General features: G+C 42.9%; 4 protein-coding genes across 5 annotated transcripts; 3 read left to right on the top strand and 1 right to left on the bottom strand.

Annotated features, from left to right (window-relative positions):
* The first annotated feature begins 7080 nt into the window (after nucleotides 1–7080).
* Nucleotides 7081–7752, top strand: LOC131288156 (ras-related protein Rab-23). The gene has a single exon (XM_058317269.1). It carries the CDS (start codon nucleotides 7081–7083, stop codon nucleotides 7750–7752), a length of 672 nt encoding a protein of 223 aa, XP_058173252.1.
* An 11212-nt stretch (nucleotides 7753–18964) lies between these two features.
* Nucleotides 18965–20673, bottom strand: LOC131285288 (UDP-glycosyltransferase UGT5-like). Its single transcript, XM_058314143.1, has 3 exons — nucleotides 20415–20673; nucleotides 19920–20337; nucleotides 18965–19847 (listed from the first exon to the last, which is right to left on the bottom strand). Exons 1-3 carry the CDS (start codon nucleotides 20671–20673, stop codon nucleotides 18965–18967), a joined length of 1560 nt encoding a protein of 519 aa, XP_058170126.1.
* A 20567-nt stretch (nucleotides 20674–41240) lies between these two features.
* LOC131287833 (protein yippee-like) lies at nucleotides 41241–43880 on the top strand. 2 transcript variants are annotated; one of them, XM_058316918.1, is made up of 4 exons: nucleotides 41241–41664; nucleotides 42382–42602; nucleotides 42686–42794; nucleotides 43536–43880. In XM_058316918.1, the coding sequence occupies exons 1-4, from the start codon at nucleotides 41629–41631 to the stop codon at nucleotides 43623–43625; spliced, it is 456 nt and encodes a 151-aa protein (XP_058172901.1). In that variant the 5' UTR covers nucleotides 41241–41628; the 3' UTR covers nucleotides 43626–43880. The 2 variants fall into 2 exon arrangements, with proteins under 2 accessions (XP_058172901.1, XP_058172902.1); XM_058316919.1 differs by lacking the exon at nucleotides 41241–41664 and adding an exon at nucleotides 41988–42120.
* A 7851-nt stretch (nucleotides 43881–51731) lies between these two features.
* Nucleotides 51732–56429, top strand: LOC131287227 (WD repeat-containing protein 35). The gene is made up of 6 exons (XM_058316259.1): nucleotides 51732–51894; nucleotides 52001–52291; nucleotides 52356–52925; nucleotides 53574–53976; nucleotides 54056–54159; nucleotides 54231–56429. Exons 1-6 carry the CDS (start codon nucleotides 51871–51873, stop codon nucleotides 56427–56429), a joined length of 3591 nt encoding a protein of 1196 aa, XP_058172242.1. The 5' UTR covers nucleotides 51732–51870.
* The last annotated feature ends 15257 nt before the right edge of the window (nucleotides 56430–71686 follow it).

Here is a 71686-nt window from a genome sequence, read left to right as displayed (position 1 = left end):
ACAATCCCTTCGCGCCTCACCACCCAAATGTTGCGGATCTACCGACGAATCTGCTTTCGATGGACCTGCCAATCTCCATCATTCAGCATTGCCTCACTCCAACGGCGCCGGGTGGAGCCTTTTCCTTTCTCTCCAACCCAGCCGCCGCCCAGGGGTTGGATTGAATTTCACAATCGAATTACTTGACAAGCGCCGACGGTTTCTCTCCCATCTCCACCAGGGCTTTCTTTGTACCAATAACACCTCGCCGCCAGAACGAACCGAGACCTTTCTGTATTCTTTCTTACAAAAAAAAAGTTTCGCTTCGGGTTTAACTGACTCTGCAGAGTAGAGCCGGTTTCATGCAGACAACAGCCAACACCCAACCATCTGGAGGTACAGAAGAGAATAGGGTGTATCTTACGAGTGCGCGTAAAATAATCGACCGCATGAAGAATAGTCGCCCTGGCGTGGTCTCCATTGCACTCGATGAAGACGGTAGAGTCGTTCCGCTTGTAAAGAACGCAACATCACTTGCCGAAACGGCGTGGATGTAAGCGTAGGGTCGCGACAGTGGAAAACCTATCCTTTCCTTCCAAGCACGTCTGATAAATCGAGTTCTACCGTGCTTTACAACACTAGGTTAATATTGTGAATGGCTGATAATTAGCATCGTTGCTTTTCGGTTTAACTTCCCTCGTGGAGTGGTATTCATCTCGTCGGAAAAAAGAAGCGAACGATGCATTTGTGCTTCAATCCCCTCATTTTTGCTAACGTTCTTTGTTAGAAATGCTTCAATGGTATGCCTCCGTGAAATTCATTATGACGCACTTCAGCCGAAAGGTCTCATACTATGAAATAGTATACCAAAACCTGTTTAATGTTATTATTTTCTAATTTGTCCAAGTATTTTTCTTAAACAAATCAAGCCACCTAGAAATAGTCTTATTTTTCTGATGATATATTTTTACGCAAGTTTTTTCTGAACTTCTTATTCAAAGTTCTAGTATTTCTTTCATTCAATGAAGTTTTAGATAAAAGCATCCCATTTTTGTTTAAAGTGAACAATTTTAGTTTACTTTAATTGTAAAATGTGTTTTGCAATTTTGTCCGGACATATCCAGGATTCATGTTCAATTGTAAGTAATTCTCTGTTGCTTCACTTTTCAAACTTGCTTATAAGATTATCCTTTGCTGAATAAAGTAGTCCATTAAAATTGAAGAATGTAAATTTATCTCAATCATGATTGCAGCTCAGCTTTTCTTGCTCATGATATTTCTGCGACGGTCGCTTCGTTAAACGTTTTCTATCTTCATCATCTATGCCGATCGGAATGCTTTTTCAACTGTGTCCTTCATTTTATCTTTATTTTAAGTTTATACTTAAAAGGGTTCGTTTATTCTGTTCGCTATGTTGTTTGCGTTATGGCTACCCCTTAGGGGAAACTTCTATACACATAGTGGAGAACAATCTTTGATCAGACTTCGAGACTTTGCGAAGGCACTCACAGATGTAAAGTCAGGTCGTCTGGTTTTTTCTTCGAAACTTTGCTTGGCTGCTTGGACTTTTCAACAACTTAGAGCGGCGCCATCGGGGCCAATTTTCAACCATTCTTCATGTCATCGGATTGGGGTTGGTCCAGTTTTACTTTACTCCTTTTTTTCTACTTATGCTGCTCTCGCGCTCACCCTGCGGTGGGATTCACCCGGGTTGGGCCCTTAACTCTTTCTAATGTCGTCTTGGAATTACGGAGCTGTCGTTGCTTCGTGTCGTTCATCATTGCATGGCGGGAAAGGGGGTACTACAGGGTGTAAAGTCAGGAAAACGGTCCAACATCCAACATCCAGCATCCATAATGCAGGCACGGTCGCCCCATCTGGAGGTAACGATCGTCATTATCATCATCATCAACTCGCCGAACACAACGGCGAATCCGCCGGGGGCCGTGCGATTTAAAGAAATTTGTAACCATAGGACAGTCAGAAAAATACGGAACTGAACGAGTTAGGCTGTAGGCGAAAAAAAAGAAGCACTAGCAAGAGAAGAAGATGTGGCCCATCATGAACAGTAGAATAGCAAAGGGACTAATAAATGTGGTTCTTTCGGTCCAAAAACACACTCACATATTTTTCGTACATTATTCCATGCACGCTTGTTTCTCACGCCAAAGAGAAGGGGATAGGTTGAAAACACATCTTTTGGGATGAGACATTCGTGATTTGTCTGTCTGTCTTGTCACTTTATCTGCGACAACACGCGGGTTGCGCGAACACGCGGTTTCCTTGAAACGTGCCATTGAACTTGAGACATCACCCCGTTCTACACCAAGAGCGACGCACGCTGCACACCGATGAAAGTAGTACCTGCTCCGGGCTGTGTCACCTATTGCGGTTGGTGGGGAAAGAACGATGACGAAGAAGTACACTCCGCGGCACGATGACACATTCTTCACGGAAAACGATGCTGGGAGGAACCGGAGAATTTAGGAAACAAACAAAACAGAAGAAAAAGAATACATCTAAATCTCAAAGACACACGGGACAAGTACGGGAAGGTAGGCACACTTTTTGCGGCCCTTTAAAATGCCGGCTTGTTTGATGAACAAACAGCGCGAAGTGATCTTTGGAGATGATCGTATAAAGTACTATTTTACATGCCTCTGCTGTGAAGCAATATGTTTTTTGTTGGAAATAAGTTTCGTTCAGTTTTCAAAAATGAAAATAGAGTGTAAAAGAAACAATATTTACATCAAAAACTAATTCTTTGGGAAACTTAGCATGGTCTTCGAAAACCGTCAAATTAAATCAAAAACAATTGGTAAAGTGTTTTAGTAAAATCGTTTTTGATCAAATTTGTTTATGAAACAAGTGCTTAGACTTGCATTTAAACCAATAACAAATAGACTAAGCTTCTCTGAAGACATTTGTTTTACAACTACTAAATCATACTACTGCATACTGGAGCAATAATGAAATTTCGCTTTTACCCATAATGAAGAGATACTGGTATTGAACAAACTCGTCTTATTATTAAAACACACAATTATAAGCATCCCCCGGGCGTTGTTTGAAGATAGTTTAATTAAGATGCTACCTACAAGCCCTGATACACCGAATGTGTGTTGATGGCGTGAATGAAATACATACTCTCGTTGTTCGCTTTCTTTTCTATCATATTTATTTTATGTTGTTACCAAGGGTTTGCGCTTTTTGTGGCAGTTTTTCCAACGACAACGACATAACTTCCAGCGAAACTCAACGGATGGGAGTATGAGTCTGCACACTCGTATTTTGGTGCAGTCTAGTTTTCCTTCCCACCTCTCTAACCCCCCCTTGCTTATTCTCCATCTATCGTCCGATGGGAAGCGGTCGTGTGATGCTAAACAATGTTGAAAACAAAATCACCCAACTTGAAGCGTCACCTACTCACGATTTTTTTGTGTCTTTCGCGTCGTCGTCACTGTTGTCGGCTTGGAGCGCAGCGTCCACCCGAATGCATCGGATGGAGGTACATTTTCTCGTTTTAATTTTCCTCTTCCGTCACTTGAAACGAACCCGCAAAATGAACGACAGCCGACGAAAAGTGAAACATTTCTCCACGACACGCGCAAAGCGACTGCTCGCGGGATGATGGATCCACGGTTGGGGATGTTGATGAGATGCTGCCAAGCCCTACCGTAGATGCTTTAGATTGCTTCACATGCATCTTGCTGGTGAGAACTTCAAACTGCCTAACGTCTCATGGATATTGGGGACGTTGGCAAAATGTCGGTGCACTCTTGGGTTCGCCGCGTGTTTCTGCCTTGGGGACTTTCTTTCTCACTCCTGTCTGCCCTAGAGTTTTGTAAAAGTTGATCCTCAACGAAACTGGTTGACAGTGTGTCATTGTACAGTTCAGTGTTTTTGGAAATGTAACCGTGACAAGGGAAAAAGTATGTGCCGCATACACAAAAAGACGCCCAAAAACTACTGAGTCTGGGACATAAAGTGCGCAAACCAATGGTTCTTGGGTTTCTTTAGTTTAGGAAATTCTAATTTCATTTGCAAAAAATAATTAAAACAATAAATTGATAATCATTTACAACCATAAGAAGACTAAGGTGTATGTCTCTATGGTGTGATGAGACTTTGGGTTTCGTAAAAATTTACCATAAGCTTTTTTTTTTGTAAAATATCTCATGAAAGGTATTACATAGAAATTACAAAAAGTGACAGCAATTTCATAAAAAAATTTCATTATTGCTTACGGTTAATGTTTGTTTAGACAGATGAGAACTAGTGTGTAGATATATAAAACCTATTTTTGCAATCAATAAAAAAGTTGGCAGTTTAAATCTAAACTAAACAATTCTAATAACAATCCAGCTACTTCTGAAACTAGTTTTACGTACAAACAGTTCTGTTGGTACATGTTTGGTAATTAGATTTAAATTTCTTTTTACTTTAAACAATTTAAAGGCCACTTCAAATTTTCTTATCACCAGACAACCTTCCTTGGGTTGTTTATACCACTTTGGGAAATACTATTCTTATGCAAACTAACTGGGAAAGAACTAAAATATTTGCTTAAATATTTATGTATTTTGCTAACGTGGTTAAGCTGCATTTAATTATATTGTAAAAAAAATAAGTGTTTTGCGTATCACAATCAAGATCTCGCATGCTCCTATGTGGTTGAAGCTCTAAGAAGTTTATATTTATTCAAAGAACTTCTCCCTTAGCGCCGCAAACAAATGCACAAGAATGCAAACGGCTGTAGTCGAGTTGCAATTTTTAGACCGCTTCTATGCAAAACTGGACGAATAATTAATTGTCCAATTTGCCATTCCACCATCGGGCGACCACCTCAGCGGGCTCTAGGATTAGCAAATCAAATTAGTACGCGCAAAATAGAAAAGCTCTCTCACCCATGCCCAGCTTCGACCCCCTTGTTGCCTATTTCGAATTATTCAAAAGTCGACCCACGACGTGTTCGTTACTGTTAGCGGTCACAAACACATTATAATGGCCCCCTTTTTTCACCCTTTGACGACCCGGGCCCGAAGGAATGGGTGAGATCGGGTGAGTCGATAGTGAATGTCCTGGCGGAAGGTGGTTGGCGCCCCTGTTGCTTCTGCTGTCGTCGTCCGTTATGGGCTTATGATTTATGTATTCCGCCAAATCGATTCTTTCAATCAATTTTCCTGTCTACTGAATTAACAAATGCGCTCGCAGCGACGGTTGGGTGGTACGGGGGCCCGAGACATCGTGGTGTTGGGTTGTTGGTGATGTGCTAGTTGAGCTACGGAAGAGACCGCGCGTCCTGTTCCGGTGCTTGCTTCTTCATTATAATTCCTGTCAAACGGTTACTTATCGTTCCGGCCGTCGAAAACAAACCACAAAATACGGCACGTCGAAACTTTTCCAGCAAAACAACCTTCCCCAGCGTTTTCCGTTGAAGGGAAGCTTTCTGGTCTTCTAATCCTTAGTAGTGTACCAAAAAAAACCGGAGCGAGCATAGCACAAGATTTCGATACAGCTGTAACAACCGGTTACTGTGGTGGGCAAAAAGACGGCAAGATCACGTCGTTACTGGATTACTCTGTTTGTATTTATTTATGTTAATCCTATTTCTCGTTTACCTCCTTGGTTGTTTTTTGTTTGCAAGCAAACCCTTTTTTGTTTGGCGTCCGTTTGGTCGAACCGTGTGTACATACGCTCCTTGCCTTAACGATGGCTACCTCGTTGTGGATGTTTTTGCCCATTTGGTTAATGTGTAAAGATTTTCTGTGATTTTGGTATCAACAGTCATGGCAATAGCGTTCCCCTGTTGGGATTAGCTTGTTTATTTTATTTTCCCCTGTACATTGTTACGTGCATCATATCTTTTTGAATTGGATTTGCTTCACTTTTTCAGTTTAACTTTAATCGGATAAGTTTGCTGTAGGTTTTCGGAGTGAGTCACAAAGGGCTTGTACAAGTTTGTTTTTAATGTTTTTTTCTGAATTTATTCGTCAATTCAATTCATAAACCATTTAACCATTTACAGCCTTAGTCGTAACAGATATTTAAGGATTGGATTAGACATTAAACCTCGCCAATCAGCTTCGAATTCATATGGCAACTATAATATCTTAGGTACTTTTAGAACCGATAAAGACCATTGCAACCCCATTGTTTCAGACCGACAGATAACGTCTGAGATTGGGCAACTTTTGAAACTATGTGTGAGAAATCAGTTTTTTTATGTATTATATTTCTTGTTATTATTCTACTGTTTGGTTTGGACTGGACTGCTCTGACTTAAATTGACTAACTATTTCTTTCTTCTTATTGAACCGTCTGATGCTGACATTTTCCACTGGTTGTAGTGTATTTTGCTTACTTTAAACGTAGAAAGTTTGTTACAACGGGACTTCTGTATAAGTGGAATTAAAATGGTTTGGCGTTTCTTGTTTTCTCACCTCCTATCAATTTTGTACGCCTCGTTTCCCGACCTGCTGATAAAGTAATACGTTTTGTGTTTGATGAAATTCCAGGTTGCCGCCCCTCATTAGATCCCGCCCATGACTTTGTAATTTCTTGTCGTGGGTCCACCGACGAACTCACGAATCGACTGTGCAACGACGACTAAGGACTGCCTTGCTGACCTGACGCACAACTACTTTCCCGCTCAAGATCCCCGAACTTATAAGCCTAGCACTTGACAGTTGTAGGAAAGGGGTGGTCTGACCAAGTTCTGCAGGGAAAGTTTTGAGTATCTTGAAGCGGAGTTTATTTATGTTGGACTATGTGTGTTGTTAGTAAATTTGTTGTATGATGGGGATAACGCTGTGCTGCAGATGTATTGAGGCACTTTTAGGTGGTTTTTGACACGCAACCCGTGAAAGACCCGAAGAAAAGAGCGCTATGTCACGCAACACCCGGACAAGGGAACAAGGAAGTAACGGGCTACGTGAGATTGGCGCTTGGACGAACAAGTCTCTCCGGAGCTAGACCGCGCGCGAAGGAACAGTCTATCCACGGGGAGTCTGCGAGACAAGCTGGTATCCAGAGTTCTACCACCTGCGGGACGTCCAAGCGACAAAGACACGCACGCACGCACCAGACGGCCGAAACACGATGCTGGAGGAGGAACTAGAGATAGCACTGAAGGTGATTGTGGTCGGCAATGGGGGCGTTGGCAAGACGTCGATGGTGCAGCGATACTGCAAGGGTATCTACACGAAGGACTACAAGAAGACGATCGGTGTGGACTTCCTCGAGCGGCAGATCGAAATCGACGGCGAGGACATCCGGATCATGCTGTGGGACACGGCCGGCCAGGAGGAGTTCGACGCCATCACCAAGGCGTACTACCGGGGCGCGCAGGCGTGCGTGCTCACGTTCAGCACCACCGATCGGGCCTCGTTCGAGGCGATCCGCGAGTGGAAGCGGAAGGTGGAGAACGAGTGCAGCGAAATACCGACCGTGCTAGTCCAGAACAAGATCGACCTGATGGAAAAGGCCGTGGTGTCGTTCGACGAGGCGGATGCGCTGGCGCACACGCTCGGCTGCCGGCTCATTCGGACCTCCGTGAAGGAGGACGTCAACGTGGCGACCGTGTTTCGCTACCTGGCTACCAAGTGCCACCAGATGATGAAGCAGCAGTACAGCCAGTCGGCCCCGATCTGCCAGCCGACGATCAGTGCCTTTAGTCCGACGTTTCAGTCGAAAGCCGCCAACAACACCATCACCCTGACGAGGCCATTGGTGAAGCGCAAGCCGCTGCAGAAGCGATGCGGCATCTTCTAGGGGTCGCCGATTTTGAGAGGTCTCGGCTGTGACCTCTGACAGTTTCTAGTGATTTCCTGGAGCAGTGGGTCCAGGGTCCAGTCCCTTTGGTGGGCTTTCGGGTGTAGATTAAGTATACGTTATTGTTTTTTTTTAGTAGTTACTACAATGCATCACCGACAAGACTGATGCTCCTCAGATAACCTCTGTATGACCTGAATACTCATTGCAATCTTTGCAAATTGTCTCTCCATGTCTCTGTCGCTCGGTTCCAGATAATGAAGGTGACTGAAAGCTAGACAAAAATTCAAGCTTCTCTATTTCTAATAATGCCCAAAAATGTTGCAGGCATGAAAAGCAGTCTGATTTATTGCCTGCTCGTGATCATCCTTCCAGCAAACAAGTAAATTCACGTACATCCAGTGGCACAAGGATAATCGAAAATCAATTACCAGACGTTTTCATTCCGTTACTCACTATCAAATACCAAACCATATCTGGTATCAAATGAAGAAATCAGAGCAATTGGTATTTCGTTTCTACAACTTCTAACTGCGCATTTCGCAAGTATTGTCCCATAATCAAAAACAATGTAATACATTCCAGAAGCCATTATCGTTAGGCAGATCATAAAAAGTGCGTCAATTAATTGAACTAGGGCAGGAACCAACCCACTACAAACCGTTCCAAAATAAGTGTGCGCATCTAACGGAACAGCAGGTTACATAAAATGAAGAAATCAGAGCAATTGGTATTTCGTTTCTACAACTTCTAACTGCGCATTTCGCAAGTATTGTCCCATAATCAAAAACAATGTAATACATTCCAGAAGCCATTATCGTTAGGCAGATCATAAAAAGTGCGTCAATTAATTGAACTAGGGCAGGAACCAACCCACTACAAACCGTTCCAAAATAAGTGTGCGCATCTAACGGAACAGCAGGTTACATAAATTAAAAACAGTGCGAATGATCGTGCTCTGATCCAGGAGTACGAAAACTAACTGGAAGACCGTTAAAGGCGAAGCGGGATGATGAATGTCGTTCGAAACATAGGAGAAATGGACATCTAACCTAACTAACCAGGTGGCCAATTATTAAAGCTAACCTGGGACGTGGAATATAAGATGGGAAAACATGGTCCGGCGGCATTCGAGCCATCGCGCGACCCGACCGGTTTGTTGCGCCGCGAAGGTGGTTAATTAGAGACTGGAGAATCGACTGCTAAACAATACTCGTGATTAATCTCCTGGTAACAGTGGTTTTTACGCCGGTCCAAACTACTGTTACTCGTCCGTAAAGTCCCGGCCGGCAAAGCGTTTGAAACAGAGCTGGATAATGTTATTTGCTTTCGGGCAAACCGCGATTAATATTAATTGCTAGATCAGGCAAAAACGAAAGAACAAAACGGAGAGACAAACCCTCAACTCTCTAGAGAACGAGGACGCAGAACTCAATCATGCTCAAATGGAACGGAATTTCTAGTAGACTAACCAATAGTTAGGGAGTTATTACTATTACGATACGATAACAAAAAAGAAGAAAAAATACAATGAACATAGACCAACAAATATCTCACACAACATTAACCTTTGTTTCTTGTCTCAGAAGATGATTTATTTTTCGGTCCATAGGTAGTACCGTTAATGTAAAACAAAATGCTGCAGGCACAAACCATGTTTGAAATGTATGGCAAAGTTGAGCCGTTTTGTGGCATAGTGAAAGAAATATGAAGCGAAGAAAGAAAGGAAGAAAAAATGTGATCGAATGAAAAGTAGAAACACATTTCAACATTAAATTGGAAGCATATCTGAAAGTGAATCAGAAACATCCATCAACTCGCAGACACAGACGAAAGCTTGCTTTTAAAATGCGAAAGAAACATTTAAAAACTGAAACTGATTGAATAATACCAATGAAAAAACAAAAAACAAAACAAGCCGAAACGGTAAGAGAAATCGAAAAGCGCATAGATAAAAAATGGTAAACAATGATACGGAGAATAATGAAGCCTAACAAATCAACAGCTTGGAAAACCAAATCGATCGAATTATTGCCGAAGCGATTATGATCTTGTTAAAGAAATCAACGATCGACGTATCGTTCGGATGAGAGAATATTTTTTCAAAATGTGCAGTATGGAATCCAAAACGGATGAAAACCAGTGATTTTTCGGTCTGTTTTCTCTTTCTTGCAATCATTTCGACGTTGATAGTTTTTGCCTGATATCAGCCTTCTTTTTTCTTTATTAATTCTTCGCTCCTAAATGATTTCTTGGCATTAAGCAAACAATAGCCTACAATACTTTTACCTGATTTTATTTTCAAAAACCAAATCTCTAAACTTTTCTTTGAAAGTACAACCCCCTTTGCAGATATGATGTAAATTCGTTTGAAGCTTCAATTTATGCGGTGAAAAGAAAAATCACTCAATCCGCCCGACGACGCCGAAAGGGGCACCGTTGGCAAATTTGCCGGGTGGGAAAATTTCCCAACGCGTCCGCAGTTTATTCATTTTCCGTACCTTTCACCGCCGACGAAACGCACTTGTTGATAACACACTCGAAACCGGAGACTGGCCCGTTCGAAACACTTTCTCCATCGGAGACTCGCTTCAATACGTGATGGGTCTCAGTGGAAAATTTCTTCTCCGATCTATCTTTTCCACCATGACCAAAGGTGAAAAATTTTCAAAACCTTTCAGTTTAGACCACACGGTTGGTGTGGATCAGATTAGAGATTATCCCTATTTTTCCTTTATTTCCCAGCTGATCCCGCGCCATGATACAACAATTGATAGGTAAACCTATATCTGCCAAGAGAAGATTGGGAACACTGGAAAATGATTGCACTGGCAGTCTCGGTTCGCAATCATATCCATAAGAGAACTATCCAGTATCGCAGATGAAAATCTTCTCGTTATCAAGAGGCCCGCGAACTGAACCAATTTTCCGACCGATATAAGAAGAAAGGTGAACTTTGGGAGTGAACAACTGAATTCGATTGCAGACTTTTCCATCTCGAAGGCAGCGTTGAAGATGTATAAGAGTGATGGGAGGAGAAAAACGTATGAGGTGGCGTGAAAAGCGAAAACATTGCGCCGATTATTAGCCAGCTGAACAAAGTGGAAACGAATCGTCATTGAGAGATGCTGAAAGTCAGATCCGGTTGAGTTTTGGAGGCAAAAAGGCAAGCAGTTTCGGCAAGCCGGAGACCGAACCGTCTCGGCCTCTCGATCGTCAGGTGGAAATGATTGTTTTTCCCTGTTCACCGCTTGCGGCACGTCACGTCGGTGCAGTTCCATCTTCACTTAGTTCAATCGATTCGATTAGATTCAACCAGAACGAGGCACAGCGACACGCCCGGGACTTGTGTATGGATGAATGGTTTTTGAGACGCAGATTCAATTCCGTCGCATTTTCTATTGTGTCTGAGCGTTTCTTTCGTGAGAATTTCCACTTGGGGGGCGCCCTGTCGGAGTGTTTCTTGCCGGCCGTTTCGATTCTCCTTTGATTACATCCTATAAGGCAAGGGAAGTGAGATTAAGAAAAAACGGTTCCCGAGCAACCAAACCCTCGCAATCGAACAGGGTGAGGTAAATTGAAATCAAAAGGAATGTACTCGCGTGGTGGAATGCTTATTGTTCTCCGATACTCCTCTCCCGAAAGGGACGGGACGGACTCATATTATGTTCGACGTCGAACGTCAATCATACTATTCTACTTTTTCCTATAAGGGAAATTATGGCAATCTGGATCCTCTTAGTGAAAATAAAACAACAATTCATGGGTATTTTACAACAACATTTGCATTATAGCGCACATTTTCACTGAATTTACATAATACATTTTGAAAAAATATTAGTTGAAAAGGATTAAAATTCTATTCACATCGATCATGTTTGCTTTACATCGAGCTAACGGAATGATGAAATGGTACATCACAAAATTAAAAACGCCAAAAGATAGTTAACAAATATACTAAAAAGTAATCGTTTACAGATTTGAGAAATCATGAAAAATAGTGAAGTTATAGCGTTTTAAAAATAGGGGTCAAAATGACCCCTAATAGTCTTCGGACAAGATTCCAAAGCAATGTATTCTAGTGTTACACAATACAATCAATCTTTCTCTCTGTTATTCCTCTTGTAATTCTGTTTGATTGCATTTAGCCTTTTTATTATCGAATTCCACTTCAAATCAACAACTTACAAAGTAATATTTATTTTATGTATGTCTTTGTCTACTATCTTGAAAGAATATTGCTTGTCCTACCTTTTTAGTCGATGTCAGAAATGTTTCTTTTACATTTGAAATGTACTATTCCTAAAGTTACCTAGAATCTTTTTAAAAAAATCTCAAGCAAGTATCATATTGCCCCACTTTTCCCTACATCACAGTGCGTTCGGTTTCATTGCAATCAATCTGGCTCTGATTGCCGTCCTTGTGGCGAGTTCGGACCATAAACTGAAATTTGTGGTGAGAACAAGGGCTCGCCCGTGGACGGCGATGAATAGACGAAATTTTATGCCAGTCAGTCTGAGCTACAGCCATGCACAGTCGGATGAGAGTGTCGCGTGCAGTTTGATTCTCACTTTTCATCTCCACCCATTCACTTTCCCCAGGCTACAAAACAAACACATGTTCTTGTGTGGATACGTCGATGGGGTTTCGAAACTGGAAAAAAGCACCACCGTTGGTTCGTTAATATTTGTCGTCCCATAAAAGAAACTACACCGGTGGTTAACATCAAGTTTTAAGCTTGGTGCTAAAAGCTTTCAGCATTGAGCATTTGGTATACGGGAGAGACGCAGAATGGAAAAATGCCACTCGATGCCGCCGAGCCGTGTGGGGCTCGTAAAACTATCCAGACGAACATAATAGGGTAATCACCGGACGGTTTTAAGGTTTTGGATTTCTATTTTTTCCTTTGATTACGAAAGCATAATTGAATGAAATGGATCGTTTTACAAAGAGCGAGAGATTATTTTGCATCCAAGAGTGGGCTAGATGTACTGGTTGGCTAACATGGAATGGAAAATCTTTCATTTTCTGTAGTCTTAGAAAAATGCCTCATAAACGGCATCTGATGGTAATGAGAGTGAAGTGTAAGTTTATTATTTTATTCTATTTTTCACTTTCAGTATTCTATGAGCAGAAGTTTTATAGATTTGAAAAAAAATATAGCAATTGCATTTCAATTTATAAATGAAAGTACAGTGTACAAACACCATTCAAAATATATTTCTCAACTTTTTTAATTGCTTTGAGATGAACTTTATCCTGGATGAAAATTAAAACGACGCCATAATTAAATTTTATTTGTATGTACTTCATTTATTTCATATTGGTAAAATTCAATTTCCCCATTCCAATTTCCCCTCCCTAGGAACAGCATATGTTCGAGCATAATGGAAAAATGTCGATGAAGAGTTTTTTTTTCCCAGCAGATGGAGCACGTCAGCGAAAAGTAAGAAGTACGGAACGTTGTCATTAAATGTTAAGCCAAAACATGGTTCCACCGCAGACATTTGGCTCAACGGACGGTTGCAACTAAAGTGGTCCACGAAAAAAGGCCTGGGAAAAGCCGAAACGAGCTTGTATGCAGCTCCAGCATGTGTTCTTTTCAAACTGTTGGTTATTTGTTTCACTTCACTGGTGGAACCGCCGTTTTATTTTTCTTTGGTGGTAATTTACCTTGGACGAGAAACGATGGCGCAGAACGTACGAGCGTGGTACGAGGGTTGCCTTTTAAGTTTCGGGATATGGAAAAACTAGTGATGCAATCTACCAACTAACAATTTTATCGTATAGTTTGACGTTTTTGAGGTTATCCGTTCTTAGAACGTTTTGACATACGAACGCTATTTGTGTTGTTAAAAAAATGTCTAAAGTTTCAATCGACACGAGCCTTTTTTGAGAGATCTTCGCTTCTTCAGGTGTTGAAAAACGTTGACCTCTAAGTTTGTTTTTTACGTAAGGGAATTAAAAGAAGTCATTTGGTGCTAGATCCAGGACTATATGGCGGATGACTCATCAAATCGATGTTTTGAGTACTCAAAACTGCAGTTGTTTGAGCCGATGTGTGAGAGCTCGCATTGTCGTGGTGACGGGTGATCCGTCGACGGCGGTTGAATTTCTTGATTTCTTGGAAGACAACTGGCAAACTAATTGTTGTGTATCACTCAGAATAGACTGTTCTGCGTTGTTCTAGAGGTTTGGTTGCGATAAATCCAGTTTTTCCGAAAAAAAACATGCGACCATTTGCTTGGAAGTGCTTCGTGCGTGAACAACTTTTGTTGGATTCGGCTCATCTTGAAACACCCATACAGCCGATTGCAGTTTAGTTTCTGGCTCATTCACGTAAATCCACGACTCATCACCTATCACGATATTAAAGACGAGTTTTGAAGCACCGCAATCGTATTTTTCGAGCATTTCTTCGGACCAATCGACACGAGTCTTTTTCTGAGAGATTGACAAATTGTGTGGAATCCAACACGAGCAAATTTTTTTGACAGATAAATGTTCATGCAATATTAAGTATATGCTGGTCCCAGTAATACCTAAGGTTGTCTCTATCTCACAAAAAGTCACATGACGATCTTGCAATATCCGTTCACGCACAGCATCAATTGTTTTCGGAACGACAACTGATTTTGGACGACCTTCACGAAATTAATCTTGGAGTGAACTCCAATCACGATTTAATTCTCCAAACCATCGATAAATACTGATCATTGATGGAGCTTCATCGCCAAAAGTTGAATTAAGTTCATTCATGCACTACTGCTGTGTCAATTCACATCGAAAGTTGCAAAAAATAATTGCACGAAAATGTCCACGACACAATTCCACAATTTGGCGGACATTGACACTTTGAACATTTTTTTAACAACACAAATAGCGCTCGTATGTCAAAACGTTCTGAGTACGTATAACCTCAAAAACGTCAAACTATACGATAAAATTGTTAACTAACAGATTGCATCACCAGTTTTTTCAAATCCCGAAACTTAAAAGGCAACCCTCGTATTGAAGGTTGGTATTCGATTGCAAAACAACTGCTCGAGTGTCCGTGGGCAGAAAGGTTCTCGATTAAATTGCTCTAAACACTTAATTTGCCACATTAAACTCACGGTCGCTGAAGAAAAACCTGTGCGGATGGAGTGTTTTTTTTCCTTTTGCATCGAACCTTCATGGAAAGACACGCAAGTTATAACATTGTAACAGTTGTGGTACGAAAAGCTGGGTGCAATATTTGTTTCGCCAAAATTCATTATTCATGGAATATCCTACAGAGATTTAGGGAAAATTCAGCGAAATTCATGAAGTTCGAGACAAGACGGGATCGTTTAGTCACTATTTGCTGCTGGCGTCTTAGATAACAGCGGCACGCATCGGCAATTTGTCGATACAGAGAAATCTGCACTTCTGTAAACAGGAGATTAGTTAAACCACTTACCAATAGACGGGTATTTCATCATTGCATGCATTTCCATCATGTTCTACGTTCCTTGGAATTATGTTAGCCTTCCGGTGGGTTCACTTCCACATCCCCCATGAGTTCGGAAACCCACGACAAGATCGTTCTGAATGGACACGTTTTCCGGCTCGGTGCACGCAAGCTGCGGTTAAATATAGAGGATAACGAACTAAGGGATTAGGAAAAGGGTAGGCGCGGATTCCTTACATGGATTGGATAAGTCGTGCCCACTGCAGCATCCCTAGTGGGCATCTTCGCGAAAGCCGATTACAGCGAGTTCTCGGGCGTAGTTTGTTTTTTTATTCGTGGATGGCGAATGGAAAATCGTGGTCAGATGGTAGAAATGGATGAAGAGGCAGTCAGTGCACTTAGTACTGCTCGTGACTGTAACCGAAACCTGCGCCCGGAAAGGCGTTATATTAACCTGCGTTACCTGTTATTATGCCGGCCTTCCTCACGCTTTTACGATGGCGAAACGCGAACTAAAGTTCAGCTATAATTTTGGACTTTAGCGAATTCGAGAATTAAGAATACTGATTCCTTCTTTATTCTTGTGTCTTCTCCCGGCCTTGCACGTGAAATTTAGCACGGCCGGTGCATTATCTCGTCACGGCCGGTTTACTTTCAGACGCTTTATTTCGGTTGCCTCAAGAACCTTCATAACGGATCTTAATTTTTACACGCCCGCCGCCTTTCGGAGCAGCCTAAACGTTCACTGCCAAACCCATCAAGAGCTCGTCATACAACGCCCACCCATTAGCAGCAGGAGATGCTTGGTGGGTGGGGTGTTACGAGGACTGCTTTAGCTTTTAGGACTGCTGAACTGAAAACTGGACGAACGACTCGACAGTAGGAGTTGTGGGTGCTTTGAAGTAATGCTGCGCAATTCATGCGACGTTTCGGAGCGTACTTCCAAACAAACAAAGTTTTAGCTCAAATCCGTAGAAACTCCGATTTTGAACTCCGAAAGTTGTACAAGCACCGAGGTGTGTGTGTTATTTTTTTCGGGTCGATGGTCTCCAAACCCGCAAACGAAGCTGTGGCGAGCTTTTGGGGCGAGAGTTCAGTGGCTTTTGTGGAACTTCTTGACGTTCGCTACCAGCAACACCCTGCGCGCTGTGGCGTCTCGAAAAAATTAACGATCGTAACGAGTCGGCGTCGACACCGTACGAAGTAAAAAAAGCTTTCGAATTAAAATCCCGATATCCGCCGCCTTTGGATTGTAAAAGTCCATTCCTCATCTTCAAACTGGAGTACCAGAGATAGAGCCAACGGGGCACGAAGGCATTGTTAAACTGAGGACTGAGAAATGCTTTTGAGATATGAATTTTGATAAGATTAGAATATTTTGATGACGACTCCTCAGACGTTTGAATGACCTTAAAATATAATTTACTCTTGATTCTCAATTAACGCATGATTTCGTTAAACTTCAAGTATGTGTCTATGTGTGTCTTTAGGTTTTTTTAAGAAACACAACTTCTTTCAAACCAAACTGTAACTTTAATTTAAGCAATTTTACGAATTTTCGTCCCTTTGTTATCTTTCTCTCCACAGGTACGTTGCATTTGGTTGCATTCTATCTCGACAAAAGCTTCTAATCTTTATCAAATAAGTCTGATCGAGAATGGGTAAGTTGAAAAAAGAAACAATAGAAGCATGCCCTACCGATACCGCCTTCAGAATGGTGTGACTTCCCAAACCGAACATGTTTCATCCATCGTTTAGGTTAATTAGCTCAACTTCATGGACCTCTTTCCGAACCGAAATCAAGTTTCTAGATTTTATTGGCGGTTTCTTCATCCCCTCTCGCTATTTTCTTTTTCGCTTAACACCATTTGATGAGAGCATTCCTTACGTATTGGGGGAAACTTTCTTTTGCTGTCGCGAGAAGCGTTTTTGCGAGGAACAAAAAGTTGACATCATAAAATCGTTTTTATAATGCAAATTTGACTTTGAATACACACGCTGCGGTGTCGTTCACATTCGACTGTGTGTTTGCATGGTCCTCTATTTCGAGTGGTTCGGTTATTGTATTCCCGTTACAATGATTTCACCGCTTCTCAAGTTAAGTAGAGCTAATATTGAACCCTCAAGTGACGTCTCTAAAACCTAAATAAAAAAAATAACTTTCCCGGTCGACCAAACACGCAATCGAGCGGTTACACACTGCTTTCCCTACCTGGGAAGGATGGTGAGGGGGGAGGGAGGTCAAGAAATGACTCTTTTGCGGTTGAAAATGGTGTCCATTTCGGGCTGTAGTGAAGTGGAAACGATGGCTGATTGAGTGTGGTCCATAAAATATGCATCCCCAAATCGAACGGCCTGAACGGAGGAGAAGTTTATTTTCGTCTTCTGGTGCGCAATTATCGTTACCGTTCCGTTACTTCCCGGACCGGCACGAGAACGCTGGACAGCGAGCTGGTTCGCTCTGGATAAACCGTCACGCCGGGGACATATGATGGAAACGAACAAGGAAAACAGCTGGTGACATAACCGGTCATTGGCATTATTTGGGTATTTACAGCCGAATATTGGATGTGTTGTTGGAGACCGTAAATTAAGATCCGCTATCGCCTGGTGGCGTGTCCGCGAGAGCCTTTGCGTGTCCGGCGATATGTTAGCAAGAAACGATTCCGTCTTCGTTGTGGTTAGATCCCAATTTTTTTTTTTATTAATAGTGGCGTCTGAAGAAACAAAAAACTGGATTAAAGAATAGCTGTGTCATAGGAATTTACAACTCTCTCCTGCAATCAAATACATTAACATGTATCACATGTCGTTGTTTTAACCAATTAAGATAAGGCCCTAAGTTTCAACAGATTTTATATTGTTTTTCGTGCTCTATAAATCTTAATGTTTTTTGGGTTTAGCAAATAGCTTCAAGGGGGTGCCCATGGCGCAGTGGTAGCGCGAGGAAACACCACACCACAGGGGTGGGATCGAATCTCGAGTCTGGCTCCCTCCGGTATTACGAACGACTGACCACCGATCTATAATATACCGTCTTTCGGTCACACAAACTCTCTTCGGAGAGAGGCATTGTCCCACTAGGGGATATCGTGCCACATATAATAAATAGCTTCAAGTTTATATCCTCTAGCTGACATCTGACTATCGTTTTATAGCGGACAAAATACCAAGAATCCGTCGGATCTCTCCGGAATCTTCGGCAATCCTATCAATAAACGGATGCTATGATTTTGCTTCCATAGCATGCACAGGCTTTATGGCCGTATGTGAATAACTAATGTTACGCCAGCTGTACGAAAAATGGCACGTTTTGAAGGAGTACTAGTTTTGCATGTATAATTAAGTTATAACCGAAAACCGTCGACACTCGCACGCTTGATTTACGCTCACTCTCAGCCATACGTTTCCAGTTGATGAACGATGGCGCGGCATGCTAATTAAGTTGCGGGATAAAAATATCAATCGCCATCCGGTTTTAGTCAGAGGTGGTACAATGTTTGGAGCGATGGGAAACTACGTCAATGTATTCGATCAATAGGAATGACACTGATTTAACATGAAATTACCTTTAAGAGCACGTTTGCTTTCAAAAGTCATTCGGACACATCTCACAGTAATTAAAATTATAATACTAAACACGTGGAGTGTCTAAATTGTTGATGGAATTGTAAAAATTATCAATAGAACAGTTCAGAATTTACCATCACTATGGCATGTACTATTAGGAATTGAAATACTGACAAAAAGATGCGCCATTTGTCGTGGGAGACCATTCTTCTACTGACGCTTCAGCTTAGCTGCTTTTCGTCGACAGCACAATCTGCAGCCCATAGAGATTACTTTGGCGAGAACGAACACCGCACCTCCCAGGAAAGCGAACACATCCATCGAATGGCGCTTCCAGAATGGCATATCCACCCCCACATAGCGCAGATGGTGCGCTCCCTTATGTCGAATGACGTACTCCGTCCAGTAGACGGCAGTCTCCATGGCACTCTGGGGACGATCGCGATATAGCTGCGACAACCGCTGTACGTTCTCCCGGTAGCGTGGATTGTCCAACACCTCCTCGATCGCTTTGGTCAGCGTTTGCTCGTTGAGATCCTTGTACTCCAGCACGTACACCCAACCCTCCTCTTCTACCTTGGCCAAATTGAGTGGCTGATCGCCGAACATCGGAATGCCCACCAGCGGGACACCGTGGTAGAGCGCCTCCGCGATTCCACCCAGCCCACCGTGCATGATGAAGAGCCGCACGTTGGGATGCGCCAGAATGTCGTCTTGCGGAAGCCACTCCTTCAGCATCACGTTGGCCGGCTTGTTCGGCATATCCTGCGTATCCCACTTCCAGATGACGCGTTGCTTTAGCTTGCGGAATGTTTCCAGAACTGCGTCCAGCTTTTCCGGCGGCATGGACGAGCTAAGCAGATTCGTGCCCAAGCTGAAGAAGATGACCCCGTGTTCGGCTCCGTCGATCCATCGTTGGATGTCCGCAGGAAGTGGCAAGGGTTTCTCTTTGATCTGTAGCCCACCAACTTCCACCATCGTCGGTAGGTACGGACGGGGTGATCCTTTGCTGACGTGATGGTTCAGCAACACCAGTGAAACGTTCTTTTTCACATCGTCGTACGATGGATGGGTGACCGAAGGAAACAGTTCACTAGAAGGTTAAAACCGACGACAATGTCTATCAATATCTCCGAATAGAACTGTGCTTAAGTGCTATACTCACTTGTAAATGTTGCGTTGGTAGTAGACCCATAGATAGCCGAACACTTCATCAAACAACGCACCGGCTACGTTGGCCAAACGAGCGCCGAACGACATCGGATTCGACAGACCCAACATCATGCTCGGAATGGTCGCCAGTGGCGTTGGATTACCGACCATCGAGTTGACGATTTGCATTGCTGCGTTCGGGCAGACGATCACCGCCGGAACCTGGAGGACGTGCGTGAGTCCTAACACCGCATCACCCAGGATGCCGGTAATCAGCAGATCGTATCCTTCCTTGTCCTGCAGCACGGCCTGTACCTCCGGCGAGCGTAGGGTTCTGTTGACACCGGCCGCACTAAGCTCGAGCATCTGTGGCATCATTTTCATCATTGCCACCCGGTTGTTGCTGTTGCTCAGAATGTTTTTGGTGAGATCTACATATACAAAAACGGTAAAACACAACACGTCACGCTGTAACTTATCTGCAGCCATAGCCATCGTAACAACATACCTTTGCCCCAAGAATCCATTTCGATTGTGATTTTGCGATAGTTGGGCACCTGCTCCGACTCACTGTACGGGCTAACCATGGTCACGTGGTGTCCGCGCCGTGCGAGCTCTTTCATCAGAGCATCCTGTACGATCACATGGGACCGGCTGGGGCTGGTGTTGATTCCCAGTATCCGATAGGCTGCCGACAGCTGGAGAAGCGTGCACCCTACGATCCACAGTAAACCGTACCCGATGGGCACTTGGTTCCAATTCCTCATCTTAAAACTCCCGAACTTCGTTCTAATCCACAATCCAATCCAGTACACAGCACAATCCACTCTGCCAGCGATGGACAACCGCACTGCACCTGCCGGGAGTTAAAGGCACTATATTTTATAGCGCTTAGAACGAACGAATCCGGACTGCGTTTGGTTTTATCGCCCAGGAGATTGATAACGACGCCAGCAACTGCTGTGTATAATCGCGTTGCTGAGTGTATTTGTTTCGACGGTGATTTATTTTGCTGAGTGATGCCGTGTCTGACGATTCTTGGGGAATGCAAGTAATGGTCCCGGCCAATGAGAGTCTTACGTTCGATGGGAACCGACAATGACTTGCGTGTGGTGGATGATTTGTTTGCCAGCAGCGTTCGATTGCATTTGATACCAGGCGCTGGTTTTAGTCATTTATCTGTTGTTTAAAGTATCTCATTGCCCAGGACTACATAATCGAGTGTTCGCTAAATGCTCTGTCTTATCAAAAACCACAGTAGTTAGAGAAGGCCAGACTATCAGCTGAATTTGATACCGGTATTACACGGCATGATGTTGTAGTTTTTTGATGTTGTAATATTGCCCTATTGCCTGGTTGTTTTTGAATCACCACTCGGTTTCCTTTCTAATTTCTTTGGAACACTTTCCAAATTATGGATATCCCCTTCAGTGACTTCCGGACCTCCATAATGGACATTTCGTTCGCAATTTGGACTCCTTCAGTAGCAAGTAGGTCGACAATGCGTAACTGAACATTACCAGGATGTTTCGATACAGGAGTATATACAAGTAAAAGAGTATGGAAAAACACTACAAACGTAAATACTAGTTCAAGAAAGCTATTAAAGAGATTGCAAACTCTTGCCTTGTAGCTTTTTATGTATACAAGATTTCTTTTTGTGTGATAAAATTTATCAAACTAGGTTGCCAAGGTACTTTATAGCATGTAACAGAAAAGTTTTGCACAGCTTTAAGATCTTAACATTAAAAAAGTTCCGATTTCGCTCGATAGATTGGAGTAATTTTACCCACAATCCATCTTGTAAAAAACTTTTTTGCGATCGGATACTTTATCCTGCTGTGGCCGGCATGCAAAAAATCGTACGTGCAATATCGATTTCACTTTCATGTGCATGTTTGTCGCCCGTATTCCTTCACATCCTTCCAGGCGGCACCATGGTAGACGAACGATAGGGTTTCGCATTTCGCCCGCCCGGAGCCCCAGATATTGGTTGAAATTTACATCTTTAGTGTGCTCAAAGAAGAAAGTGAAAAAAAGAACACTGATGCAAAGGGAACCTGATGCAGGATGGATTCGTGTGTATGGTCGCCAAAGGCGCATCCCGGGTGCAATCGTGCCGGGTTTGGTTTGACGAGCATGTGCCAAAAACCACTAGCACTTTCATGGTTCGCCTGGTTGATCCTTCCATTTGCATTTATTAAAGAAGACCGTATTAAATCCGGTGTTCGGGACCGGAGCAGGCCAGAGCACACATACACACACACACACCATCGCCACCGTTTGACGAACCGATCGATCCCGTGTATCGTGCGGATGAAGAACTACGTGACACGTTTACCGATCCATATCATGGTCACAGTTGTCACGTTTGTAGTGGACGAATTCTCGAACGCATTTGCCAGCAAACTCCAGAACAAGGATTTGTTCATTTCGGCAAGCAGTCTTGCGCCAATCCAGTCACCGATTCTAGGCCACGACGAAGTGTTTTCCTCGCGCTCTCTACTCGCGGCTCCAGATTTGGGGAATTTGGGGTTACGTATAGAAACTAAATGCGTGCGCTTGAACGATGTTGATTATAATAAAACTGAGCAGCAGTTAAAGTGAATTCTGACAGTTGCTGTCAATGTAGTTTAAAAATAAATCGAATTCGGGGGTGCTTGCTATAATTTGTGGGGATGTCGCTTCGCGGTTCGGATAGAGTTTCGGATGTTTTCTATGAACTTACTCCTTTGCTGGTTCGAGTGGAAGAGAGCGACTTTATTGCCTGGCACTTACACCCCCTTTCTTTTAATACCTGGATGGTATTGTTGTGACTCTACCAAATCTCGTTTGTCCTCGATTTTTCAACCGATAACAGAAACCGCTTACAGTTTGACACCTGGACACGCTCCTCCATAGCTCTAGTTCTTTATTTCTGTGTTTACTTTCTTGAACGGAACAGGCTTGAATTCAATTGCGCCTAGGTGAGCTTAAACGAGGTTTAACGGTGGAAAAATTGAGTGTGAATGATGAACAAACAATGTCTATGCATTTCACACACAAATTAACGATCTAGCTTTTGCGTGCTACCAACGTCATCCCTTTTAAAACGAAAACCAAACTTTACGCAACGATGAAATGATACTGTTTTTCTGATAAGGTCACAGTCCATGCAGAATGCAACATGCAAGTTTTCCCTGGCACCTTTTCACCACGCCATCTTCATGTTAGCAAATGTCATTACTCCACCCGCTGTATCCGGCGCACCTTTCGTCCTCCGTCGCCGGACGCCGTTAATTGGATTATGTGTTGCACTTTTTAGGAGTCTCTTTCGGTACGGTTCCTCCACCAGCTGGGTAAGGGCTAACAGGCGAACCCCGGGCGTTAGAATGGGGGAAAATAATAGTTCGTCCTCCCCTCCCAGTGGACTCACCTAGCCTGAGTGGGTGGGTGTAATTTTCCCCATTTCCCAGAACGTTCTGCTTTCTTCACCTGGTTGTGGAGGTTGTGCGATAAAATTAGATAACTATTGGTAGCCTTTTTGCGCGTTGTATTGCCACGCAAAAGCGGACTACCTACCTCCGAACGGTACCGGGTGGTAAACGGCTTCCCGACACGGCATAAGCGACTAGGAATCAGGTTATTTAAATTTTTATTATCCCTTTCTATCAATAGCCTTTTTCGGCTCGTACGATGAACGGTTCGGTTGTTCAAATGTTGATTTCTTCGCTGTCACCAGCTGCATATTCAAATGTGGTGAAAAATAGTATAATTAAGGGTTTATGGTCTACCTCTTAGCGCTTTCCGCAGGGCTGTGGTGTAAAGATACTAAAATGGAAATTTGGAAAAAGATGAAGTGTGTGGTCCCGTTTACAATTGTCTACATATGCTCTGTCGAGATTTGCACCGACATAAAAGCATATGATTCTTTATGTTTTTTTTCTTTGAATGATCTCTTGATTTTAACAAATTTCTGGGGAGGTTTTCGGTACGTTACATCTCACCTTAAAAACGGTTCCATACGCAGCGGAGAAATATAAAAAATCTCTGTAAAATTGAAACCCTTCAATTAACAACATAAAAAGAAAACATGGCGATCGTGGCTAGAATCTGCTCTCCGTTCCGTTACTTCCGCCACTTCCGATGCAGTGAAGCTGGGCGCGCCCGATGGCAGGAAACGGGGCGGCTTTTGGTGTAAAATTAAAAATTCCAATCAATTTCCGAACAATAAACAGTGCCCGCGCAACTACTTCCTCTCCGGCTGCGGTTAAACGAAAATGTAATACTTTCTTCGAACCGGGGGGGTGGCCAACCACAAGCCCCACCAATGTCCCGTTAATGAGCTGCATTCTGAGCCGTCGGTTCGTCGGTTCGAGCGGTCGTCGATCTCGCCGCGGCAGGAAAGCAGGCGAAAGCAGGAACACAGATTAACACACGGTCGGGCGGAAAATTTGCAGTTTTTCGCTTGGAAATGACACGACACGGGGCACGTTCGTGGAGCTTCTCCAACAGGGGTGGCGAAACGGGGAGCGCCAACCGGGGTGGGGAGAGAGACCGACATAATAATGGCACTCCGGTCGCCGTGTCATCCTGTCATCTTTTTGTCGCTACGCCGGAAGGCCCCGACAGTCCAAAGACGGCACTATTTTTAGCACCTACGAGCGGCGCCCGCCCGTTCGTTGTCCTTTCTTGTGTCCGTGTGATGTTTCGCTTCGGCTTGGTCCACTCGACATGGTTGGCCTTCTTTCGGCCCAGGGTGTCGAAAGTCGGTTGAATGACACCTTTTGAGTCGAAGGGCCCGCCAGGGAGGCAACACCAAAAACGAACGAAGCACAAGAGGGTGCAACCCACCTGGAAAAAAAGTAGAGCAGGAAGCTCCTACAATGACTTGGTCGACTTGGAAAATCCTTATGCGGGAAGGGCAATTGAGTGTTATCTTTCGAGTCGAAACGTCACTGTCACTTGACGACAAGCGGAACTCGTTCAAATGCATTCATTTCAATGACCTCGCCGACCAAGTGGAGTGCAACATTTTCTTTGTTTTGGAAGCATTCGTGTTTTTTTGCCTAGCACAACCAATTAACACATGAGTTAAAGCTGTCCGTACAACGTTAATAAAGATGTTAGAACTCTCCAACGCCAATTGGGGTTTTCGACTGTACAACAAACTATGATGCTTTTCAAAGTACGTTCAAGTGAATTTGCGTTTGTTGGTGTCAGTTATTGTTATTTAAAGGTTTTATAGTGTCTGTAATCAATCATCGAAGAGGTTCTTTTACGAAAAACCTTTACTTATTTTTCTTAACCCTTAAAGGCATTGTACATTGAATGATGCTGCCTCATAAAAATGCTGAAAATAAAATCACTTCAGCTTTATTACGAAACTATTACCTTCTTTGCTGCAATTGTATCGATTTTTCAAGTTAAAGTTACGGTAGACGGGAAATTGCAATAAATAGCACCGATCGATACGAAAGTCGTTATCATATCTTTAATTTACACAAGAGCATGCATATTAGTGTAAATTGGAAACATCATGTGATGATTTGTATTTTACTCTTACTGATCATTTAAAAGCATCATTGATGTAGGGTCGATCATATTATTATTTTTCTATTCTTTTGTGTGTGTCAAAATACATAAACTAGACTTTAAAAGATGATGATCTAAATAATTTTTTAAAAAGAGCAATAAAAGCGCACTGATTGTGGTGTTAAGGGTGGATGCTCTCACATACTTCCATCAATCAAACACCATCAATCAATCGTCGCGAGAGAAAGCGGAAAGATTCAGTATCACTTCCTCACTCACTTTCCTCCACAATTTAATCTATTCATGTAGGGATGACTAGGGTAATATGCACCCCCGAGGCAAAACGCAGCTTTTACGATCTCCTATAAAAAACGTGTTTTGGTTGAGAAAAAGTTGTCACCTTGCAAGAGTGAGTTAAAACATGGGCATCCTCTACATCAACATAAATTATGTATTTTTTCTAAGGAATAAAACAGCAAGAGTTATTCTTTTTAAACATGGCATGTAGGGTTCTGTTTATTAAAATCAATTTAATTTCATAAAAAAATCTCCTTAAGTGTGCGTATTTAGTTGTATTTAAATTAAAAATGTGTTGAACTATGAACGGGGGCATAATGGACCTTGCGGGTCGAGGCAAACTTTGTTAACAGGCTAAAAAAAATACAATCATTCAAAATAAAGATTTTGATTAATAAAAGATTAATAATGTTTCCTTGAACTTAATTTACCCTCGGTGAAGTCACATGAAATATTTGTACTTTTTAATTGATCCAAATTTGGCGATTTGAGGAGGGGTGCATTTTACCTCACTGTTTTGGGTGTTAAGCAGCCCGTAGACGTCACATATTAATCTGTGCAGATCTTTGACGTCTACAGATTTGCTTTGTTCTCTCGTACCCATCGTCTGTCAAACATCCCTCCAGATATCCCGAATATCTCGAGGGATGTTGGAAAGAGCTAAGGAAAGGCTGTAGACGTCAAACATCTGTGCAGATTAATATGTAACGTCTACGGCTTGCTTTATGGTACATTTTAACCCAGCACAGGTGCATTTTGCCTCAACCAGATATCAAAAATTGAGCTTTTTAGAAATTTGTGAAAATTAATACATTTTTTAACAAAATAGGAAGGAATTGCTCTTCAGGTAGGTTAGTTTGAACCAAATGAATTGATAAAATCGACAATGGAATCGGCAAAGTTTTCCTTAAGGAGTGCGTATCACCCCAGAAACCCCTATAGTAAATCCTGGATGAATATGTATGTGGCAGCATACACAAGATAGCTCACTTACAAAAAAAAGCTGTAGGCTTCTCCGGAGCGCTTGTTGATGCGCAATTACGCTCACGTCCTGCTCCGGAACATTAATTTTATGGCTTCCACTCCGACGCACTGCCCACGTGGGACGCACCGTATGCCACGAGTCGAGTCGAAGTTGGATCTTTCTTCTCAGTATTGCGTAGTGGAGTTCCCGTTTTGGTCGGTGCAAAGCTTTGCCAAAGCGTATTCCAACGCGTGCCGGGACGTGCCTATTGCGTGCGTGCTACGGTACTGTAAATTGAATGTTTGAACTTGGCGTTTGTGTTGCGCGCTCTTTTGGAGACCAACGTGGCGCACCTCCTAGAGAACTTACATTTTGCCCAAGCACGCGCGTTCGATGTTTTCAGCGACTGCACGCATTTACACCTTTGCCTACGTTCTTCTCTAACGCCGAGGAATAGCGTATGAGGCGCCCGCGAAATGTTCAACTGTCCGTCGATCGGAATGGATGGTCGATTGTAATTATGATAGTTTGATAGACTGTTGAGATTGAGGCTCAATTCATTGTTTCTCAAGGGCCATTAGTCGATTCGCAAGTGAAAAACTCCACAGCAGTCGATGGGGTTGGGTCGAAACCCAAGCAATGTCAAGTTCTTTCCGATAATCGGCTTACGCCATTGAAGGAATAAGTGCTTCAGCAAATCTTAAGCACTGTGGTGTCAGCACCTATAAAATAAAAATTGAAATATTAGCTGAATTCTAATGAAATTGAACTATAAATACCCTTGTTGAAAGATTATCTTAGAGAAAGAGAATGTGTTTGATCATGAGACGACTCGTACATAGTCTTAGTTAGATTCGAGGAATATAGTTGTGCTAATAATTTTATCTAAACCGGTCATGAGATATACGATACCTAGCCAACATAACTACGACTTTGCTCATGCAGGTGGGGTCAATTGGAAGATTTATCGCCGGACACTTGGGCGAGGCTGCAGAGTATAACAGTGGGACGTTTTGCTACCCCGTCTAGTCTTTCACAAAATAATTGCAAACCGGTTCCAAAATGCCATAAATCGAGCATGCCTAACTAAGCAGCCAAGATCCGCGATATATTTAATTTATGTACTTTTTAGTTTCTAAAAGAAGCGAAAGGGTTTGTTCCAATCTCCTCTCTTCGGTGGTTCGTTGGTATCAAGGTTGGTGTGTAACACGTTTAGTTTTGCTCCTAATATATCCTAATTGGATGCATAAGTAGGTGGTTTCTTGAAGGCTTTTTGCAGCAGTTTTGACTCAAACTTGAAAAGCCGTTGCATTATTTAAATAATGGATCAGCGGTGCATTCGAGTCAAGTGATTTGCATTTCGAGTTGCTACGTACTGCTCGATCAAGAACCTTAGAAGAAAAAAATATAAGAAAATCTCTGTTTTCTGCACGAAGGCTGGCGTTTGGGGCTCAATGATCGAGTACGTTGCCTCATACGGAATGGCGACATGCAACTGGCAGTTCAATGGGTCGGATTAGTTGCCAGCTCTTCGCAAGCGGGTTTCGTTAGCATAAATTGTTTCGAAAACGTTGTACCAACCATTGGATCTACCACAAACTCTCCTCAAAATCTATAAATCACTCTTTAGAATAATTAAATGAAGGACGTCTCGTCAAAGTGTTAATACTTCTCCACTTTCGTTTCTGCATGAATGCTTTGAACTATATGTCGACACTCAAGAATTTAATTTTGTAGTTTTATTTTGCTTTTCATAAATTCAACAAAAGTTTTTAAGCACTCTGGTGAACTTTTTCCATGTTGCATTTACAATAAATTTTCTAGAACCTGACTTTGGTTGCGCAACTGAGCACCGTATCTCAACGCCGTATCAATGTTCACGCACGGCAGAACTGTGTCAGTTTTCCTCCTACGGGCCCAGCGTTGCCCTTCACATATGGCCTAGTTTTTCCATTTCCGCCAGCGGATCGAATCGATTGCACGGTTGGACCGACCGCACCCTATACTCCCGCTCCATACTCCAGCTCCGTATGGGGGCGTTCTTGTTTCTTGCATCATAAAATAAACTACTCCCGGCCCAATCAATCGGCCCTCTTAACGACGGACTGGCCCATGGTCTGCCCGAGTATGTTTAATGTTGCGCAAAACCGTTCCCGGTTTTCTGTGCCACACGTGTGCCCTTCCCGGTTGCCACACATACGCTGGTTGGCTTTCCCAATGCTGCGCCGCGTGCTGTGGCGGTTTTACGTTGGGAACCTTTCCTAAGGTTTTTCCGCGACGGCCAGGGTTGGGGTTTATGTTGTTCCCGGGGCTAAAAAAATATAGCCGATTACAGCATAGCTTCCTAAAATTAGAGCATGTTTATGTTACCTCATTTTGCTTGGGGCTTGTCTGTGGCAATGTTTTTGGGCGAAGAGTTGTAAAGTGTCCCGTGCAGTATATCGTTTTTCATGGATTAGATGGAATAAATATATCTTATGGTACATTCTTGACTTTTTTACGTTATTTGTTTTATTTTTGTGAGAAGGAGTACAGTACTCTATCATTTTCCAATTGTCGTTTTTGGAAGAGCAATTTCATATAAATCAAATGAGGCTAGTCAGGTCAGCTTAATTCAGTATTATCGACTTTAGTCTTTCCTTACTTTAAAGAACTTTAAAATCATAGTTTTAATTTGATTTACGTTTTGGATATACATTTTCCAAATTGTAATAATAATTCAGACCAGGCTGTTGTGTGATCATGGGTGATCATCGTTATATCTACACATTCCTCTCATGTAGCATTTTTTTGCACTTTTCCATTTAAGTGTTTATTCAATAAGAACTGTTCATGAACACTTTAAACATTTAAATTAATATTGCTAACAAACGGTCCATCAACATCGCGTTTTCGGCATTACATTGCCCATTGAAATCAAAGGGGCAAGAAAATAGTAAAAATTCCTTTTAGCCCAGTAATCAGAGTACTGGGCAGCGAAAGAATGTTTGGACGATCGATACCGTTTAAAGCTGGAAATAATCACAACGCTCCGGTAGCTTCCTGCCGGGAAACGGTCGGGCAGTCTGGCGAGTTAAAGTAGATCTAAAAATTGCCTGCAATGCATGTGATGCTGCTTATTACATTTTCCCATACACGCCAAAGAAAACTAAGAAACGTGGTACGGTTTTAAACAATGCTTCAACCATCTGCTCGAGTTTAAAATTAATCGACTCATCGTTTTTTTTTACACTCAAATTGGCAGTATTCTATGGCTGACGCTTACAAAACCATCGTTTGACACCTTCTCCAGAACGCCTTCATCACACGCCCGGACGTGAGCGAAACGGTGTCGAAGTTTTGTTTTACCCTTTTTTTTATGTTCGTGCTTGATGGACTCTCCGAAATTGATGGTTTAAGTTTTTGTCGCATCGTGAACAAATCTCAGACTAAAGTAGTCCATCCAAATTGAGGTCACTACGGTCGGCGAGGACGGTTTAGTCACAGAATGCCACCACTGCGGATGCTAAGCTGACGGTGATGAACTCTCTGACACGAAAAACAAATCTCCAGTCCTTCCCCCTAATTTCCCCACCGGTGAAAAGTCGCGGATTTACGATGCAATGCGCGAGGTGTTGAGTTTTCCTTTCGTGTGAATGACGGTCGTACTGGTAGAAAAGTACCCGTGGGAGTCGCGTGAAGTGTTCAGCTTAATTGCCACGTTTAACCGTGGACGCGAATGGTAAACGCGTGAATTGTAGTGATACCCTCCGTGCAACCGTTTTGAATAGCTGGTCGGAAGTTTAAATCATCCCTTTCTGCAGGAAAAAAACACAATTGTTTCGGTTTCAAAGGAGTGGATACTAGTGGGCGTCGGTATAATTATTGGATTGTATTCTTTATATCTCTCGGCATCTTCAGGATTGCCTTGTAAACGGGCACCTACTAAGTAATCTAACCGCATGTTTACAGTAGTTTCTCCAAAATTCATTCCATCGTCTAATTTTGCCTTAAAATACTGTCAGAATCATGCCACCTAAAATCATAAAAATAAAGAAGTTGTCTTTTCCACATAGAATCTCCAAGTGGTCAGGAAATTCCTAATTACCCCCCAATTTCTCTGCGGCGGAATTGAAAAGGGCATTTTCGTCCGTAAAGACAAGTGGCATGCCTGTTGCATAACGCCATAACTAACGGCCACCGCCGTGTCGACGAGTATTTATAACCCGTTCCGCAAGAACCGTGCGGTCATCGTTGGCGGTAAGATTTCGATTTCCGCATGTGGCCATCCGATTTGGTGAGCAGCGCCGCAGACATCCCTAATATGTGACCGAAAATAGATTAAATCCTCTAAACCGTGCTCTGCTGAATGGCGTCCGAACTGATGACTGCGATTTACTTTCTGCCCATTACCAACCAACCGACCAAGGGTTCTCCCACCTAGGCACAGGTTGAGCGTAGCACTGCTTCTTGTGGTTTAACGAGCGGAAGCCAAGCTTAATTAGCACATAAAATTTGGATTCAAATGACACAGACGTAAGTACGGCTGATGGAGACGAAGGGAATGAAAAATCGAGTTCACCTTTTACACTTATACAGAGGCAAGATCTTTAGTAGCAGTATAAATGTTGCTGTAGAAAACTAGAACGCCAACGATCAAACTCGATAATCGAGTAATTCAGAACTTATAACAAACGTTCGAAACGAAACAAAGGAATAGAGAAACGTCACCGAAGAGTAAAAAATATAAGAAAAGATCCGAAACAACATATGTTTCGCGCAACACTGAGATCGTTTGGGTTGGTGTGTTTTCCCTTCGGGTAAGCGCACAAACACAAGAAAAGCGGGGCGGATAAACATCGCCCCAACCAATGTCCCCGTAAACCCCCCTTGTACACCGAACCAAAATAACACAAATCGCGAAAACGTACAACATTTGTTTTGTAAACAAATGGGACAAAAATACCTTCTTCATCGCGATCAGCTGCGAAAAACGTGGCCCGTCCCTCAAGTAGTGTTGGAGGGGGTGGGGTCGGTTGGAGAATTGGTAATGGAAAAGCACGAAGTTGGCTTCTCTTCGCTTGTATGGGACAATCGATTTGCACCTCTGTCGCGAGAAGCTGCAGCTGTTGGTTGTGTTGTCACAATTTTTAACCGCTCTGCGTTCGTTAACCCTTGGTTAGTATTGCTGTAGTATTGAACATAAATGCAGTATAAAACAACTTAAACAATGTGTATGATGAATATGTCTTGCTAAAGTTTTTTTTAACTCTTATTTTCATTATCATTTCATCTGGAAACACTTATTTCTTTTATTTGTTCAAGTTTCGGAGAGAATCATTTCCTTTGATATAAGAGGAAAACACATGCTAGCATTTCTTAATTAGCTCTAGCTAATGAGCTATTATTTCTAGCTATTCTTAAAATATTTCTAAGAGCCCAAATTAAAACAAATTAGCTTTATTTTATGTTTTCTAAACTTTGCGTCTAAGATAAACAACATCGGGTGAAATGTTTATTTCTACAGAACTTTTTGGAAAAAAATTTAAAACCATTACATCAAAAGAAAAATAACATAAACAAATAATAGCACGCTAGAGTATAATAGTAGTTTTAGGTTTTTGTATTATTAATTTGACATCGCAGATAAAGCTTTAGTTCGCCAAACCATGCAACGTAAATATCTGTGGTTTTGGCCTGACACAATTAGTTTATGACCATCATTAACCACAAACACATCTCTACCCCCAAAGGGATGGACCAGAAGCGACGGGACCCCGTTGGGGCGGTAGGTGTGTTCCGCATGCCAAGGTGTGATTGTTTATAGGATGCAATTACGTGCTACCTTCTGTGAATGGGTTGCCGCGCCATTCGCGGGGACGCCCTGAAGTGTGTTTTGCTCCTCCGATTTGGGTTAGCGTGTCACCAAACAGGAAGAGGTGTGAAATTATCGCCCGCCTAGGGAATGCACTCATGCAGCGTGTCCTCGTGGAGATTGGAATTCATTAAAATAACTCTGGGGGTTATCTTTTTAATTTATTCCTCCCCGACCTCGTCAAATCGGATGAATACACAGTTTATACCACTTTGTTTTATTGACGTTTGGATTTAACCAGTGTAGCGCAACCTCTTCACTTGAAGATCAAACTATCTTGCGAAACCGAAATACGAGAAATAAATATTGCACATCGCCAACAAACCCAATACCCCGCTTTTTTGACGTTCCTCCTGCCGAGAGGTGTTGCGTGTTCAACACTTTATTGCATTTGTTTGCTTGCGGCCCGCTTGCGCTGCATTGCGTTCCGCTCTATTGGGAATCATATTGACTCGAAAGCGTGGTGCTTTGGGTTTTTTTTTCATTTTGTTTTACCCGTAACGTAGATGATTTTAATAATGAAAACAAACAAACCCGTACCGGCTTGTCAAGCGGACGCGAGTTGAGCTGTCGTTGTGGCTGATTATGGATCGATGGTTGCTTATTTCCGTTGGTCACGCCACGCCAAGGTCAAGGGAATTGGTGTTTGGTTGGAGAAAAAAAAACGATGATGCTACAAAGTTTTCTTCCAGACCAGGGTTCGCCAAAGTGTTTCAGAAAAGTGACAGCAGATTACTGACAATCTGTGAGTTTGAGAATATACCGCTTGCTTGCACAGTATACCGTATTTTTATGTAAATAATTGCTTTTAACTAATTACGTAGCTTAAAAAAAACAAATATTTGTTATAAATATAAAAGAAGAGTTGCAAAAATTGTAGAAACATTTCATGCTACATTTCACACAATCTCGTCAGAATTCATGAAGGTATTCAAGAAACGTTGGGTGATAATATCAGTCTTTGGTAGTTATTTATTTATTTAAAAAAAATATCCAAATGATTTAAAATAAAATGAATATAAATAAGAGTCGTTTGCCAACCCCTGTGCCATATTATTTTCGGATATGGCAGAAGAACTAAAGTTCAAATAAAAAGTGTTGTGTATTCGATTAAGAACTTTTATATATGCCTAGCTCCTTAATGATAATCACTTTCTTACGCAGCATCTCCATTTGTCGAAGATAATACGTTCAAGGATGGTCGGTCGGATCCAAGCCTCTTTCTACCAACGGGTGTTGGGCTCGTTCCACCATACGTAGGTTTCGATTCCATTCCACCAAAGCGTGAACCAGACGGACCTATCTACAGCCTCGCTCCACCGTGCCATCGAGTCAAGGCCAACGCGTCTTCAAGACATTTATATCTGTCGACACAACCGACACTACCAGTGGGAGTTGAGGGGTGTGTATGTCAGAGAGAAAGAGAGATAGAGAGTGGAAAAGGTAATGGGAAATAAGGAAAGGGCACATATACAACGCATGGCACGCGAACATATGTTTGGCTGGCCGCAAAAGGCCATCAGCCGGCGAGGGCAAGCAGCTGAGAGCAACATGTTTGGGCGGTTCGGGGGGTTCGGCTTGCCGGAAAGGGAGGGATGGGTGGCCCGTCTACTAGTCACTGCACATGGCAGCTCACGTTGGTGACGGCCCAGCAGCCAGCGCAGCTCCCCAGCAGAGTACGCAGTCGTCATTGACCTGGCTACAAGCTGTCTTCAACGACGCACACATGCTGCTTAACGGGTTGTTGGCGATCCCACCTCCTTTCTCCGCACACCTTCATCCTCTTTTTTGTATTTGTATGTATTTCTCTAGTATCTCCCACTCTTTGTCCGCTCTTATCGCCAACCGCCACGCATGCGGTCGACATTTGCTCGCGGTTCATCGCGAAATAATCGATTGTGTGCGGATGTAAACAAACCAGTTGTCGTGCTTGTTTAAAAGAGCGTACCAGAAAGAAGAAGAAAAAAACTACGCACCGTCATGATGACCCTAAATACACGAGCCTCCGCGGCGCAAAAAAAAGGGCGGAAGCGACGAAAGGAGGAAAACCGAACAAAACAAACAATGTCCCCACTAAGCCACTTGCACTGCGCAAAGAAATCCCGCTAAATCATCAACACCGCGCGAAACAGATGATAACGGCCCCGTTTGGGGATGTTAAAAAATTAAGATCATACGCTCCCGGTACCACCTTGGGGTGGCGAGGCGCGGGAAGTAGGAGGGAGTATCGAGTGTTACGCAGCTGCTTTTTCCTGTGTACAAATCAATGTTTGCGTCGTAGCTGGTGGAGAAACAAAACAAGAGCAATCGCTGACAGGCAAAATGTAAATATAATCCAACCAGCGCCGGCGGTGGAGGAAGAGGAATGAGCGGGCCAGAGGGTAGATTATATGTCAATCCTCCTCGGACGGCTGATAGTGGGATTTTCGTTGAACTTGCTTCGCCTCGGGAGCGGGCTGGAACTAGATTCTGTTGTTTGCGCCTCCTAATCGGGGTGCGCACGTGTTCGGCGATGTATGCGTGACCTCTGACTTGCATCGATGCATCCGCGATTGCACACAAGTGCATTTTTGCATTTCCAATGGTGCTTGATGCATTTTAGTCAACAAATGATCCACAAAATTGACATTAAACTAAGCAACCAGTGTTGTGGTCCTTGGATCAGTTTGTATGGTGATTGCACTGTCAACCCAAACGTCGTGGGTTCTAATCCGCATCCAGAGCGAGTTGAGGAATCTTTTGACATCAGCGCTCCATTTGCCTCCAGACGGACTTTTTTACTAAACTGAAACGAGCCCAAAGGAACATTATATGAAAACTACACTGCTAGTTGGATGGAGAACCTCCATATACTTGGATCCTGTTCCAATATCTTGGTTCTAAAAAGAGTTTCTTCTCTTCTTGTGGAAAATTATATCCTAAACTTGCCTCGCGGAACCATCTGTGATTGGCATCAGGCAAGAAGGGGGAAGCTAAGACTCACTCACACCAGTAGACTCTCCACAGTCTAACCGTCTAACCAGCCCCAGAGAATGCATTATTCACTGGTTGGATCCGATAGGCGAATGTCTGGCCTTTGCTTTGGTGTGGTTCTTGCTCCGCGGATGTTGGAGTTCCCTTTGTGTTGTGTGTGGCGCCCCGCGCGACTCTGTGATGTTGATGAGATACGCAGACAAAGAAGCACTCGTCGATGGTGGGATCATTTAGTAGGCCGCGCCAACGGATGGTGCCGCCAAAGACGCCGCGCAAATCCGCTCAAACAACGTGTTGGCCTAAAACACACAACCCAAACAACAACCCCACGCGAAGGCGGGTGTCCCGCGCCCCCTCAGACGAGCCCCACAGGAGAGCGCTCGCCGGAAAGGTGAGGGTTTCTAGCTGGTTTGCTTGTGGTAGTGATGCTGTTGTGTGGATAATGGGTAGCTACGGACGGAAACGCCGATTGCACTATGGGATGTGCAAGGTTTGTAAATGCATTCTATGTTTTAGATGATTTATTAGTTTTCTATTCAGCAGAACCTTGTCATACTGGTTTGTGTAAGACCGGAGCTTTAACAGCACATTTTTACGCCTTATCCTAAAACAAATAGCAATAAGGGTTTCTTTTTCAACACGTTGACTGCCGTGGATAAAACACACGGTTTTCTAAGGCAAAGCAAAGACTTAGAACTTCCCAAAGAATTAGTTTTTAGTATTACTATAATTTTTATGTTCCATTTTCATTCACTTATGGAGCAAACACTTTTAAGAACTAATGACAACTGGCTATCTAAAATGATAGCCATGGCAGTCAACCTATTAACTATAGTTTTTTTTGTGTTAATACTACGTGGTTCGTTTACATATCACAATTTGTCTATAGATACAATATCTTGTGCCACACTTCGTATCTGCGAAAACTTCTCCTAAATTCTCCTAAAACATGGGATCATATTGCCACTTGTGTCTCTTCAATTAGGGTTTTTAAAGGAACCGTAAGGATTATAAAATGTCTTGAAGTCTTCATCAATTCAGATGATGTTTGCACGAGACCATTGCAGTATGAATATTTGGGCTATAGGATTAAATGATTAGGTACAATATTTTCATCTTTAATTTCTACTCGATCTTGCGATGTTTGATCTCCGGTGCCCACTGTCCATTCTGGCTGTCCGTCTCCGACGTAGTTTACAGCTTCACACACAACATCACAGGCACAAGCTTGTGCAATGGGCACAGGCAAAAAAAGCCAAGCCATGATGTGTTCGCTGTCCGTGGGGTACTTCATTGTTGATCGTGGTCGTGGTCGCCATCAGCATCACGGCCACCATCGTCCACCAGCTGCCCCGGTCTCCTCGTCCCCATCAGCGCCGTCACTGTGTTGGTGATGTTTTTGTTTGCTACGGCAACAGATCAACCCCCACTTGGCCGCTGACTTCGCTCCTCGGTACACCGCGACTCCTAGGCAGACACACAGCAGCGGTTGTGTGTTGAGCGAACGCGAGTCGCGAGTACACGGCGGTTCCGCTCGTTGCAGCGTACGGTCGAGCTTCCATATCAGTTACAACCGTCGCCGTATGAGGTACGGAAAGTACGGCCAGGCATCCGCGAGTTTACCTTTCGCCCTTTCGAGTGATCAAGCCAGCAGCGCAAGGGAGTTTCTTCTCGCTTCTGCAGACACGCACTTTGCATGCGAGCCAGAGCCACACGCAAACTTTTGGTTGGTGTTCCTCGGTTTGGTTTCGAACGACGGACGACAGCTGTTCTGGCGGCTTATTGCGTTGCGGTCGAGTGCACTTCCGTTTTCGGATGGACTACCACCAAACCGCAGCTGATCGACATCGGCAGCAGCGCCCCTAGAGATAGATCGTACAGTGAGTGAATGTGGAGAGCGAACGGGCTCCAAAGCGTATAGTCCCTGAAGTTCGTTGCCTCTTCCTGCGAATATAGACAGCTAACAGCGTAGGCATTCTGAGGTTCTGTGCTGAAAAAGATTCCCGCCCGCGTGGAAGAGAACATAGTCAAGTCGTCAGCGGACGATGATCTTAAAGCTCTTCCGATTTCCCATCTCCGCAGTCGTGAGCTTTCTCGGTGGTGTTCTTCAGTGGAACCTAACAGCAACAGTAGTGCTCAAACGAAGCAGTTTTGAAAGCGGAAAGATCGCACAGCCTCTGCTCGGCAGTGAACAACGTTACAACGCCGTTCGGTAGTGCCAGCCGAGGGGTGAAAGAGGAAGTTCTGCTTTGAACAAATTAAAAACCACCCTGAAGGGAGGGAGTGTTCTCGGTGCGCGGTGAAGTTGAGTGCCCTCGTTTTTTTTTTCCTGTACCGTCCGCGGGGTCAATATCCGTCACGCCGGGAGTCGGGAGTTAATCTCTTGAGGCCGTGGCAGTAGTGTACGGCACCGAGGTGTTCCGGCTCTCCTGCAAAACCTACATATCCAGTGCGCGCCCTGACTCTTGCGAAAAGAGAGCAGCAGCATATAAAGTTAGACCGGAGAGACTTCACAGACGTAAGTTCTTTACCTTAACCCGGGGTGTGGATGCATACGATTCTTCCATCTCTCGTCCTGTTTGGACCGTGCGACTTAGAGAGAAACGGGACCGCTTATGCTAAGGAAGAAGGTGGGGATCACCTCCCAGCAGTTGGGGTGTACCATTACGAAAAGAAGGTGGTTTTTCCCCACATGGCCTTAATCCTGCCTCTGTTTCTCCCTATCTATCCGCCTTTCTGTGCTTCTTTTGCCAATTCTGACCGCTGGCTTGCTGTGGAACGTGGGTAGGAATGCCAGCTAGTAGTATCCCACACTATTCCTTCGGTTCCATTCGTACTGATGACTTCGAGGTGGAGACACCTTAGTTTGGTGAGATCTGGGCGAGTTTTCTGTGTAGTGCTACACCGGACCAGCCAGTTTTAGGTGGCTCCAAATGGCGGGGAGTAGAAGGTCCCCTAGAAGTTGCGCAAAAGGGTCTCGCGAGTTCGGTTCAACTTGATCCTGCTTATGTCTTCAGCCTTTTTATTTTTTCCTCTACGGAGGCAAACCAGTTCCAGTCCGTCCGGTCCGGTGGAAGAAACCAACACTACGTCTAACACCACGTTTGGTGCGGTGCTACTGCCAGCTCGTTGGAGCCAGTATTTCGTTTTTTCAGTCTCTCATGTCCAGCACACATTAGATTGGGAGCTGGTACAGCGGCCTCATGCCCTGCGGGGGCCTGCTCTCGGCTAACTCGTTCGCGTTCGTCGCTTGGATCGAGAAAATTGTGTCAGCGACTTCTCGTTGCTTCCATCCTGCTCTAGCGGCGCCGTTGTACGGGTTTTCTACTACGTAATTTCGTGGCTTTTCAGGGGTTTCCTGACGCGCGGAACCCCTACGGCTCAGGTCCGTGTGGCCTCTGCCGCCAAGCATCCCCCTGGTGCCTCGCTTGCCACAACCGACCGTCGCAGCTGATTCCGAGCGTTCCGGTTTTTTGCCCCGTCGCTGTTATTGTTTGTTGTGATGGCGATTTTCGTTTCGTCCAACGTTTTCTCGGTCGCGTATATTTCGCTGTTGACAATGACGCCGTTCGTGTGTTTCTCGTCCTGTCTCGACCGCACGACGGTTTTGTGGAGAAAGTTCCGAGCGGGTGGTGGCGTGTTGATTATCACAGTTAGTGTTGTGTTGCGTTGTTAACCAGATCAACACCTTAAGTTGAATCAACCGTTGGGCTACGTCAATATTGCGTCGCAATTTCGTTCAAACAACCTCATCTCATCCTTTGACCGATAAGCTAGAAACCATGCTCCCCTACTCCAGTGACGTTTGTAACAATGTTGTGCAATGTTTTTGATCGCAAAAACCCGTTCGCAGATTCACACGATCGGTGTGCAATTGTGCCACGAACCACGGCCAAAGCGGATGGTTAGACTGGCGTAGAACAGTTATTTAGTACCCATCTACTGGCCGAAAGTTTGATGAACCCGACGTCGACGTCTTCGTCGTTCGAGGTGGGACAAGGAAAGAAGGGAAACGGAAAACGCCAGAGAAGAATTAGAAATTAATTCCACCCCTTGCTGCCGCACCCACACTGGGGTAAACCTGTATGGTTTCCGCGATTGGCAGGAGTTTTCGTAGTTTCTGTTTCTACTCCACACATATCTCTTTTCTCTTTGTTGTTTTGTATGACTCCGATCCGTTCTAATGTGTGATTCATGTATAAAACAAGGCAGGTTTCAAACGAGCAGACATTACAAACATTGCAAGTGGGTAATACAACAATTCAAAAGTAATTGACATTGAAAAATATATTACTAGAATCATACACAAACTTGAGTCAAATATTGTTTTTGTTGATTGTAAAAAAATATGTTGATTTCGCACACTAAAACATTTCATTCCAAACGGGGGAACATTTTGGATTTGATAAAAAAAGAGTTGTGGAGTTGAAATTTAGTACAATAAGTAGAATTTCCTGAAACTAAAAGTTAATTAAATTATAAAATAATGTAATATCTTCTACTTGGAATACATTTAATCTAACAAACAGAGGCAAGAGAATTATGCTTCGCCCACACTCTAGAAGGTAAACTTTAGCCATCGCGTTAAGCACATTTAATTCTGCTGTAAATGCGACGGAAAGTGCTTCACCGTGAAAGATAGCGCGAATTCCACCACCACTCCTTGACATTCACCACCCGCTGATGGTCATTATGTAATGTGATTTATCAGGAGTCAGTAAAACCTTGACACCAACTCCGATCCCACCTACCCCGCGGGACGTACGTCTACCCCGGCAATTGATTTATTGTACTGACCGGGCCGGCGATGAGATTCCGTGGCCTACTTTCGTCCCGGTACGGTTATTTGTGCAATTGTGCCTTAAAACTTTCCCCCGCAGCTTTCGCACAAAAGTCACCCCTTTTTTTTTGTGCGGTTCGGGTGAAATATTGTACAAAAACAACAACAACAAAAAAATCGGCTTGAAAATGTCCTATTCGCAACGCTGACGTCCTTGAGCCCCATCGACCGGTGATTACTGGGGTGTTATTGATATGACTGTTTTTTTTTTTAAATTTTTCTGTAAGCTATGTTCAACGTAGATTGCAGCTGGGATGTTTATAAATGCGAGAGGTTACTTCGCTTATCACCCAACCGGTGGAGCTTGTTGATAACTTTACTAATCTACAACTATCAATTGCGCATCCGTATGCTGTCATTGGACTGATAGTATGCAACTAGGAAAACAATTCATATTTCCTATTCCACACTACAAACAAACAATATAAACCACTTTTAAGAAAAAAACCGTGCACAAGCGCGTTGTACTAATGTGATTTGTAACGTTTTCGTCAATCCAACTACAACTTTCGATTTTATTTGTTCATTTTTTTACAGATTTCCAACAGTAAACATTGTGAGCGGCAGGAACAGAGGTAAACTTATCAACGACAGCAGAAGGCGACCGAAGCAGCAGCCATACAACAGTCGCGAGAAGAAGAAAGACTAAGCCGAAGGAAGTAAAACCGAGGATTTTACTTGCCACTTAATCTACTACTACGCACTGTTAACGCTTTTGGGGTTGCCTTCACCTTCACCGCAGTGGAAAACAAATGCACAGAGAAAAGGAGAATTTTAAAACCGCTTCGAAAACTCGAAGAACGAACCAGCTCCTTCGTTAATCGGTCCAGAACCAGTGTCCTAAGACGTCGACATCGTAGGCGACTTTGCTCGTTGGATGTAATTAGGAACGAGCGCCGGTTTCTCCAATCGCTAGCTCCGCTGTATGTCGATCGTAGTGCACCGTGGTAGAAGAGCAGGACTGTTGCTTGGATACGGTACAGTTCAGTTAGCAAAGTGACGTGTAAGCAAGCGAGTTTGGTGGAAAGTCCAGGAATCTGCTTCGAGTTCTGCGAAATACCGGCCAGCTCACCACGCGTACCACACGAATCGCTGGCCAAGGAGGAAAGCATTCCTGCAAAGTAACACCGGACACTGCTAGAAGTGGTGGCGGTCTAGTTTTACAAAACAAAAAAAGACGCCAACAGGAAACCCGTTCGAGAGTTGCCTCGAGATCTCCGGGTGACTTTAAGGCCTCTCGTTCCTACTCAATCCTGCCAGCGGTTACAGGCAGGACACGGATGCGAATAACGTTCCTGTACGATCTACTATTCCAGGTAAAAAGCATTTCCTTTTCAAAACATACTGAGACGCAACAAATACTCCGATATCTACTACATTCTAACCTATTTCACGCATAATTCTAACCTCCCATTCCCAATCATGCGTTCTGTGTGGGGGGTTCGCGCAATCGTGGCGTCTTCCCGCAATCATTTGGACCGTGTTGCTTCGACAATAAACTGCCTTTCGCATCCCATCGCACGCGTATTCCCCAACCGACTCTCGCTGGCTCTTGTTTTCCCCACCGACGAATCGGGTTGGCTTTACAAAAGGAGGTGCAGCTCGGGGACGACCGTTGGTGGTTGGGCAAAACGCTGACAAACACGCCCGAGCACGTCGGAAGTGGCCGGTGCGACGAGCGACCATTGCAGTTCCGTCCCAATTTCGCGCCGGCACCGCTTACCACAACCGCTTCCGGCCTGGAATCCAATCAAGAAAACGATCCTACCCAGGTACAAGGCCGCGGCATCGGCGGGTTATTCGTAGTTATCGTAGCATGCGTATCTCTCTCTCTCTTCGATTAGGTGTCTTAAGTTTTGCTTTTCATTTTCCTACCATCTGTTAAACTATTCGTACTTACGCTTATACAAAACTGCCTGATTGCTCGTGGTGTAGTAGCTGCATGTGGACACTTTTCCGACCCGACGACTTGTTATACGCCACGGTGTGTAATACGGTTTCTTCCTTTCGTCCCTTGACTTTCTCTTCCGAAGGAGGCGGCCAACGGAGGGCACGCGAACGGGCAATCATCTTCGTCGGCGTCCTCGTCGTCATCCGGGAGCGGCACCATGGTGAAAACGTTCCAAGCTTACCTCCCGCCGACGAATCGAACGTACTCCTGTGTCCACTGCCGGGCACACCTAGCTAGTCACGATGAGCTTATATCGAAATCGTTCCAGGGCAGCCAGGGACGGGCCTATCTGTTCAACTCGGTGTAAGTGCCCTTGTGCGGGAGGGATTCCACTCTCGTTTGCTTTACGACGAATTAATCTTCCTGTTTTTCGCTTTCCCGCGTAGGGTCAACGTCGCTTGTGGCCAGGCCGAGGAACGGGTCCTACTAACAGGGCTACACGCCGTGGCCGACATCTACTGTGAATGCTGCAAAACGCCACTCGGATGGAAATATGTAAGTCGTGAGGCCATAGTGAATTAGCTTTAGCACTCACTTATTCTTGTTTTTGTTACTGTCAGATAAATTATGGCTAAAAGTGTCAGAAAGTTACCGAGCAGTAAAATCACTTTACTTTTGCTCATTGACGAGATTTCGAAGTCTCTGGGAAAGGTGAAAATTTTAAACAAAAAAAAACTACCAGCGATTTCATCTTTAGAGATGAAGTTTTTTGGCGATCTTCTGGAAGTTTATTCAGACTGACTTTATTGAGAACATTTAACTAATTAAAAAGGATATTTACATTCATCAAGCTCTAAAACCTATTATACCTATTAATTAGTTTCAATTAGTGCCTTTAATAAACCCTATTATATTTGACGGTCTTATATGAATGCATTAATGAAAGCGAGCTTATTTTCCAATATTTTCATTTAAAATCCCAAACCAAGGTTACAGCAATTGGATAGAGTGTATAAAGAACATTCATAGTATCAACATTGTAGCATATGTTTTTTACATGTCACATCCAGAGGTGTGTAATTCAGATTCAGATTCATGAATCTGAATGATTCTTTGCGTTTAAGAAATTTATGCATCTTTCGATGAGAGATTCGATGAGAGATAATATTGTTTGTTGTTGTATATTGTATTGAATTGATTTTATTTATTGGATGAATGGCTTGCGTTGGTTTGAAACCCGCACATTTTGATTACTTTCAAGCATATTCCATCACTTACGGTTTGCTTCTTCAACAGGAACATGCCTTCGAGTCGAGCCAGAAGTATAAAGAGGGCAAGTACATCATCGAGCTGGCGCACATGATTAAGGAGAATGGCTGGGATTGATTCGCGTCGCCAACGCGGCGCACGCGAACTAGCAGCAACAGCAGCAGTAGCGGTGGCAGCTCATCGGCAATAAATTAGCCAAACTCAAACCCGCCACCGTGTGTCGTGCGTCGTGTTTCGCGCTTTCCATTTCCTGCCAGCCCTAAACGTCAACGAGACCAGCTAACGATTTAATTTTTCACTCGATCGCGCGCCTACCCCTAAGGGTCAAACTTATCTTCTGCCATCTCTGAATCCTTCCATTGGCGGGCTGGCTGGTACCGGCTTCCGCCTTAGCGGAAGGAAGGACACGAACAAGATGTTCATTTTACTTTTATCATGTTTGGTTTCCGTAAGCTTTATTAAACTCTGTTGTTAACGTTTATTTTACAATTTCGTAAAGCCCGTTCGCTGCGGGAAGATACAACGTATGTCCTACCGCCAACAGGACATCATCTCACACATCTTGTCCACTGCCCTTGTGCTTTTGTGGAAGGCTTTCGTTATAGTTTAGCACGTACAAAATATCGTATATTTTGTATTTTCATTACGTGCTGTAACTCTTTTTTTATGTCCAAATGGCTTAGTAATTTTTTAAACGAAATTGGCGTTTTTTGGCAGGTGATGGTCTTAGAATCGTGCAGCATTAATTTGTCATAAAATCTTCTACAACCCTTAACGTAATGAGAAATAATGCGACCGTCGAGGAATGGAGCGGTTTCCGGGTGGAATTCAGAAAAAACCGGAACTAAATTAATCTATGTGTGATGTGGTATGTCTGAGATAGCATGCAGAAATGAGCGAGAGTGATATTAGTGATAAGTGTACGTGAGAAAAATCATTCGTGAACGTTAGCACGTAAATAAGTAAACTCATAAAAACGGAAAAAATCAATCCCGAAATCATAACTAAACTACACTTGCGAAGGATGTCCGAAACGTGATAGAAAAAGCATCGTATTTTAGTCGAAATATACACACGAATTAAGGTTAGCTTTAGTTTTTACAATAAAAAAACGAATAAAAACATACGCTAACGAGCGATGTTCTGTGAGCAACAGGTGGAAAGGAAGGGGGGAATCATTGAAAAAAGTTGAATGACCGAGGAGATGGATACGTGCGTGAATGTGCAAACTATGTAGGAGTCAAACTGTGAATCGAAGAATCAAAAATTTACTAGAAACAGCGAGAAGGAACAGGAACAATTTAAACAAAATCCAGCGCCTAACCCAAACCCGAATAAGAGAAGACACACAAATTTACCAAAAAGGACATAGGTTAACACAATTAGGTTATTTTTCCCTATTGCCGTATTTTTATGTTGGGCGGTTTCAAACTCCTTTGATTAAGCGTACAGAAATTAAATAATGTTGGCTAAACCTTTCAAAATATATAGTAGCACTTACTTTGCTACATCCACACTTACTATATCCTGGATTAGGTAATGGATATGAAGTGTTAACGAACAAATAAGCGAACAAAACTAGCAAAGTGAACCATTCTCATTCTGTCCAGAGGCTAAAACATAAAGTAGAACCTTTACGATGATAAACAACTGCCCATACACGAATCAAAGAAAAACTTCTCTGATCCGATTCAACTCAGTAAATGTGAGCAGAAAATGTCCTCAGACGAACAATAAATAGCATGGTACATCATCAGACACTGAAGCGGGACGAGACCCAAAACATAATACCTACTACTGCCAACTATTCGGAATGTAGCAGATTAACACTAAGATGCCGTTTTGTGATCGTTCAAGCGAAAAAGGAACTGTAAACAAGAGACGCGATCCTCGGGATGATCGTTGTCTGTCCTAGAAACAAATGTACTGGTATCTTTCTACCAGTTCCACACCTTAATAAGACTTAAGGAGTAGAGGAGATTATGGAAAACCCAAGAAAACTGTTCGCTAGTGTACATGGGGCGGTGACACAACAACAACAATCTATCTTTCCATGGACATTTGCAGTCCGGTCTGCCGTGGGCACGGCTGCGCAACGAGATGAATATCAACCATCAAAAAGCAAAAAGTAAATATTTTTCCTTTTCATAAAGGTTCCAAGATGATGTTTTTAAATTATCTTAAAAAGATTACGTTTGTCAAGCGAATGCAAAATTATCTATTGATTTACAAAATTTGCTTCAAAGGCATAGGAAGATAGAGCGTCAAACCGAGAGAACAAGGTGATAGAAAAGTAGAAGCAGCACGTGTTCTACGAAAAGAGTTATAGTTCATTGTATTGGAATTGGTGCTGCACGTGAGTAAAACATGACGGTTTGGAGTGGTTGAGGTAGATGATTCCCCACTTCCTTGCATTCGTTTTCTTCCTGACTATATAAAAGGAAGTCGTAATGAATGAAAAGTGCAGCAAACTCAATGCAATTCCCAAAGTTTTCGTTCGTTTTAATTCCGTGTAATTCAAAACGAACAAATGGAGGAAATTTAAAAAAAAACACATGATGAAAACTGATTATAGCGAAACAAACTCTGCAACCATATGATGTAATTATTAAAATAAGGCTAAGAAACTTTCGCAAGATTTTTAGTTTTTGCACTTGAAAACGATTTTCGCCAAGAGAAAAACAATGAGCACCGTGAGCAAGAGTGCATGTCATACTCGACGTACTCGGACGGTGTGTTTCTTTCACGACGGCATTGTCCCCTTTTTGCAAAAGGCATCGCGAAGATTGTCTGTTGTTCCCTTTCCCCTTCCCCACCCCAACTACCCCACCCAACCCACGAGGGTCGTTTGTTGTAGGTAGGTTAAGTGGTCGCTAATTAGAAAAAGGCATCCGCCAAGTGGCAATGTTGATCGGTTAGTCGCTGGCTGGTCGTAATTAATGCAACTTTCCTGATCGGTTTCATGTGTTGTTTCGCCCCTCTATTTGATGTGTGTGTGTGAGTGTGAAGATTTTCATTGCACGGAAACAGAAAAGGAAAAAATAGGATTGAGCAAACATGTAGAAGAAAGATAACATATTTTGTTTGAAAAGATAAAAAGAAACTGAAGTGATTGAAAACTATACGCTAAAGAAAGTTATAACGGTAAAGTAAGCATAACGAAAAACGAAAAAATGAAAAAAGAAGAAAAACATAAGAAAAAGCTAAAAAATAATTACTTTATACACTTTGTAGGCCGTAAGAGATATATACAAATGAGGTAATTACTAGATAATATGTTGATATGCTGCGATGCAAAACGATAAGTAGAAAACTTTGAAAAGCACTAAAAAAAACTAAAAAATACATTCAAATAAAATCTTAACTGTTTCAATAATCATGGTTTACATTTGTTTTGTTACTTATTACACAGACTTGGTATACTTATTTCTAGTCAACGTGGATCATTTTGTATATGATTTTATTATTTTCACGTCTTTTCTTTTCAGATTCATCCCTTATTACTCATTTCTTGTTTTTTTTCTGTTTAGTGTGTCTTTTTTCTGTTTAGTTTATTTAACCGGCAAGCTACTAAAGTACTCTTTTTTTTTCTTTTTTTACCTAGCAAGGGGAGTTTTTGTAATTTATGGTATCTTTTATAGATTAATGTTTTTGAAACAGAAAAGAACTAAAAAAAATATATCATCCATTATGCGTAATGTTTAACGCGATCGTACGTTCACGTTATCGTATTGCCTAAATTTCAACATCACACATATTATTTTGCCCAAATTTCAATGCAAAGTAGCTAAGCACACGAAGGTAGCGTACGTATTTGGAAGGCTTGCGTGAACCCTTCAAGGAGTTCTACTGACCCGTTGCCTGAATAAATCTCCTATTGCTATCGAAACCACTTTGGAAATGCATAGAAAACACATGACATTCGATTTAGTCATTTTTTGTTTCTTTTCTAATCCATTCGTCCATCATAACGTTATCGTCGTCCTTGTCGTTGTCTTCATCGTCGTTATAGTTGTGCGTCTCATCGTATCGTATCGAACCATATTCATATTACAGAGAAACTAGCTTAATCGAGAGGGGTAGCAATGAAACAAGAAATACAACTAAAAGAAAGTAACGTCGATTCTTGCAAACTTGCCTAAGTTTGTGCAGTATTGGTAAAAACGAAATAGAAACAATAACTGCAAACGACACGAATAAATTGCTTCGTCGATCTAGGCTAGGAAAAACACTTCATGACTATAAAACAGACATTTGAAGCTAAAGTAGATTAAAAAATTCGAGCTATTGAACTAAGTAAAACATATTCCAGCAGGAGTAGAAACTTATTTGTTTACAGAACTTTTTCAAGAATTGTTGAAGCTGATTTGTTTAGTTCTTAATTTCTGTTTCTGTTAAGAAAACAAACCGCTAGCGAATTAAAACCATCGAACAGAAATATAAAAAAAGAAAACCAGTTGCCTCTGTGTCAGCAACAAAGAAAGCATGAAATAGCAGAATGAAGAAAATGTGATATTTGCAAAACGTATAAGCCCAATTATCCCGTATTTCTTAACAGTGGAAGATAAACTTCAAAATGAACAGTTGGTGCTGATAGAAACGACATAGAGAAACAAAACAAAAATATTTGCAATGGCGAAAGGATTATTGAAAAGCTGTCCACTTTGCAACACACATAATAAAGATAAATAAAGAATTCAGACAGACTTATTGCTCGGTAGCACGTGATTTTTGAGTAGAATGTTGCATTTAATTTTTAGAACAGAATACCGGTTTTTTCATCTGAAAATTGTAAAAGGTTTTGAAAATATTGTGGTTGTTTACGAGTAATTACGACAGTCTTACTACAATTGAAAGTCTTCTCCATTTCAGTGGGTCTTAGACATGTGTGAATATGTTTTTTTTTACAAAATTTTTCTTTTTATTTGTTGTCGTGTGCAAGTAGTTGTAATGGAAGAAATAATGGGATTACGATAGAGAAAGGATGTCAATGGATTCGATGACATTTGGAGTATCGCGTTGGTAATTTTGAAACAGTTTGTTGTGAAAAATGGAGTGATAGAATGAAGTTTTATGTTGAGTTAAGTCGTTAGCAAGCACCATTATCATCATCAAAGTCAATTTGGGCAACACACTAATCAAACATATTTATTACACCCGTTTATACCAAAACTCCAATGACACTTGCTGCTTGTTGTGAACGCTCTGAATCAAGCGAACAAAACGAAATTTTCTCTTAGTTCTCCGATCTCAAACCGCTTTGCGACTCAACTTATTCCTTTATTTCTATAATTATTTGAACTTGAACATTAATGGTATGGTGGATGATCACGAAAAAAAAACTAGTGTATGTGTACATGAGGACTGTAAGGTTTTAGATATTACTGACCAAAATGATTCGAGGTGCAAACAAAAAAAGAGAGCATGGAGAATACGGTGAAGGTAACGGTAAGGAGACTGGAACCATTGCGGAAGGAAAAAGGTACCACGGAGGTATGATTGCTCATGGAGAGAGGTGAAACTAGAGAAACTACGGCAGGATCTTTTCGATTACATTTGGCTTACAGACAAACAGAACGATTCATATTTACACTTACTGACTACAGCAGCAACTTTAATAAAATACTGAATCATAATAATGAGTGAGCACATAACAGTGCGAAGATAATCCACGACAGAACCTTATGGCAGAAAATTAAAAAACATGAACCAAAACAGGCATTCAATATTACAAAAGCTCCTTATTTTTCTACAACAGTTTAATTAAACCCCCACATAACAAAACCAACTGTAAACCAAATAAGAAATGGCAATAGAAAAGAACTAATGAAAAATAAATACAAAAAACAAACGCAGTTCATAGGAATGGATAGGTATAAGTACAGATGAAACGGTAAAAGAGCGGTACATGGAACTAGTTTTGTATGTGATTTTTGCATGGATAAGGATAAGATAAAAACCAATGATTGTGCAGTAGCGACGGATGTCTACTAGAATCGAGGGATAGCCTCGAGTGCTAGACAAATCAGGAACATAGCTGGAGGCAGCATGAGAACAGCATCGTTCGCCGGCATCTCATTCAACCGAAGATAGAAAAAAAACTAAAATCTAAACTCTATTATATTAGCCGGTAAAGTATTATGTGAATTTTCGACGATAAAAAAAACGGAAATTTTTGTAGAATCATATTCCTCAGGCCATTCGAGCACATTCTTTCTCAGCCTGGGCAGAGGGAAACTAAGGAAAGTGAGTTCAATGCTAATAATCATTTTGCCTACATCTTCGAAAAAAAGAGTAAATTAAACGAGTACTCATTTAACTAGATCTGCAAATTGATTTTCCAATGCTTACCCAATCCGAAAAGCTAGAAAGCACGTGGAGCAACATTTCATACTAGTTCTTATTAAAGATCAAAGATCAAACACCCAGCACGAAAAAGGGTATTACAAGCGCGAAAAGATTAACACGAAACCATCGATATAAAATCTATTGTCTATGCATACCAATCACGAGGCATAACTTAACCATAGTACCATTAACATTCGCCATGGTGAACCCGGCACCGTAGTTAGAAAAAACATGCCGCCATGTGGTGAACTGAGGCTCGACTGCAGAAACGAAAGAGCAACTAAAACCAAAAATGTAGCGGATCGCATAGTAAACGAGACCATTTTAGCCACCGAAGACAAGAAAGTTGTGCTCCCTTAAAAATATCTTTGAATCGGAGGAAGTGTTAAAAAAATGTCGAGAAAATTACGAGAGCGCTGAGGAAAGAAACCAAGTAGACTTCAGCAACATTACGTTTACCACATTAACCTAATCGATTCAATGGCAACGTACGATAATAATAAGTAAGTAAAATAAAGTAAAAAAGTAATTTACAAAAAGTGTGATACCGTACAGCAATGTTTGAATTTTGAAATTGCCTGCAGTGAAACATTTCCGAAAGCAAACACGATGAAATATTTCATCTATTCCTGACGATGATCGAGTGTAGGTCCGCGATCGATTGGATGTCGGAGTTAATTCCACTATTTTGTTGGAGTCGGACCTGATTCAAACTTCCACCTCTATAGTGATGAGATTTTTTGGAATGTCTTGGAACGGAGTGGAACTGGGTTCCACAGCCTTAGGAGCAAGTCCGCGGAACTGGGTGCAAAGAACCTGATGACTGCTTGTATGAAAAACAGACTGGTGCGGACGGTGCACCTACCCGTCGCTGGTACACACAAGGAACTGGCTGGTCGGTCCGGCCCAGTTCACTACGTGTATAAAAAACAGACTGGTGCGGACGGTGCACCTACCCGTCGCTGGTACACACAAGGAACTGGCTGATCGGTCCGGCCCAGTTCACTACGTGTATAAAAAACAGACTGGTGCGGACGGTGCACCTACCCGTCGCTGGTACACACAAAGAACTGGCTGGTCGGTCCAGCCCAGTTCACTACGTGTATAAAAAACAGACTGGTGCGGACGGTGCACCTACCCGTCGCTGGTACATACAAAGAACTGGCTGGACGGTCCAGCCCAGTTCACTACGTGTATAAAAAACAGACTGGTGCGGACGGTGCACCTACCCGTCGCTGGTACACACAAAGAACTGGCTGGTCGGTCCGGCCCAGTTCACTACGTGTATAAAAAACAGACTGGTGCGGACGGTGCACCTACCCGTCGCTGGTACACACAAGGAACTGGCTGATCGGTCCGGCCCAGTTCACTACGTGTATAAAAAACAGACTGGTGCGGACGGTGCACCTATCCGTCGCTGGTACACACAAAGAACTGGCTGGTCGGTCCGGCCCAGTTCACTACGTGTATAAAAAACAGATTGGTCTGGATGGTGTCCCTACCCGTTGCTTGTACACGTAAAGAACGGGCCGAACGGCTTCGACCCAGTTTTTTGTGTGTATAAAAAACAAGAACAGTTAGACTAGGGTCTCTAGTTGCGAGCTGTGAAATAGAAACTTTCTCTCGCTCTCTTCGACGGATCTGGGAGGCGGTAGTTTTAAGATACCTTTCATATTCGTTCCAAAGAACCTGTAGTCCGCTTTTGAGTGGACCTGGGTGCATCACCTCTCTCCTAGGAACGGATCGTTCCAGATAGGTGCTTCACGGACCTCGCAACACTACACCTCTAGTCACTGTTTCTATAGCAACCTGATTGGTACACAAAGTGCATCGGACGTTCGCAAAACAGCTTTCCGCTGATTCTGATGTCAATTGAGCTTGTTTTTGTGAAAAGAACATTTAATAACAATGTTGATAACAGTAGTTCGCGTTTTCTGATACTTTAACTCAAGCATATTAGAACGTTTTACATCTCCGCTGGCGAATTGTTGTCTAACGGCACCGCGCTACAAACATGTTTATCTACTTAAGCAAGAAGGTAAAGTACGGTTCCAAGTGCTCCACTCCGAGTACCGTTATAACGGTTTCGTCATCCGGAGCGGAAACTTCATCTAATTTGATCGTCTTCACCATGTACGCTGTAGATAGCCATCCCAAACAACACGCGTCTGAACTGTATCGCATGGAACAAGGATCAGGGGTACGTAGCGGTGGGCGGAGAGGATGGACTGCTGAAGGTGCTCAAGCTAGAGCAAGCAAGCAGCTCGGCCGTGTCGGCCCAGCCCGGAAAGGCGCTGCAGGCAAGCAACCTGTCGATGAACCAAACGCTCGAGGGTCATAAATCGTCCATCCAGGTGGTGACCTGGAACGAATCGCAGCAGAAGTTGACCTCGTCCGACAAGGATGGCGTTATTATGGTGTGGATGTTGTACAAGGTTGGTTGGTGGGATTTATATGCCATCAGGGTGTTCAATATTTTTGATATACCATCCATTCCAGGGTTCCTGGTACGAGGAGATGACGAATGATCGTAAAAAGTCGACGGTAAAGGGAATGGCTTGGACGAGCGATGGGCAGAAGATATGCATCGTGTACGAAGATGGCACTGTCATTGTTGGCTCGGTCGATGGAAACCGGATCTGGGGCAAGGAACTGAAGAACGTGTCGCTGACCGGCGTACAATGGAGCCCGGACGGGAGGCTGCTCCTATTCAGCATTAAAAATGGTGAGGTTCACCTGTACGACAACCAGGGCATCTTCGTGATGAAGCTGCACGTCCAGTGTGTGTACCTTACGCCGTCGAAGAGCATTACGGTGGTGGGCCTTTGTTGGTTCCATAAGGGCACCTCGCCGAGTCGCCCGGTTCTGGCAATTTGCTACGAAAACGGTCGAATGCAGTTGATGCGGCACGAAAACGACGACACCCCAGTTGTGGTGGATACGGGAGTGCAGGCCATTTCGTGTATGTGGAACCATGACGGGACGATCCTGGCGGTTTGCGGAATCAAGTCGAACCTTAGCAGCGATAAGGATAGCAGCCAAGTGTTGTTCTACACTCCGTATGGTGTGGTAAGTGGTCTGTTAAATATTCTTTCATCAAGGATGTTTGATTTAAAACAATATCGCATTAATTAAAACAAAATGCGGTAAATAGCGCTGCTTTCGCAAAGTTTGGGATCAGCTGTTACCCACAATAATAATTAGCTCGAACGAATCAACCGATTTCACTTTTAAACTGCTTGAATCCTTTTACAGCCTTTTACTCAGTACCAGACAATTGCAGCAGTATACTTGGATCGCCAAATCTCGCAAGCCTACTAAAACCACTGACCGCTGAAGGATCGCTTTTTGCTGCGAAATTTAGTGTGATGAGCGGTCATTTCCGTGAAACGTGAAAAAGTCGTGTCTACAACAATCATTGTCGCATAAATGTACCTATCATTGTGGTAGATCCTAGAAAGCTTTGAGTTTTGCGACTCACCATGAAGTGCTTAACAGGAGGTTTCAATCGTTCGACGATCCAAGTGCGCTGCTGGATTTTCATGCTGGGAAGTAAAAGGCCGTATTGTTAAAACAAATGTTTCGCAATACCAAAAGATCAATTTCGATCCGCATCCACATCCTTCAATCGTAACATGTTTGATAGTAAATCATTTCTTTAATAGACCAGACGCACAGCTAACCAATGCTTTCGTTTCCCGTTCTCCCTTCCACCAGCACATCCGTACGCTGAAGATTCCCGGCAAAGAAATAACGTCCCTCTCATGGGAAGGCAAATCGCTCCGAATCGCCTTGTCGGTGGATTCGTTCATTTACTTCGCAAACATCCGACCAGACTACAGTTGGTGCTACTTCAACCGCACCGTCTGCTACCTGGAGGCAAGCGGTGGTGCCGGGGGCGACGACACGGATACGGTAACGTTCTGGGACACCAACTCGAATCAGTGCTACGCGAAGCAGATCGAACCGATGATGTCGATGGCCTCCTCGGCTGACCACTGCGTGATCGCCGTTGAGACACGCATGACCGGCAAGGAGTTCAGCGTCGTGAGCGAGGGCAAGGGGAAGGATCTGATGTACCAGCTGCTGATATGCAACTCGATCAGCACGACGGTGGATTGTAGGTTCATTTATTTACAGACGAAGACTAGGTGGCAATTAGTTAATAATCTTTACCACATGGTTCTCTTCACCATCAGCCAAATACATCGATATTAGACCGGAGTTTATAACAATGAACTCAACGCACGTGATCGTGGCGTCGAAAGATCACTTTCTGCTCTGGCATTATCATACACCGAAGGTAAGTCCGCTCCGCCACGAGTACTGGAAGTAATTTGATCGCCAACACAAGCTCTTTCTCTTCATGTCCAGGGGGCCTCCACGTTGCACGCGAACCTGAAGACGAAACGCGATCGCAGGTACCACATCGACGACACGCCCGCCCTGGAAGTGCTAAACGATCTCGACTCGAAGACGGCCCACGAAATCCCGCCCAAAGTGGACCCGAGCCAGGATCCCATCTGTTGCCTGGCATCCTCGGAGAGTTTGCTATTGATCGGCCGGGAGAGTGGCCTCATCCACGAGTACACGCTGCCTCATCTGGTGCTGCGCAACCGACACTATCTGCAGACGCGCAGTTATAAGCTGGCGATCAACTGTAACTCGAACCGAGCGGCCATGATCGACTGCAACGGCGTGCTGACGACGCTGACTCTCCGTGACGACACAACGAGCAACGAACTGGAGCAATCGAGCGGCCACATCGAACGGAAGGACGTGTGGGCCATCTGCTGGGCGAAGGACAACCCGCAGCTGCTGGCCATCATGGAGAAGACGCGCATGTACATCCTGCGCGGGGCCGACCCGGAGGAACCGATCACCTGCTCCGGCTACATCTGCCACTTTGAGGAGCTGGAAATCACGGGCGTCCTGCTGGACGACATCATCAAGGGTGGTGCGACGCCGAACGTGAAGGAGCATCTCGTGCAGTTGCGCGTCAAATCGCTGCGCGACACGGAGGATCTGCTGGCGCACGTCGGGATAGCCGAGGCGAAGCAGTTCATCGAGGATAACCCACACCCGCGGCTGTGGAGACTGCTGGCGGAGGCATCGCTGAAGAAGCTGGACCTCGAGACGGCCGAAGCGGCGTTCGTGCGATGCAGCAACTATCCGGGCATTCAGCTGATCAAGCGCCTCAGGACAATCCAGCTGGAAGCGCTGCAGCGGGCCGAGATCGGCGCGTTCTTCGGCGAGTTCGATGAGGCGGAAAAGCTGTACATGGACGTGGATCGACGGGATTGCGCGGTTCGGTTGCGCCAGACGCTGTGCGATTGGTTTCGCACGGTGCAGCTGTATCGGCTCGGGCCGGGCACGTCCGACCAGCAGATGGAGAATGCGTGGCGCGAGATCGGCCACCACTACATGAACATGCGCGCCTGGGACAGCGCCAAGGAGTACTACGAGAAGGCGCACCACATCGAGGGCCTGATGGACGCGCTGTACGGTTTGGAGCAGTACGACGAGCTGGTCGGCTGCATGCACAAGCTCCCCGAGAAGAGCCCGCAGCTGGCGAAGCTGGGCCAGATGCTGGCCACGGTGGGGATGTGCGAGCAGGCGGTCGCCGCCTACCTCAAGCTGGGCGACGTCAAGTCGGCCGTCTCCAGCTGCATCGGCCTGCGGCAGTGGGGACTGGCGGTGGAGCTGGCGCAAAAGTACAAGATGCCCCAGATCAACACGCTGCTGAGCAAGCACGCGGCCCAGCTGCTGCAGGAGGGCAAGCTGCCGGAAGCGATCGAGCTGCAGCGGAAGGCGGGCCGCTATCTGGACTCCGCCCGGCTGCTGCTGAAGATGGCCGAGGCGGAGGTGGAGAAGAAGTCCGACTACGTGCGTATCAAGCAGCTGTACGTGCTGTCGGGGCTGCTCGCGGAGGAGTACATCGAAAAGCAGATGGCGCTGCAGGCGGGCGGCCCAAGCCGAGCGGCGGTCCTGGCCCAGCTCAATCCGGACGATGCGGTGCTGATCGAGCAGATATGGCACCACGCGGAGGCGTACCACTATATGCTGCTGGCACAGCGACAACTGCGCTCCGGGTTGCTGCATAGCGCCGTCATTAGCGCGCTCCGGCTGCGCGAGTACGAGGACGTGCTGGACGTGGAGGTGCTGTACGCGCTGCTCGCCCTGGCCAGCTGTGCCGATCGCTCGTTCGGCACCTGCTCGAAGGCGTTCATCAAGCTGGAGGCGATCGAGACGATCTCCGAGGGTCGTCGGCTGCAGTACGAGGAGCTGGCCATCAGCATCTTCTCGCGCTACGACCCGAAGGACAACAAGGTGAAGCACGTCAGCTGTTACACCTGCGAGACGCCGGTGGCCGACTGCAGCACGCTCTGTCCCAGCTGCGGCAATCGCTTTCCGCCGTGCATCGCGTCCGGACAGCCGCTGACCAATCCGACCGGCGCCTGGCAGTGTTCCGGTTGCTACCACGTCGCGCACCCGCTGGAAATGACGTCACGCAAGACGTGCCCCCTCTGCCATCGGCTGATCGCGCCGGCGAAGGGAGCGGTGGAGATTTAATGTTTTATTGCACACCAACACATACACAGACACACATTTATTACGTACCTGCGTTCAAGTTTATCGAACACTCCGTTTATTACGATCTTTTCTTAAGGTTAGTGTGGCATCCTGGGTTTAGAGTTACACGGATAGAGGGTAGTCAGTATAGATCGGACTCTGAATAGAGAGGGTCGTGTGTGGCGACCGCTGCCCGTTGACTCACAGCGTATGCGTTGATACAGCAATATACTAGCATGGCGGATATCACATTGGCGATCCTGCCATGATAACGAAGTGGAAAATTGATAACCGGTAGTGATGAAGAAAGGAGGACGCGTATGTGAGTTTTTGGGAAGACAGTTGAGTCGGGTTTGGCCCATGACCAACAAAGGGGCATTTGATAACATTTTCGCAGACACCACTGAGTCAGGTTCGGCCCACGGCCAGTGAGAGAGAGTGCGACAGTTGAGTCGGGTTCGGCCCATGACCAACAGAGAGGCAATATCGGAGACACCACTGAGTCGGGTTCGGCCCATGGCCAGTGAGAGAGAGTACGAAAGTTGAGTCGGGTTCGGCCCATGACAAACAGAGAGGCAATATCGGAGACACCACTGAGTCGGGTTCGGCCCATGGCCAGTGAGAGAGAGTGCGACAGTTGAGTCGGGTTCGGCCCATGACCAACAGAGAGGCAATATCGGAGACACCACTGAGTCGGGTGTGGCCCATGGCCAGTGAGAGAGAGTACGAAAGTTGAGTCGGGTTCGGCCCATGACAAACAGAGAGGCAATATCGGAGACACCACTGAGTCGGGTTCGGCCCATGGCCAGTGAGAGAGAGTGCGACAGTTGAGTCGGGTTCGGCCCATGACCAACAGAGAGGCAATATCGGAGACACCACTGAGTCGGGTTCGGCCCATGGCCAGTGAGAGAGAGTACGAAAGTTGAGTCGGGTTCGGCCCATGACAAACAGAAAGGCAATATCGGAGACACCACTGAGTCGGGTTCGGCCCATGGCCAGTGAGAGAGAGTGCGACAGTTGAGTCGGGTTCGGCCCATGACCAACAGAGAGGCAATATCGGAGACACCACTGAGTCGGGTGTGGCCCATGGCCAGTGAGAGAGAGTACGAAAGTTGAGTCGGGTTCGGCCCATGACCAACAGAGAGGCAATATCGGAGACACCACTGAGTCGGGTTCGGCCCATGGCCAGTGAGAGAGAGTACGAAAGTTGAGTCGGGTTCGGCCCATGACCAACAGAGCGGTGCGGTGATCGCGAACGTCACTGAGTCGGGTTTGGCCCATGACCAGTGCAGAAAAGCGTTGAGTTTTGTTTTGTTTTGTTTGTTTTTATTTTAGACTGCTTGAAGGGCAAACGGTAGCCCATACCGGGGGTGCAGACGACGTGTGCGCGTTCTTCGGGGCCGAAGAACGCGCAGACGACGTGCGCGTGTTAGCAAAACTCCTCCCCGAAAGAAACTCCTACAGCGAGAGTGAGCGGCACTATACTACTTTCCTTTGCAATCGTACAGGAAGCAACGTAAAATCTGAGCTGCACTCCGGATTTCAGGATGCTTACGCACACAATCTTAAAAACGCCTTACATCCCTAGATGCGCAGCTTTGGGTTTTCTTTAGTGGGTTGGACATGAAGGAATTTTACTTATTTTGGTAGCTATTATCTCTTGTAGAGCCAACAGACCAATGAAAAACATTTTATGAAAAGGGCATTTGAAAGCGTTATCGAAAAATATAAGCGCTGTCATGAGTTCATTGCAATAAAATAAAAATCATTGGGCTTATGACATTATGGTTGCAGGACAATAGATCATGTGGTAACCGAGAGGTTGAGCCCTTCAGACAATCGTGTAACCAATCTTATCAAATGCCCTGTTTTCATATCACTTTCAGAGGACTTTTTATGAGCCCGGAACGGCTGACCTACATTACTGGAACTACAGGTTGGATCGCCACAGCTTTTCATGTATATTACGTAGGTGGTAGGGAGTACCAAAATGAATAAATTTTGAAGTTGATATAGATACACAGATAAAAGTTTTCCTTAAAATTCCAATCAAACAGGTTTTCTGATACAGGAATCGTATGATAGGTAACTGTTGATCAATATAAATGTGTTTCTCTGTTTCTATTGTTTTTTCGTTAAAGAACGGAATTTAAACGTTTATAAGGAATGTTTGTTTTGGTTATCCTAAATTGCAAGATAGCGCTATTTTTACCAGTTATATGGTTCTGTATGACCTTGCGGCTGATACAAAGTTCAGGCATTTTACTCTAGCGTTGGTCTAGTTTGGTGTGACCCATTTCGTACATATACGAAAAGTCCTCTGAAGGTCATATCAAAGTAGGGCAGACTTGCAACTTGAGACCCACAGGAGTACGAGAGGCCATTCAAAAGTTTGCATACACCGTCAGATTAGAACAGCAATCAGAAAGCTTAGCGCCCAACTAGGGGCTCTAGTATTTGGTGACAAATTAAAAGAAACAATTGTAATACTCATTCCTTTCCGGGTTCTCCAACAGTAACAGAAAATCCTGCCTGCAGCGGAAGTGAGAGTTCAGAAAACCCGAACATTTTCTTATCCTGTCGCTCTTCTGGTAGGCAATGGATAACACGAAGGTTGCCGAAACCGGCCCGAAAGGTTCCGAGCAATTCTTTTCACTACCACTGCTTTGATTTGTGTACGTACACGAAACGCCGAACTCGTTGCGTCTCCCTTTTTCATATAATCATTTTTGTTCTTCCTTCTCTCTCGAAACTGTTTCATCGGCATTTTTCTCAGTACTTCGTGTTTTTTGCATGTGCCGAACATACATCGGAGGAAGATGGAAGAACAAAAATTATCATAGGATAAAGAGAGAAGTAACGATTTCGGCATTTCGTGTACGTACACAAATCAATGCAGTGGTAGTGAAAAAAATTGCTCGGAACCTTTCGGGCCGGTTTCGGCAACCTTCGTGTTATCCATTGCCTACCAGAAGAGCGACAGGATAAGAAAATGTTCGGGTTTTCGGAGCTCCCATTCCTGCTGCAGGCAGTTTTTTCTGTTACTGTTGGGGGAGCCGGATAGGAAAGAGTATTACAATTGTTTCTTATGATATGTCGCTAAATTATGGGTCTCCTAGTGTATCCCTTCCTTAGAAAGTTCCTTAGAAGGATACTGTAGTCGGCCTTTCGTACACCAAGGGGTCTTAATTCGAAGTCCGACCTGGCAGTTGGTACGCGGTGTGTTGGAATCGCTGTGTTATAGCACCGCGGCTATTTTTTCTATATTTTGCTGCTATGAGTTTATACGAGCGCCTGTTTTCGTTAGCTCTTTAAAATGTCCTATCTACAAAACGTCTGTTCTAAGGTCTGAAACAGTTTTGGACAAACATAATAAAATGACATAAAATTTACATTTCTTGAACCCCTACGCAGTGTTGCTTATAATACTCAGAAGGCAGCATTGATCATAGAACCTCGGCTGCGCGAGTCATAATGGAACTGCAGTTGTCCGTCACTGAGAACATCGGTCAGAGGTTACCGGATCAAGCAGCTTCCTTCTAACAACAGTCGAAGCTCAGCGTGCAGCATTGCCAGGCTCGGCTTGAATTTGCTCACTTATGTGTAGCCCATTGGCGAAATGTACTGTTCAGTGATGAACTCAAGGTATGACATATGTGAGGAAGCTCCGGAATAAGCTATATGACCCAAGATTCGAGCTACCCATCCTTCGGCACAGTTTGTATATCCTGATCTGGGACTGCTTCACGGGTTAGGGTGTAGGACCTTTACCTTTAGCTAAGCGGTTTTGACGAAATTTGATGAGATATGCACGATGCAGCCGTGCAAAGGGATATTCAGATGCTCAAAAATGAGCAATGGATGTCGTGTACAACTTGTGTCCGACATTGTAGTTCTTCATGAGAAAACAGCAACCAAAATGATTAAATTTCCTTCATGGTAAAACAATTAAAGAAAAACCAAAGATGCGCATCTAGGGATGTACGTTACTTGTAAGGTAGTATGCGTAAACATACCAAATTTACCTTGCTTCCTGTACGGTTGCAAAGGAAAGCAGTATATTGCTGCTCGTTCTCGCTGCAGGAGTTTTTTTCGGATTTTGCCGAAGCTAATCCGCACACTTCGTCTGCGCGTTAGCCGCGCCCGAAGAACGCGCAGACGACGTGTGCACACCCCTATACACGAATAAAGGATGAAACATGAATATTAGGCCGGTGGCACGGAACAGCGGTTTGGTATTGGTGAGTAAGGTGAAAATCAAGCTGGTGCTGATTGCCGGTGAAATCAACCAGATGATCACCGGGTGCCCTATGCCTCCGCAGTTCGATTCCAATAGCGAAGGGGATCCCCGATTGGTACATTGCGTGTTTGGTTCCGAGAGGTTCACATTTCTAATCGACTCCGGGGCCACGGTAAATACCATCACGACCCAGGGGTGGCAAATAATAAGACAAAAGTTCCACACTATTGGCCAGGATTTGACGGTGCATCCGGAAGAGGTATTAAAAGGGTATGCGAATCAAACGGTAACCGTAGCTAGGCTGAAAAAAAACAGAATTGGAAGGATGTTTTGGCAGACTATGTGGTTGCATGCAACTCATGGCCGCATCACGTGACGAAAATTCCTCCAGCACAATTCATTGTTTGGTAGAGCAGTGAGGAATCTGCTCCCCAATATGAATGTTGATTCAGCACGTCCTCAAAACGAGGAGTTGAGGGATCGGGACCAAGTTGCCAAATTTGACCGTAATGCGAGGGAAGATAGGAAGAGTCATTCAAAGAGAATCCGAGGTCTGAAGGGCGTAGCGGTAGGAAAATAAGACCACCGAAGCGGTATTTGAACATGTGTGTAGAGAGTAGAGAATTGTAGGAATAGGTAACGCTTTATTTTTGCCAAAGGGAGGATGTGGCATCCTGGGTTTCGGGTTACACGGATAGAGGGTAGTCAGTATAGATCGGACTCTGAATAGAGAGGGTCGTGTGTGGCGACCGCTGCCCGTTGACTCACAGCGTATGCGTTGATACAGCAATATACTAGCATGGCGGATATCACAGTTAGTACACATTATTCAAATCTATTGTTTCTCAACAGGTGAAACAGTTAACTGATAGTTACAGTAACTGCGATGTTCCCATTGTATTATTTTCATTTATCATATTACTTTTAACATCAACATTTTCACCTTTTCGGGAAGCTACATCAGAAAAACTTTTAAAAAATATGAATATTAAGTATGACAGTTTTCAAATTATTATGAATATGAAAAGACGATGTTTTAGAGGTAGTTGGGAAACAAATCATCGGGCAATATGAAACGGCGATAACGCTTTCAATTGAAATAAATGTAACACACCAAAATAAACTCGGAAGGACTTCGTGGAAAAATGGTTCAAATGATTGGTAACGAATTACTGGATGATTAACGTGATTAAGTTGACAACCTGTGCTGAAATTACTCCTAGTAGAAAGAAAATTAAACGTAATAAAGCTAAATAGGTAAATAAGACACTAGACAACTACTTTAAACTTACTCTGCCTACCTTCTTACTTAAAAATACTTACTCTGCCTATTTACAGCGTAGGAACCGATAGAAAGATGATTGACAAACTAGAACCATAGTTGATGTCCTTAGCGAGGATAAGAAAACTTTACATTTTGATTTATAAATTTTGAACAATGGAGGGAAGTTAAACAAAAGCCCTATGAACGAAAAAACTCACCACAAACCCAGAAACACACCTTTCGGATATTTTGATTAAATACTATCAAGCATGTTGTTTATTTGAGGTAGAACTTAAATGCGAGTTTATTGCTCAATAAGTTTCTTGTCCTTACATTAACATAGTTTCTAATACAAGTTTGGTAATAATTAGTCCTATTTTGACATGGTTGTATTATTTAATATGTTATCAAATTTACAAGATCTCTTTTAAAACTAACAAATCGATCAAGTCGAAAACATCTGCCTTTGCGGCCGCATCTATTTATCTCGACTGATAACCGATTTCGCTAAGATAATTCACAATTTTTGGGCTTGTTGTTAATTCTTCGTCGATGCATCCTTTCCAAATTTGTTTTAATTTCGACGTAAATTTCATGTTTTGCGTCCAAAGTAGAAAGTTGCTTCCAATCTGTTAAAAATCTATCAATATCCGTCCTCGTTAGTTTTGAATCACTCAAGCGTTTTGAAAACATCGAAGCCCATACTTCAACCGAGACAGAATTATTTGCAGGCAACTCATTTCGTACAATATAGTCTGCAATGAGAACATTATTCAATAACGCATTATAAAATACATTATGATTTTCGTAATCCAGTTGACCGAAGCAGTCTAAAGGATCTTTCTCCATCAAATAAGTGAATATTTCCAGTTTGTTTGAAGCATTTTTACTGTTGTCAACGCAGTAAAAGAAAGCGTTCCAGTTGTTTTCTTTTTTATTGATTTCCTTCGCATCAAAACCATAATGTTCAATGAGACATTTCGCCGAAGTTAACCAACCCTCCCTGCAAGCGATATGCAGAAGATTCCTATCCGTTTCATTGCTTCTGAAGTTCAGTTCTCCAGTTATTTTCAAGCAATCGCAAATGATCTTTACCGACTTTTCATCAACTAAATTATTTCGCTCAAAGTAATCAATTTTGCCGTAGCTATTGAGGATACCATTTTTTAACTTGTCCATCAACACAGGGATTCGCTCTTCGATAGGAAGATGTTCCTGCAATTTACACTCTCGTTTTAAAATATCCTTACCAATTTCTTCATTATAAGCCGTCGCATACCAAAAGACGCTCTTTCCTTTCGAATCAAGTTGACCGAAGCAGTCGAAAGGATCTTCCTCCATCAAATAAGTGAATATTTCCAGTTTGTTTGAAGCATTTTCACTGTTGCTCACGCAGTAGAAGAAAGCGTTCCAGTTCCATGCTATTTCATTGGTTTTCTTTGCATCAAAACCATAATGATCAATGAGACATTTCGCCAAAGTTAACCAACCCTCCCTGCAAGCGATATGCAGAAGGTTCCTACCCGTTTCTTCTCCTCTGTCGTTCAGTTCTCCAGTTGTTTTCAAGTAATCGCAAATGATCTTAACCGACTTTTCCTCAAACAAATAATTTTGCTCAAATTTAAGATTCTTGTCGGGGGTATTGAGGCGAGAATTTGTTAACTTGCCCATCAACAAATGAATTCGCTGTTCGATAGGAAGATGATCCTGCAAATTACACTCTCGTTTGGAAATATCCTCACCAATTTCATAATTATTAACCGTCGCATACCCAAAGACACTCCTTCCATTCAAAGTCATTTGACAGAAGCAGTCGAAAGGATCTTTCTCCATCAAATAAGTGAATATTTCCAGTTTGTTTGAAGCAGTTTCACTGTTGCACACGCAGTAGAAGAAAGCGTTCCAGTTGTTTTCTTTTTCATTGATTTTCTTCGCATTAAAACCATAATGTTCAATAAGACATTTCGCCAAAGTTAACCAACCCTCTATGCAAGCGATATGCAGAAGATACCGACCCGTTTTGATACACCTGAAGTCCAGTTCTCCAGTTGTGTTCAAGTAATCACAAATGATCTTTACCGACTTTTTATCAACCAAATGATTTTGCTCTAAGTAAAGAATCTTGCCGTAGCAATTGAGGTTACCACTTTTTAACTTTTCCATCAACACAGGGATTCGCTCTTCGATAGGAAGATGTTCCTGCAATTGACACTCTCGTTTAAAAATATCCTTACCAATTTCTTCATTATAAGCCTTCGCATACCAAAAGACGCTCTTTCCTTTCGAATCCAGTTGACCGAAGCAGTCGAAAGGATCTTTCTCCATCAAATAAGCGAATATTTCTGGTTTGTTTGCAACATTTTCACTTTTGCTCACACAATAGAAGAAAGCGTTCCAGCTATTTTCTTTTTCATTGGTTTCCTTTGCATTAAAACCATAATGATCAATGAGACATTTCGCCAAAGTTAACCAACCCTCCATGCAAGCGATATGCAGAAGGTTCCTACCCGTTTTTTCTCCTCTGTCGTTCAGTTCTCCAGTTTTTTTCAAGTAATCGCAAATGATCTTAACTGGCTTTTCTTCAAACAAATAATTTTGCTCAAATTTAAGATTCTTGTCGGGGCTATTGAGGCGAGAATTTGTTAACTTGCCCATCAACAAATGAATTCGCTCTTCGGTAGGAAGATGTTCCTGTAATTTATACTCTCGTTTGAAAATATCCTCACCAATTTCTACATTATTAATCCTCGCATACCAAAAGACGCTCTTTCTCTCCAAATCCAGTTGACCGAAGCAGTCGAAAGGATCTTTCTCCATCAAATAAGTGAATATTTCCAGTTTGTTTGAAGCATTTTCACTGTTGCACACGCAGTAGAAGAAAGCGTTCCAGTTGTTTTCTTTTTCATTGATTTCCGTAACACCAAAACCAAAATCTACAATGAGACATTTCCCCAAAACATACCAATCTTCCAGAATGGCGATGTGTAAAAGATTCCTACCCTTTTCATCGTGGTATCGAAGTTCCTCGATCGATTCCAGAGTGTTACAAATTAATTTACATTTCGTTTCATTTTTCAAATGTGGTTTTTGAAGATATTCTAACATGTCCTTTGCATCAAAACCGGATGTTTTGAGGTCCTTCATCAAACCAATAATCTGATCGAAACTAAAATCTTGCAACTTCATCTCAAATTTCCTCTGGAGGATGTAATCAGAAATGTGACATTTATGCTTGGCTGCATAATAAAAAATACTTTTTCCATTCAAATCCAGATGTTCGAAAAAATCGATAGGGTCCTTTTCCATCATATACAAAAAACTACATGTTTTGCTTTCATTATTACGTTTGTCTTCTGACACACAATAGAAAAATGCGTTCCAATTGTTTTCTTTTTCATTGATTTCCTTAACACCAAAACCAAAATATACAATTAGACATTTTCCTAAAACATCCCAATCTTCCAGAATGGCGATGTGTAAAAGATTCCTACCCTTTTCATCGTGGTATAGAAGTTCATCGATTGATTTCAGAGTGTCACAAATCAATTTACATTTCATTTCATCATTCAAATGTGGTTTTTGAAGATATGTTAATATGTCCTTTGCATTCAAGCTTGATGCTTTGAATAATTTTATCAAATCAACGATCTGATCTGAGTTCAAATCCTCCAACTGCTTCTCAAATCTTCTTTGAATGATGTAATGAGAAATCTTCCTGGTATTTTTAGCTGCATAATAAAAAACACTCTTTTCTTTCGTATCCAATTGACTAAAACAATCCACAGGATCTTTCTCTAGCATGTGAACGAAGATATGTTTGTTATTATCATCCCTTCCGCAACTTGATACGCAGTAAAAGAAAGCGTTCCAATTGTTTTCTCTTGTATTTATTTCCTTCGGTTGGAAACCGTAACGTTCCATGAGACACTTTACCAAATTTGAGTCGCCGTAACATACCGCAAATTGTAACAAATTTCTACCATTTTCATCAGTGCCAGTAAGATCTATATTCTTATCGAGAAGAAAATGATATGAGCTTAAACATAACCACTTTATTTCACAGTTCAGGAAAATTTGCCTGATAAAACGATTGTCTAAATTTGTTTTTGTTTTGTGCAATAAATATTCGACTGCGGATGCATTATCAAGATGCAATGCTCGTGCAATCAAAAACTCTGTCCCACTATCAATACCGGTAGCGTTTCTTATTTCAAACTTTGTAGGAAAATTTACCATAAGATTGTGTTGCGATGAAAATCCTCTTTTCCATTCCTTAGATTGACGTGGAGTGTCTTTGGCGCATTTGATGTTATGCTTCTTGCAATATTTGTGGAAAAGACATTTGAACTCCAGTTCATCATTTTGCAAGTATGCAAGCAATTCCCACAGCTCTCGCTCAAAATTGTCTTTTATCACTTTCAAATACTGTCGATGATCGGTGATAAAATACTGAAGAACATTAACCGAACGACATTTTAATGCTAACTTGAAATGGTATTCATTAGGTCGTTTGAGTATAATTTCATTAAAATTTTCAATGATAATTTTCGACATTACAGAATCCATAAAGATGTAATACTCTAAAATTGGTATACTACTGGAGAAGTCTTCCATCATTTTTTTTATGCGTTGATTTAGTTTTGGATATGGTTTAAAATAAATTTCCATTTCTTGATACGGCTCATGAATCGGTATCTTTAAATTAAGTACCTTGTCCGATCCTAAATTCTTTACTAATTTCGTGAAAATCGTTTCAAAGTTCGGTTTGTAGTTTCTTTCTACGAAGAGTTCAATTATCAACACGAATACGATGATCATTAAATATTCTTTTGTAGAAAATCTAGATAACATTTCAGGAGTATCGATAGAAGCTCCTTTGTGTAATAAATCCACTACGTAGTCTGGACCGTCATAGTTATACAAGGATTCCCTGTTGGAACGTGGAAATAAGAAGTTAACGCAATATGCATAATCCAATGGAAACCATTCGAAATATGTGTCTTGTATATTCGCGCTGTTCTCATCAACCCGATGTAACAAGAATTCAACAATTTTTTTATGGCCTTCAGATGGAGGAAGTGAAACTGACAAATGCAACGGAGTTCTTCCCCAATCGTCCTTTACAGTAATGGAATTTGATTCTTTAGTTAGAATTCTCTCCATTTTGACTTTTGAACCATCAAGAACTGCCATATGAAGTTCACTTTTCCTACAAATCATTCTATCTAAAAATTGTCTTATTTCTATTCTGTCCCTCGTCTCATAAATGTTACGTTTCAGGAAGGCTTTAACACCGATAGTATTTTGATTCTTATAAAACCAAAGAGCTGCAAAGAACTCTGCAAACAACCTGTGATTGAAGATCGGTGTGTTATTTACAACTCCATCGATAAGAACAAATTTTTCTGAACCGTTTTTAACATTATCCATGTAACGGCGTGCAGTGTTTTGCGTTTCAATCGTCAATAATTTCTCTATATCATTTTCGTGCATAATTGTGTACAAAGCCAACAGTGAGTGTGTTTCTTTGACATTTTCTAGTTTTTGTTTTCCATTGTTCATTCCCTCAACCGTTTTAATAATAGCAATAGTTAAACCAGTTTTCTCAATGTTCAAGATGTCAAGCTTCTTTTCAACAAAACTTTCCACCATGCCAAGAAGTTCAAAACTATTCTCACAATCTTCAATAATTTGTTTGGAAATTGTTTCTTCTTCTACACTTATATACATTTTCACCATAGGCATCAACAGCTCTATTCCCATCGATATAAACAGAGGGATTTCCATAAGGTCTCCCAGGATCTCTCTTAAAATTGCAAAAACAACACAACATGTTCTTTTTTGTTTTGCGCCGTCTGATGATTTGTATTCGTCAAAGTGCTTTGAAAGATATCGATCAATAAAAGAATATTGATCTTGTTGGTCGAATTCCACTAAACGGTAGCATGCGCAATCTTTTAATGCGTTTTCTACTTCGTTTCTCAAACCATACGGACGACTAGATAGGTACACCTTACGAATTCCATCAAAGGTTTTAAGGGTGGATAAAAGGTTTAGGACCACCGTCTTGTAATATGGCGCGATTTCGTCAAACCCATCCATCAAAATAACAATTTGTTTGCTGTTGAATTTATGTTCAAATATTCTAAGCAGTATTAATTCCTCAGAAGATAAGGATTTCGTTTTGTTTTCATCCAACTTCAAAGAACCGTTTGAAAAATCAAGTGCTTCTGCAATTGCCCGAGCATAATTGGATTTCTCATTTGAATCCATTTGAAACATGTTATCGACAAACCAAGCCAAGTAGACAAGCTGAAAAAGAAATCTTATCGTGATCAGTTCATCCATAATTTCAAATTTATCAGTTTTTTGCAATTGATCGAATACCATGGAATATTGGTTTAGATTGAACTTAATAATCCACCAAGACGGAATCCCATCCTGCAAATACGTAGCTAACCAAGTAAGATAGAATGATTTCCCCGATCCGGCTTCGTTGAAAGTTACATGCACTTTAGGATCGGTTTTATCGAAATCACATGGATTGGACTGTACTTGATCCTCGGTGTTTCCGACAATGCCAGGTGGATCTGTGAATTCACTGTTTCCATGCAATAGAATCCTGTTAAACTTTTCGTTGTTATAATCCAAAAATGTTTTGTAACTGATTTTATTATTATTTTCACTACCAGGAAATAGTTTGGTAAGAGTCGTACCTTCTTTTCTAGCTGACCAAAAGTTCCAACTCGAAGTTTGCCGTAATTCGTTTTTATCACAGCGCTGGCACCTTCTTTTAATGAACACGTCTTCAATTTTTCCAAAGCTATCCTTCAATTTGTTACATTTTATTCGTGCTTCACTGGAAAGCTGTAAAATATCTAAAACAAAATCAAGTTTATCTTCACCGAGGATAAGCTCACTGTTTGATGTTTCGGTTCCAAAGAAATGTATGCTCTTGATTTGATTGATTAGTTGTTCTCTGCTTTCGTCTGTCAGATCTCGGAAAAAAAGATCCCTTTCAACCTCTAAAGCATTATAAGTTTGGTCGATAAGTATAATCTTTTTGATGGTTTTTGTTGACATGCCTTCAACCCGACCTTCTATATACATTTTAATATTCGACAATCTTTTGCATTCAACTACCAAAATGAGCGGACTTTCCATTGCACCAAAGGCATCCATTATCTGTTTTCTCCGTGGTTCAAACTCTGTGTCTTCTAAAAATAGAAAATCCAGTTTGGAATCGATAGTCTGTATAATTTGAGGTACAACCCACGCGGGGTAGTTGTACTCATCAATATCCACGTTGAATTCCTCATTTCGATTAGTTTCTACTTTAACAAGTAACGAATGGAGGTTTTTGTATAATTTAAATTCTTCCAAGACTTCCCGTTTGCATTGAAATCCCAAATTAACCACTTTGATACAGTTAGAGTTTGATGAGGCTTTTAATTGCGAGAAGTTTAACGATGACTCAATGTTCATAAACATCTCATCCACATCCCGTCTTTGAATAGGTGTTCTATTTTTGTCTATCATCCTCTTCAAAACCCACATTCCAACTTTGTTGAAAGTAGACGCGGCAGCGGATTGTTCTCTTATATTTTCGGGCAATACTTCGCCCTCGAGAATGCTGGCAATGACTTGATCTTCCTCGTGTTTTGTGTTGCAAACTATTACAAATGATTCGAAAAACTTCTTGATTTGATCATCTTCTATTGGTTTTGGTAATTCCTTCTTGCCGCTGTTGTCTGGTTGCTTTATTTTCTTGAGACGTATGCCTTTCTTTTGTACATCTTCCCAAATGTGTAGAGGCTCTGGTTTGAGCAGGTTTTGATACTCCATGTCAAACAACCTTTTGAAATCCTTACAACCCACTTTATTGAAATTGTTTTCATCGACTACGTAACAACTTTTGCGATTTTTGTTGTTTGTGGCAATAAATTTTTCTATGACAAATCGGTATTTTTTTAATACAGTAATATGAAAATCAATATCTTTCTCGTGGTAAATATGTTTGGCTAACTGTGTCGCAAGATCAGCTACATCCGAATTGCATATTCGTTTTGGATTGTTCTTGTCCTCCAACTCTGTTGGCTTTGCTTTTTCAAGTTTAATGCCTTTCTCTTTTATATCATCGCGAATTAATTGTTCTCTTTGTTGAAGTTTGTAATCGTGTTCAAAGAGATTTCTAAATTCCACATGTTCATTGAAAAACCAGGGATTTACTTCGTAACATTCGTGGCCTTTACTTTCCTTAGCGGCAATCTCATTTTCTATGATAGATCGGTATTTTGTTTGAACCGAATTATTACGAAAATCGACATTTTTTTCCCGGAAAATATGCTGTGCAATCAACTTTGCGAGAGTACCTAATTCGGAGTCTTCTTTTAAGTAGTCAAATAATCTGTTTTTGATTTCGTCTTTCAAGATGTTCAAATCAATGTAATAGGCATCATCAGTGATGGACTTGAGAAGAGAATCGACGATATTTGTGCCAAAATGGTATTTTTTAACGGACGTTTTGACATCTGCATTTAGTCCAATGTTAGTACAAAGTACTAATACGGGCGGCTTTTCTCTGTCAACCCACTCTTTTCCTAAAAAACATTTCAAGTACTTACTAATCGTAAACGGCGCACTTTTATCCGTCGATGTAAGGTCGTCCCATGTGATGGTGTTGCTCTTATCCTCCTTGTGTTTAGCTTGGATGAAAAGGTCTCCAACGTTGGATTTAAATACGATGTCGTCAAACAATCCACCTTCTTCATCGTCGTTGGTTATTGTGAAGTTTAACTGCTTATCTTTTCGAATTAGCGTAGCAACTCGACATATGACTGGTATGGACAGCTTTTGCTGATAGTTTGCTCCAACAAGAGAGTCTATCATTCCTAGATTTCTTTGTTTTGCAGTAGAGCTATCATTGGACTGTGTTGATGCTTTCTCCTTTCCTCCACGTTTTTTGCTAGATTCGCTCTTACCAAGCGTTCCAGAATTGCTGGCACCATCGTTTGTTGGCGAAATGTGGGCTACGGTGTTTGACTTGATGTGAGGATGTTTTACTTCACTCGATTTGAACCCTTCTTGCAGATTTGAACTGCCGAGTATGTTTCTTCTCCGAACAGCGTCAAGTAATTCTTGCCAAGTCGGTATGCGAATAGTCGGAAAGATTTGCTTCCAAAAGCCAACGACAAACCGAAGCAAAACAGACAAAATTGAGAAAAAGGATACCCTTGTTGGGGCCCTCTCTCTCTCTCTCTCTCCGTTTCTTTCTGCACTCTCATATGTAGAGCTGCCATTGCGAGCCTCTGCTAACCCACGTCTATGCATGCTAACCGCTAGACCGTCGCTCTTGGTTGAGTATGATAGGCTAAACGTTCAATATATGTATATCTAGCCAGTTGAAACGACAGAATCCACGCGGCGCGCTCTCCGTAGCGAGCCGCTATTACGCTCAGAGTATTGTGAGTTGCTTCAGAGCGCGTGCTCAACCAGAGGGGTCATTTAATCCTTTCACGGGATCCTCGCGGTATACTCTTTGCGCTGCTTTACGTTGGGCGTATGGGCAGCAGATGCGCACGGTAGGGAGACATTTTTGGCAGTGGTGAGATTGGGGAATTTATGCTTTGATGTAAAAATACAAGACTATCACCATCTCGCTCTTTCCCACTGAAATCCAGTCTCAACCCGAAGCAAGTCTCGCTTGGGAATTGTTAACTAAGATGTTTATAGTTCAGAGACTGATTTATGGTC

Source organism: Anopheles ziemanni, chromosome 3 (assembly GCF_943734765.1).
Source record: "Anopheles ziemanni chromosome 3, idAnoZiCoDA_A2_x.2, whole genome shotgun sequence".
Lineage (NCBI taxonomy): Eukaryota > Metazoa > Arthropoda > Insecta > Diptera > Culicidae > Anopheles > Anopheles ziemanni.
The sequence above is the reverse complement of the archived record's forward strand: the minus strand, read 5'-3'. Positions and strand labels throughout refer to the sequence as shown.

What these genes read in the sequence shown, in the direction of transcription:
- LOC131287227 (XM_058316259.1), top strand. Translation starts at nt 51,871, where the DNA reads ATGTTTATCTACTTAAGCAAGAAG. An exon ending in TTATCTACTTAAGCAAGAAG is followed by an intron (nt 51,895 to 52,000) that starts GTAAAGTACGGT and finishes TGTACGCTGTAG; the next exon opens with ATAGCCATCCCAAACAACAC. An exon ending in GATCAGCACGACGGTGGATT is followed by an intron (nt 53,977 to 54,055) that starts GTAGGTTCATTT and finishes CTTCACCATCAG; the next exon opens with CCAAATACATCGATATTAGA.
- LOC131285288 (XM_058314143.1), bottom strand. Translation starts at nt 20,673, where the DNA reads ATGAGGAATTGGAACCAAGTGCCCATCGGGTACGGTTTACTGTGGATC. An exon ending in AATGGATTCTTGGGGCAAAG is followed by an intron (nt 20,338 to 20,414) that starts GTATGTTGTTAC and finishes TTGTATATGTAG; the next exon opens with ATCTCACCAAAAACATTCTG. An exon ending in TACCAACGCAACATTTACAA is followed by an intron (nt 19,848 to 19,919) that starts GTGAGTATAGCA and finishes TTAACCTTCTAG; the next exon opens with TGAACTGTTTCCTTCGGTCA.
- LOC131288156 (XM_058317269.1), top strand. Translation starts at nt 7,081, where the DNA reads ATGCTGGAGGAGGAACTAGAGATAGCACTGAAGGTGATTGTGGTCGGC.
- LOC131287833 (XM_058316918.1), top strand. Translation starts at nt 41,629, where the DNA reads ATGCGAATAACGTTCCTGTACGATCTACTATTCCAG. An exon ending in TGTACGATCTACTATTCCAG is followed by an intron (nt 41,665 to 42,381) that starts GTAAAAAGCATT and finishes TCTCTTCCGAAG; the next exon opens with GAGGCGGCCAACGGAGGGCA. An exon ending in CGCCACTCGGATGGAAATAT is followed by an intron (nt 42,795 to 43,535) that starts GTAAGTCGTGAG and finishes CTTCTTCAACAG; the next exon opens with GAACATGCCTTCGAGTCGAG.